Genomic DNA, 72,089 nt, shown 5'->3' with positions numbered 1-72,089 from the left:
GGGCGGGTGATTGGGTGCCCGCAAGGGGCAGATTAGGGTCTGATCTGATAGGTAAAAGTGACAAGTGGTGATAGGGGGTGATTGATGGGTAATTAGTGGGTGTTTAGAGGAGAGAATAGATGTAAACAATGGATTTGGGAGGTGATCTGATGTCGGATCTGTGGGCGATCTATTGGTGTGGGGGGGTGATCAGATTGCCCGCAAGGGGCAGGTTAGGGGCTGATTGATGGGTGGCAGTGACAGGGGGTGATTGACGGGTGATTGATGGGTGATTGACGGGTGATTGACAGGTGATTGACAGGTGATTGACAGGTGATCAGGGGGATAGATGCATACAGTAAACAGGGGGGGGTGGTCTGGGGGGGGGGTCTGGGGAGAATCTGAGGGGTGGGGGGTGATCAGGAGGGGGCAGGGAGCAGGGGGGGGGAGAAAAAAAAATAGCGTTGACAGATAGTGACAGGGAGTGATTGATGGGTGATTAGGGGGGTGATTGGGTGCAAACAGGGGTCTGGGGGGTGGGCAGGGGGGGGGTCTGATGGGTGCTGTGGGCGATCTGGGGCAGGGGGGGGAGAAATCAGTGTGCTTGGGTGCAGACTAGGGTGGCTGCAGCCTGCCCTGGTGGTCCCTCGGACACTGGGACCACCAGGGCAGGAGGCAGCATGTATAATACACTTTGTAAACATTACAAAGTGTATTATACACTTTGTATGCGGCGATCGCGGGGTTAACATCCCGCCGGCGCTTCCGTATAGCCGGCGGGATGTTGCGGCGAGCGAGCGGTGACAGGCGCCGGCGGAGGATCGCGTCACGGATGACGCGATCGCTCCGCCCATGCCCTTAAATGGACCGCCGCCTCTGTGGGTGAGGCCGTCCTGTAGGGCTCCACTTCCCCGCCGCCCCTGTGTAGTGGGCGGTCGGGAAGTGGTTAATAGTTTTCCTTTGGTGTATATGCAGAGCCTCTGTTTGGTTTCAAGGTGCGTTTGTAGTCTCTGGGGGGGCTCAGCGAATCTCTGAGCTGAGGCCATTCATAGGCGGCCTGGTGATGCGCTGATCCCACTTTTTTTGCGCAATTCTCAATTTTACTGGTAGCGCGCCCAGGCTATGCATATGCATAGGTAGAATTTAGTTAGTGTTAGGTCCCCTCCCATGGAGGAAAGACTTCTTCGACAGTGGGAGGGACGAGTACCTAACAAATTGCATGCAAGCTGTTAGTGGAAACTAACATCCTCCAAGTGGTAGACAGGTCATGTGTATGCTCATTGTGTATTTTATCCCATGAGTGGGGTTTGCACTTTTTTGCAGGTAAGCATTCATCTGTTTTTAAGTAGCGCTGTTCATTTCTTTGCTACATTTGAAATTGGTCAGCAGGTGCTCGTCAGCCAATCAGGATGCACTGTCATACACCCTTTACCTGCCATACCACATCTAGCAGCCATTAGCATTTAGGTAGGAGGCTTCAGTTGGACGCCATCGCAAGATTGTGTCGCTAGCAGGACCGCCCCGTGCAGGCATCCCTCCCACAGGGGTCCCTCCCTAACCGCTCACTTGTCCGCCAAGTCCTAGAGCTGAAAGAAAACATTTAAAAACACACGATTGGCTCACACGATGGCCAGGGGCCCCGGACCTCTCTCACTGGCCGGGGCCCCAAGGCCAACACGTGATACCTGGAGGGGAGTGCAGGTGGGCCTGGTGAGCGGTTAGGGAGGGACCCCTGTGGGAGGGATGCCTGCACGGGGCAGTCCTGCTAGCGACGCAATCTTGCGATGGCGTCCAACTGAAGCCTCCCACCTGAATGCTAATGGCTGCTAGATGTGGTATGGCAGGTAAAGGGTGTATGACAGTGCATCCTGATTGGCTGACGAGCACCTTCTGACCAATTTCAAATGTAGCTGGATGCATGTACTGCTGTGTTCTATTGCTTGTGTGTGTTGAATTTAGCATTCAGTATGGAGGCAGTGTTGGTGGGTTTTCTGGATGTGAGAGGTCCAGAGCCTGGGTGTGAGAGGTCCAGGCCCACCTGCACTCCCCTCCAGGTATCACGTGTTGGCCTTGGGGCCCCGGCCAGTGAGAGAGGTCCGGGGCCCCTGGCCATCGTGTGAACCAATTGTGTGTTTTTAAATGCTTCTCATTGTCCTTAGAGGCACTTATTGGCCTGATTAAGTGGGTGTGTGCCCTTGAAACGCATTGCCAGTGCAAATAAAACAGCTTTGTGCCTCTGAAGAAGCAGGGAGACCTGCTAAACAGCTGTTAGGCCGATCTCTTTCACTTCAAATGTATAACCTGTACCTGATGGATTAAAATAATTCTGGATTACTGCAACCAGTGTCGGATCTGCTTTTCTTCTAATTGGAGCAAATAAAACATTTATACTTTACTAAAAATTTGTGACGTCTTGAGAAGTAAGCCACCTTTTTCATTTTATATTGTTCTTAACTTAGTTTTATCTCATCTGAGCACCTCTTCACCCTCGTTTTAGTTTACCTCCCCTGCTTCTCAGAGGGAGGAGGAAGACGCGGTCTGAGGTGGCTTAGCCACTGATGGTACCTTGTTACCCCCTTTTTTTCCCCTAAGAGTGCAACCACCCAGCCCTTCCTGGAGGTCCCTGATTGGAGACTGGCTTGTGTTCTCCACCTGCTTCTTATGGTTGGCTGCCCTTTATGCAACCCACCTTTGTGAGTATATTTTCAACTACAGTACATCCCTTTTTTTTTCTCCATATTTAGTGACATACTACGCTATTGGGCTCTCATTGTCTTTTTTTTTTCCAAGATGTACATCGCCCAAATCTTTTGGGTCTTTAACACAAAGTTTGCCGAGGGAAGGGGAGAGGGGACCATGGAGTTTAAAGCCCCAACTACACGATAATATTCTTTGTGCGATTCAATTACGATTATATTTACGATACAATAAAAACCGACATGTCCGATCAGGATTCGATTCTATTTGCCATTGTTTTGCAATGGCAAATCGAATTGAATCCCGATCGGACATGTCCGATTTAATCGGATCGTAAATAGAATTGTAATGGAATTGCACAAAGAATTGTATCGTATAGATTGGGCTTAAGATTTGGCTCCCATTAGATATCCACTAATCTCTGCAACTGGCAGTGTGAGTAATTCAGGAAATACAAATGCAAAGTCCAAGGTAAAGCTGAAGGTTGATAGCAAGGGAAGACAGTTTAAAAAAAATCTAAGCAAATAAAAGAATGGAATTCAAAATTAATTTGAATTTTTTTTTTCTGAGAAAAAAGAATGAGAAAAAAGAATGCAAACACTACTAATACAGGCATAATATCAATAAGGACAAGTTTTAAATATAAAAATTGGTATATCCATATGGTAATATGTGATATCCACCAAATCCCTTTGAAGCTCAATGTTTAATGTCAGACTCTAACCACATCTTAAAGAGAATCTGTACTCTGAAATTCTTACAATAAAAAGCATACCATTCTATTCATTATGTGCTCCTGGTCCCCTCTGTGCTGTTTCTGCCATTCTCTGCTGCAAACCTGGCTTGTAATTGCCAGTTTTAGGCAGTGTTTACAAACAAACTAACCAGCTTCTAATAGGCTCAGCTAAGCAGAGTGTGTTAGTCACACAGAGCCTGCAGGGGGTGTGTACAGCTTCTAGCTAATCACAAGCAGCCCTGCACATTCCAGTCTGACTGCCTCAGCCTGACTGTGCCGACTATAGAGAGAAGATTAGATCATATAACAGAGATAACACAGCTACTGTGCAATTAGGAAAAGCTGCAGTAAGCCAGACCACATTAGAAAAGGCATAGGAACTTATAGCATAGAAGAAATAAAGATAAACAATTTGTTACAGAGTCTCTTTAAGGTCAAGTTCATACGGATGGCATTGTGTAATGCTTGTGCTACAACGCAAGTAAAAAGCAACATGTATGTTATTTTTCATAGCATGAACAATTGCTATGTAACATGCTTGTCATTATTGCATGCGTTTTCCAGAAATGCTCTTAAAGAGAACCTGAGGCGGGGTTCTTACATCGCAATCCCCATACAGAGGCTGGGTCTGCCTATAGAGCCCAGCCTCTGTTGCTATGTAGCTTCCTCCAAAGGCCCCTCTGCGCGCTGTGAGACCCCATTAATCACAGCCGCGCTGTCGAAACGCAGCGTGTCGCAGCACGCTGTGTTTACCTCACTAATGCCAGTCTCGCCCCTCCCCCGCCTCCTGAATCGCTCCGGTCCCCGCCACATCCCTTCCCTCGCCGCTGATTGGAGGGAAGGGACGCGGGCGGGGACCGGAGCGATTCAGGAGGCGGGGGAGAGCGGAGACTGACAGTGAGGTAAACACAGCCGCATAGCACGGCTGTGTTTTATGGGGTCTCGCAGCGCACAGGGGGGCTTTGGGGGAAGTTATATAGCAACAGAGGTTGGCTCTATAGGCAGACCCAGCCTCTGTATGGGGATTGCGATGTAAGAACCCCGCCTCGGTTTCTCTTTAAGGAAGTTCATTTAAATAATGGGCGTAACAATCACCCCTGTGACCCTTACCATCACAGGGGGGCCCAGAGGCTAGTGCAGCCAATTAGCTAAAACAAAAAACCTTGTTTGCTGACGAAAACTGTGTGCAGGAGCGTAATTTTCCAGACGCTGCTTCACAGCAGAACACTCTCTGGTGCCATTCGCCAGCTCCCAATCACATGACCTGCATGGGGTCCATGGACCAAGGGGGCCCCATGCTATCATTTTTGCAGGAGGGTGCTATTAAGTATCTTCTGACTCATTCACTACTCAGCCACTGTAAGTCATGGACCCACAAGCAGAGTCAGTAGGTTTTCTGGCCAGAGGCAAGTCTGGCAAGGTTCTTCCATAGCAGTGCAACTTGATCTGTTGCAGATGCTGATGAAGAATCTGCATAACATTCCTGAGGTTGCTTTAAAAACTATTTTTTTTTATATATAGGCACTCAATATTTTTAAGCGCATGTAAAACAATACAAGTTTAATCTTTGTTGAGATATCTCCACAGCGTGCAATAGGACCTAATCACTGCTCGTTGTTCATCAGATATGGGATTTGATTACTGTAGTAACACAGAAGTTTATTATTTACAAAAATCTGCGTCATTAGGTGGTACTGCAAACCCATTTGTAACATTTTATTTATAATGTTTAAAACAGGATTACATAATAAATAGAATATTACACCACTTTACAACCCCTTTAAGGAAGATACCATGTACTTCACACTATACATATACAGTGGGTTGCAAAAGTATTCGGCCCCCTTGAAGTTTTCCACATTTTGTCATATTACTGCCACAAACATGAATCAATTTTATTGGTATTCCACATGAAAGACCAATACAAAGTGGTGTACACGTGAGAAGTGGAACGAAAATCATACAGGATTCCAAACATTTTTTACAAATAAATAACTGCAAAGTGGTGTGTGCATAATTATTCGGCCCCCTTTGATCTGAGTGCAGTCAGTTGCCTATAGACATTGCCTGATGAGTTCTAATGAGTAAATAGAGTGCACCTGTGTGTAATCTAATGTCAGAACAAATACAGCTGCTCTGTGAAGGCCTCAGAGGTTGTCTAGGAGAATATTGGGAGCAACAACACCGTGAAGTCCAAAGATCACACAAAATAGGTCAGGGATCAAGTTATTTAGACATTTAAAGCAGGCTTAGGCTACAGAAAGATTTCCAAAGCCTTGAACATCCCACAGAGCACTGTTCAAGCGATCATTCAGAAATGCAAGGAGTATGGCACAACTGTAAACCTACCAAGACAAGGCCATCCACCTAAACTCACAGGCCGAACCAGGAGAGCGCTGATCAGAAATGCAGTCAAGAGGCCCATGGTGACTCTGGACGAGCTGCAGAGATCTACAGCTCAGGTGGGAGACTCTGTCCATAGGACAACTATTAGTCATGCACTGTACAAAGTTGGCCTTTATGGAAGAGTGGCAAGAAGAAAGGCATTGTTAACAGAAAGCATAAGAAGTCCAGTTTGCAGTTTGCCACAAGCCATGTGGGGGACACAGCAACCATGTGGAAAAAGGTGTTCTGGTCAGATGAGACCAAAATGGAAGTTTTTGGCCAAAATGCAAAACGCTATGTGTGGCGGAAAACTAACACTGCACATCACTCTGAACACACCATCCCCACTGTCAAATATGGTGGTGGCAGCATTATGCTCGGGGGTGCATCTCTTCAGCAGGGACAGGGAAGCTGGTCAGAGTTGATGGGAAGATGGATGGAGCCAAATACAGGGCAAACTTGGAAGAAAACCTCTTGGAGACTGCAAAAGACTTGAGACTAGGGCGGATGTTCACCTTCCAGCAGGACAATGACCCTAAACATAAAGCCAGGGCAACAATGAAATGGTTTAAAACAAAACATATCTAGGTGTTAGAATGGCCCAGTCAAAGTCCAATTCTAAATCCAATCGAGAATATGTGGCAAAATCTGAAAACTGCTGTTCACAAATGCTGTCCATTTAATCTGACTGAGCTGGAGCTGTTTTGCAAAGAAAAATGGGCAAGGATTTCAGTCTCTAGATGTGCAAAGCTGGTAGAGACATACCCTAAAAGACTGGCAGCTGTAATTGCAGCAAAAGGTGGTTCTACAAAGTATTGACTCAGGGGGCTAAATAATTACACACACCCCACTTTGCAGTTATTTATTTGTAAAAAATGTTTGGAATGATGTATGATTTTCGATCCACTTCTCACATGTACACCACTTTGTATTGGTCTTTCACGTGGAATTCCAATAAAATTGATGCATGTTTGTGGCAGTAATGTGACAAAATGTGGAAAACTTCAAGGGGGCCGAATACTTTTGCAAACCACTGTATATATAATATATATTATATATATATATATATATATATATATATATATATATTCAAAATGGCCGACTTCAAAATGGCCGCCATGGTCACCACCCATCTTTAAAAGTTTCCCCCCATACTAATGTGCCACAAACAGGAAGTTAATATCACCAACCATTCCCATTTTATTAAGGTGTATTCATATAAATGGCCCACTGTGAGAAAACGCGGAAAAGCCGCAGCGTGCGCTCAGAACAAGGCGGCTGATTCCACCTCTAACACGGCAGTTTGCACGCGTGGGCCTACATCTGCCAGTGTGGCTGAACGCGGAGAAACCGCCGCATGCCTTGATAGCGGTGCGGCTGGTTCCGCGTCCAGCGCGGCGGGTGATACGCAAGACATGTCTGGTGTGGCTGGGACTGATAGTCCACACAGGTTTAGAAGGATGCGCGCGCGCGCTGAGAGGCAGAACTTTTATGACAGCCAGAAGGGAGTCAGCTGACCCAGCCGGTCAGCTGACGATTGTACCAGTTCCTATTGGTCCAGCACTTAGGGAGGCGCTGGAGAAGCGCTGGGCTATATATACTGGGTGCTGGTCATTCGCTGGTTGTCTGCCGTTGCGATCACTATGTGGTAGCACTCAGACCTTATTGTCAGAATCTGTGTTATTACTCTGTTATACTTCAGACTAGTTCCAGGGTGTTGATGATCAAGGACCTCACACCCAAGATTAGGGACTTGCGTTATCATTCTGTTATACCTCAGACTAGTTCCAGGGTGTTGATGATCAAGGACCTCACACCCAAGATTAGGGACTTGTGTTACCATTCTGTTATACTTCAGACTAGTTCCAGGGTGTTGATGATCACGGAGCTCACACCCAAGACTAGGCATTGTTTATTATCTGTTATGACTTTCTGCTTTCCTGACCACTCTTCTGTTCACTGATTTGGTACTTCGCTATATCTGATACTCTGTTGCCAAACCCTGCTTGCCTTAGGATTACCAAATCAGCCTCCTGTCTTTGTCCTTTGTATGTCCGTGTGTTGCCGACCTGGCTTGTCCGACCTTGAGAGCTATCTCCCCAGTTAAGAGATAGTTCACAGATCAGTCAGTGACATCCTCCTATTGGTGTCACTCACGCTCTGGTCCTTCCCTCTCCCAGTCTGACTCCTCCCTGCGGTAGAGTCTCAGGCTGCTGAAAGGTACTTACTCTAGCAGTATTCCTTACTGCCTTGTACCTGTCCTCCTGGTATTGTTCTCAAAGTATTACTGTTGCACCAAACACTCATATCTCTCAGGTGTCCAGAGGTTAGTAATATATCTGATAACCAGTGATACTGCAGATCATCAATAATCAGGTATATATCTGTATTTTTGGTGATACTGCAGATCACCAATAATCAGATCCTCTCTGTGTTACAGCGATCGTTACAGAATGGCAGACCAAAAAATGCAAATGGACGCACTCACCAGCCGTCTGGGCACACTTCCCACGTCTGTGGAAAACATCAATATAGTGCTGGGCAGCCACCAGACGGTAATGGACACTTTGTCTGGATCTTAGCAAACCCTCCAGACGGCTGTGAAGGATGTGCGATCTCCTCTTAACACAGACATACGTATGCCTGTACCTGAAAATTTTTCTGGTCACAGATCTGACTTCCGAAATTTTAGAAGTAGAGTGTTATCATACTTTGAGTTAAGACCTAATTCTTCAGGAACTGTGGCCCAAAGGGTTACCTTTATTAAAACCTTGTTATCTGGTGATTCTCAGACCTGGGCGTATAGCCTTCCCACCAGTCACCAGGCCCTAACCTCTGTAGAGGAATTTTTTAAAGCTATGGCTATAATTTACGACGATCCAGGTATTGCCTCGACTTCTGAGCGGAAGCTCAAACTTTTACGTCAAGGCAAGAGTCCGGTAGAAGATTATGCTGCTGAATTTAGGAGATGGTCAGTATCGGCCAGGTGGGACACATTTGCCCTATTAGATTGTTTTTTATCAGGGTTGTCAGACGAGGTCTCCGATCTTATGTTAAGTCAGCCGGAACCTAAGTCCATTGATGAAGCCATTTCATCGGTCATCAGGATAGATCGCCGGCTGCGATATCAGAGACAGACCCGGGGTAAAAGCCATGTGAGAATGGTGTCCCACGCTGCACCCCCAGTGACTCCACTTCACCTCCACCGGAGCCAATGCAGATTGGTCGGTCAAAGTTTTCTCAAGTGGAGCGGAAACGCAGAATCTCAGAGCGTCTCTGTCTTTATTGTGCAGAGGGGGGTCATAGAGTACAGAATTGCCCTAAAAAGTCGGGAAACGCTACTGCCTAGGTGTAGTCGGGGGTAATACCCTAGGCATGCAGTTTTTACCCCTAGATGATAAACGTTTGTACTATTTCATGGGAGGATAGGTCTGAAGTGACTGAAGCCTTCATTGACTCGGGCTCAGCGGCTAATTTTATGGATTTTGAATTTGCAAAAAAATTGGGTATTCCGGTCACCCCGGTAAAACCACAGATGCAGGTTACGGCAGTAGAGGATTCCCCTCTGCAGGGTAACAATCCTCTGTCACAGACTCCAGAAGTGGGGGTCACTATCGGGGTGTTGCATAGGGAAAAAAAATTTTTTGTGTGTTACGTATGACAACCTCCACGATCATTCTTGGCATGCCTTGGTTACAACTTCACTCACCTCAGATTAACTGGGCCACGGGTCAGCTAACGAGCTGGTCTTCCAGCGTTTTCATCATTGTTTAGCGAAGGTAACCTTGGGTGAGACCAAGATTCATGTGGAAGATCAGTATTTTGAGTTTGCAGACGTGTTTTGTCCTAAATCAGCCGATAAACTTCCTCCACACCGCCCTTTCGATTGTCCAATTGATCTCCGGTCTGGTTGTATGCCCCCAAGAGGTCATCTCTACAATTTATCTGGGCCCGAAAAATTAGCCATGCAGGAATACATCCGTGAAAATCTAGCTAAAAGGTTCATTCGCCCTTCCCGGTCGCCTGCTGGTGCAGGTTTCTTTTTTGTAAAGAAAAAAGACGGAGGCCTTCGGCTGTGAATTGATTATCGGGGCCTGAATAAAATCACAGTAAAAAAAAAATCGCTATCCATTGCCTTTGATAGACTATTTATTTACTCAGGTCACCAATGCTAAGATTTTCTCAAAATTGGATTTTGCTGGGTGCATACAACCTGGTAAGGATTAGAGAGGGCGATGAATGGAAGACAGCCTTTAACACACCCGATGGGCACCTGGTGATGCCCTTCGGGTTGTGTAACGCCCCGGCCATCTTTCAGGAGCTCATTAATGAGGTGTTCAGAGAGGTTTTAGGCAAATGTGTCCTGGTATATTTGGATGATATACTAATCTTCTCAGCCAACCTCTCAGAGCATAGGGATCATGACAGGTTTGTGTTGCGCAAGCTAAGACAGAACATGTTATATGCCAAATTGGAGAAATGCATTTTTGAGGTAACATCTGTCACCTTTCTGGGGTACATAATTTCCACCTCGGGCCTTTCTATGGACCCTGCCAAGGTCTCTGCTGTTCTGGAGTGGCCTCAGCCCGTGGGTCTGAAGGCTCTCCAGAGATTCTTGGGGTTCGCTAACTACTATAGAAGGTTCATAAAGGGGTACTCCACAGTCATCGCACCCCTTACCAGTCTCACAAAGAAAGGAGCAGATACTAACCACTGGTCCTCCGAAGCTCTTGCTGCTTTCTCCACCCTGAAGGAATTGTTTTGTACTGCACCCATTTTAAGACACGTTGACATCTCCTATCCCTTTATTGTGGAGGTAGATGCCTCAGAGGTTGGGGTAGGGGCTGTGCTGTCTCAGCGTTCTGGGTTGCAGGGAAGGTTACACCCGTGTGCCTATTTCTCTCATAGATTTTCACCCGCAGAGAAAAACTACGATATAGGCAACAGGGAGCTCCTAGGCATTAAATTGGCCTTTGAAGAATGGCGTCATTGGCTAGAGGGAGCAGACCATACGATTACAGTTTACACTGATCACAAAAATTTGGAATACATCGAGGGGGCTAAGAGATTGAGTCCCCGACAGGCTCGGTGGTCACTGTTTTTCTCGAGATTCAGATTTATAATTACGTATACCCCGGGTAGTAAAAACATTAAAGCAGATGCTTAATCTAGAGGTTTTGAGCCAGAGACAGCACAGCCCTCAGACCCAGAGACCATTCTCCCACAGAAAGTGGTGTTGGCAGCCACTGAGACCTGGAGGAACTGGACTGAAACTTTAGGTCCTTTCCAACAGGATGTCCCTGAGGGAAAGCCTGAAGGAGTTATGTTTGTACCATTGCCATTCCGCCTCCAGATCTTGCACATGTTCCACTCCCACAAAAATGCTGGACATCCTGGTGCCACCAGAACACAGGATCTTGTTGCTAGGTGTGCACGGTGGCCTTCATTGGCAACTGACTGCAAGGAGTATGTGAGAGAATGTGCATTATGTGCAAGAAGTAAACCCTCCCGTCAGGCACCTGTGGGAACATTGCAGCCTTTACCCACCCCGAGTGAACCATGGACCCATTTGTCCATGGATTTTGTGGGTGAACTCTCGAAGTCTGAGGGCATGTCGGTCATTTGGGTGGTAGTCGGCAGATTCAGTAAAATGGCCCATTTCATGCCCCTGAAAAGACTCCCCTCGGCCCAGGAGTTGGCCGATCTCTTCATCCTGCATATTTTCCGGCTACACGGTATTCCGGAAAATATAGTGTCAGATCGGGGAGTCCAATTTGTTTCTAAATTTTGGAATGCATTCTGTCATCAGTTGGGCATGGAACTTTCGTTTTCGTCATGCTACCACCCACAGACCAATGGTCAGACCGAGAGAATTAATCAATCTCTGGAACAGTTTTTAAGGTGTTATGTGGCGGATGCACAGACTGATTGGGTCAAGTTCTTGCCGTTTGCAGAATTTGCACACAATAATTTGAAAAGCTCTTCTTCTGGATTCTCTCCATTTCAGGTGGTAACAGGAAGGTTGCCTTGGTTCTCCCCATTGCCAGTAGCTTCTACTCCGTTTCCAGCTCTGGAGGCTTGGCAAAAGTCATTTAAAAACATTTGGGGAATGGTGAAAAAATCTAGAGAAGGCTTTTCAGAGTCAGAAAGGACAAGCTGACAAGAAACGTTCCATAGAGTGGTAGTTTCGGCCAGGAGACTTGGTCTGGGTGTCCACTTGCCATTTGGCCCTAAAACAGCCTTCACCCAAGCTAGGACCCAGATTCGTGGGTCCTTTCCCTGTAACCAGGAAAATCAACAATGTTACTTATGCCATTGATCTTCCTGCCAGTATGCGGGGTGTGAGATCATTCCATGTATCCCTGCTTAAGCCAGCAGTGCCGGTAGATTCCACTCCTCCTCCCCCTGTGATGGTGGATGATCAACCTGAGTATGAAGTGGAAAAGATTTTAGACTCACGTATTGTACAGAACTCAGTACAGTATTTGGTTCACTGGAAGGGTTATGGCATTGAGGAAAGAACATGGGTACCTGATTGCCGCATGCATGCGGATGAATTGAAGAGGGAGTTTCACGCCCTACACCCTGAGAAACCGGGTAGGAGCTGTCCGGAGTCCACTCCTCAGGGGGGGTACTGTGAGAAAATGCGGAAAAGCCGCCGCGTGCGCTCAGAACAAGGCGGCTGATTCCGCATCCAACGCGGCGGTTTGCACGCATGGGCCTACATCTGCCAGTATGGCTGAACGCGGAGAAACCGCCGCATGCCTTGATAGCGGTGCGGCTGGTTCCGCGTCCAGCGCGGCGGGTGATACACAAGACATGTCTGGTGTGGCTGGGACTGATAGTCCACACAGGTTTAGAAGGGCGTGCGCTGAGAGGCAGAACTTTTATGACAGCCAGAAGGGAGTCAGCCGGTCAGCTGACGATTGTACCAGTTCCTATTGGTCCAGCACTTAGGGAGGCGCTGGAGAAGCGCTGGGCTATATATACTGGGTGCTGGTCATTTGCTGGTTGTCTGCCGTTGCGATCACTATGTGGTAGCACTCAGACCTTATTGTCAGAATCTGTGTTATTACTCTGTTATACTTCAGACTAGTTCCAGGGTGTTGATGATCAAGGACCTCACACCCAAGATTAGGGACTTGCGTTATCATTCTGTTATACCTCAGAATAGTTCCAGGGTGTTGATGATCAATGACCTCACACCCAAGATTAGGGACTTGTGTTACCATTCTGTTATACTTCAGACTAGTTCCAGGGCGTTGATGATCACGGAGTTCACACCCAAGACTAGGCATTGTTTATTATCTGTTATGACTTTCTGCTTTCCTGACCACTCTTCTGTTCACTGATTTGGTACTTCGCTATATCGGATACTCTGTTGCCAAACCCTGCTTGCCTTAGGATTACCAAATCAGCCTCCTGTCTTTGTACTTTGTATGTCCGTGTGTTGCCGACCTGGCTTGTCCGACCTTGAGAGCTATCGCCCTAGTTAAGAGATAGTTCACAGATCAGTCAGTGACATCCTCCTATTGGTAGGTGAACAGAGGCGCCAGAAGGATAAAAGTACATAAAATTTTTAAAAAATTGCTGGGAGGAAGTGGTGGACTCGCCTCCGTTAAAGCAGACACCAAGGACTGTAAATATATAGATATACACATTTATTGAAAATACCCCAAAGATGCAATGCGTTTCGCGGGCACACCCCACTTCTTCAGGCAATAAGCAGGGGATAAACAACAGCAATTCAGTTATAGCCAGCAGAGCACCTAGACTGGAGATCGGCACCGGAGGGGTCACCACACAGGTAAATAGATTAACAAGACTGACATTAGGGATATCGGAGGGAGGGGGGTTGCTCTTTTTGGGAAACTGCTGTCATATGTGTATTTGTGGGAAAACACTGCCTGATTTTCTTTTTTTTTTTGAAGGGGGAGGGGGGCTATTTATTGACGTCAGCCCACCACCATGTAATCTGAAAAAAATTGGCCCTCCATACATGTGCAGTTGGACAGCACTGAGTTAAGTAATGGCAGGAGGAGGACTAATTCAGAATTATTCCCAGCAATCCAATCAATCACCCATACAAACCTAACTACAGTCAGTAGTTTGGAAGCGGAAGGTAACTCAGTATCAAACTATCCCTAACACATAGCACGGTCCGATGACCACTTCGTCAGAGGGGACAAGGTGCTAACTAAGTACAAGTTGTATGCAAAATATATGGTTTCAGTAGAGATAAAATGGGAACATTTATGGCTAATTATCTACAGACCGCAAGGAAATAATTTACATATATTTGTACATAAGATATTATATGTACTTTGATTATAATATGCTACCTTATGCACTTGGGTATGAAATAATTGCACTTTGTACAGTATTTACATGTCATTATAACTAATATATGAAATTTCCTTTTTGCATTGGCACCATATAACTTTTTGCATCACCCCATATGACACGAGTCATATCCTCATAGGGTTAATTTTTAAAACTCTCTGAGGACAGCCACTCTTTCTTACTTATATCATGTTTGTGTTAATCTGGCATGGGCCAGCTGGGCTCACACGTTTGATTTAGTGTTCAGTGAGATCAATTGTCTTTTTTCTCCTTCTCTTTTCTTTTTTTTTTTGGGGTGGGGGGTGGGGGGGGGGGTGATTAAACAAGAGCAATTACAACTTCAATTTTAAATACAATTTTGCATTGACACTCACACTTATACATCTATATTTAAAAATACCACAAGATGTTATAGTCTCCATAATTCAGATGCATTTATTTGTGTTTATAGCCGTAGTGCATAAGTTATTGTACAGTCCTACAATGTATAGCAGCACACATCACTTGACCTATCCATACATAGCAGCGAATAGCTATTCATAGTTATTATAGCAGATACACTTAAACATTTCTTTGGTTGGATCAGATCAGCTGTAGTCTACCTCATTAGCTGTATCACATTCTCATTGGTGCCTATTCAATATTTTTCTACTGAATTTCACATGATCTCATCTGAATACATTTTTAGCTCCTAAGTAGGAGAAACAAATTTTATAAAGTAATACTGTATACAATGTGAGATAATTTGGGTGAATTTAGTCATTTTTATTTTGTTTTATATTGTGCATTTGAGAAAACTCAGGGCAAAAGTTTATTGAATCAGGGCCAGACAACTTGATTTTGGTTCATTAAAACAAACAGTTTCAAATCAGTAGAAATGCTTCAAAAATAACTCCTATTCTGTAAATGTTATAATGAAAGTTATAGAACTACAGAAGAGGTGATTAGTAAGGGATGGTCAGTGGGATGCAAATCATTACGAGCTAATGCAGAATTACAAATCTATGTATCTTGAAAATTGACCAGCTGAACCCTTTATTCAATTGCTCTAATTTTAAGCTACATACATTTTAATGAAATGTGCATCAACTTATAACAATGTACATATCACTGACCCATACATACACAGTAAAAAGATTAAAAAAAAAAAAAAAAAAAAAAGATTAATCTATTTTTTGTAACATGCTGGAAAACTCTTTAAATCTATAGATAATCTAAGCTGTAACGTTCTATTAGAATTTAAACGGTAATGTTGTAAATAAACTATGAACGCTGCCAACCCCTACCCCCCCCCCTCCATTTTTATTAACAGTGCAGCTACAGTGGCCTACCTAACACCGCCTGGAGAGGTCACTGAACCCTGCAATCAGCATTCCTGTAGCGTACTATGGCATGGCAATGGTTATGTAAATGGATACGATATCGCTGAAGAAGTACACAGTGTAAAATTTACTAAGGTAGGTAGAAGTTTGTAAATGCCACAATTTCACAAGAGTCTTTATAGTCATTGGCCTCAATTCACTAAGATCATGCTGGAGATAATAAGGCAAGAGAAGAAAAACAAAAACAAAAAAAACTTACCTACACACAGTAAGAGAGTTATCTTATCTCTTCATTCCTTAAGTTACCTCCTCTGTAGTTAATTTACCTCCTTTGTAGTTATTTTCACACGCAGTTAATAAACAGCCCGTCTTTAACTGTGGAGTTATTTTAAGGATTGAAGAGTTAACTTAAAGACAGAAGAGTTAACTTTATGTTTGCCGGAGGTAAAAAGTTTCCAGAATACTACATGCCTTATCACCATGGTGATAGCGCTAGAAACGTTATTAAAGACAGGAGATAAGCTTAGTGAATTGAGGCCATTGTGCTTCTAGTAGTCAAAGATATGCAAATAATTATAAATGGATGCAGTATTGTGTAAATGTTTCATGCAAATGTATGCAGCTTGAAAATAGACCAAGTCTGTGAAGTAGAGGTGAGATTAGATTGGTCCCCGCCCCCCAAGAAATGCATGCCGGTCAATCCTGAATTATCATACCCATCGGGGACAAATTTTCATTCACTAACATTTTTGGTTACCAGTATAGGAAACAAAAGATGTAACAACAGGAGGAGCAAGGACAGCAATATGAAATTGACAGTTCTGTTTCTTGTACAAAAAATAAAAATGATACTATGTGCCTATTGAAAATATTTCATATCACTTCCTGGTCTGTGACTTGTTGCTAAGGCGTGAAAAATCTTTATTGCCTGAACCCTGATGGCAGCAAACTGCTTTCAATATACATAAATTGCTGCAAACGTACATTATTTAATAATGCTGTAAAACCAAACTGGTGGCATTTCACCAAAAATTAGGTGTGTTCCTTCCTAAAAGCTAAAGGTGCCCATTAATGGTACAATTGTTAGTGAAAATCATATATCATATTTTTGATCAGATTATTGTGAACATATTGTGTGAAAACAGAGAGGGTGATGGGCATAATCTATCCTGAATGATAGCATTATTGATAGTTTCTTTAAAGCGAAACCAATCCTGAAAAAAGTGAAAAGCAAATACCTTTCCTAAGGAGGGATCCTCCAAAGGCACACTGTCCTCTGCTGCTGCACGGGACCCTCCTGCACATTGTGGCCACACTCTTCTGGAATCGAGCATCACCGCACCGGTGCAGTAGCACAGAGCTATGTCTGCATGAGCAGCTCTGGCACACTGTGCAGGTGCAGCCATACTTGGGCATACTTCCGCACAGACCAGATTTGATTGTCAAGCACTCATCTGTAACCTTTGGGGGATGCCACCCTCAGCGACTGTGGATCAGAGGAAGTCATGGGAAGCCTCTATAAGATTCAGTCTTCCCTCTTCTCAGGTAAATGTTTTGGTACCGGAGCCGAAACTTTAAAAAACGCGATCACTCCCCAGGGTGGATTGTTTCATAGATATAACTGGTTTAGATCTGATTACAAGTTGAACTCATTAGTGTCATGGATCTTTTCATTCCATCTGAATGATCTTATTAAAAATAAGATGGTTCGCTGAAAATTGTACAGTTAATGGGCACCTTTACTTCATAATGCATGCAATGATTTTGTAAGAATAAACAATATCCAGCCCAACCCCCCCCCCCCCCCCCCTTCCCTCCAGCCTTTAGGTGGGAAAGTTGTTTTTTTGTGATACATCAACAAAGGCCTGTCAGAGGTTGAAACTCTTCTCTGTCAAAAGTGAAACTCCCCCAAAAACTTACCGTAAGTTAATTTTAAAGTTGTCTAAAGCTGTTTGTAGGGTCCAGTGAAGCCTTCAGGTCTGCTCCAGTTGGCTTGTTATTAAATACATTATGGGGAGGTGAATCTACCAAGGAAAATTATACTGCGACTCAGTTTGTGTACAATAAAGAACAGGAAAGGGTGGTCACAAGCAAACCTTGGTACGAAACGTGCACAACGAAGCATAACTATAGCACCTGTGGCTGCAGCTGCCTCTGTGCCTTCCTCGTTCACCTCTACAAAGGATTTGTGAACAACTTTGGATAAAACTAGATCACGACTTCCAGACATGCCAGATAAATCACATTTGCTGATGTCAAAGGCATCAGTCATCCCTAAGCCTCCAAGAACAGATTCTAAATCAAAATAGTTTTCTAGCTTGAACTTCGGCAACAAGAGTTCCACTTCAGTTTTTTCCATATTAGTTGGATTTGTGAGTTCGGCAAACTTCTCATAGGTCAGTTGCTGTTCAAGCTGCAAACAAAACACAAAACAAATGTTAACAGCAGTTAATCATCTGGAGAACAAAATTAAATTAGGAAACAAAATTCAAAGAGTTTTCAACAACACTTTCAAAAACCTCCATAATCCTCAGCACGATCCAGTCAGTCACCTAACAAAAAAACCATTTGTCATTTTATCTAACTGCCAACTGGATATAAAAACTGCTGTTCAAATATGTGTTGTCTACATTTAAAGGACCATTCCAGCAAAAAAAGTAAGCAGTTACAATATGACAGAACCAAAAGGTTTTGTACTGGTCCATCTACTCATGGGGAATTCTCAGGGTTTTCTTTGTATTGAAAAGCATTTTCTCAATGGCAGTTGCTATGTCTAACTGACAACATAGTGTCAGTTTAACGGGGAGTATGGAGGCTGGCTGGTATCTTACTGCTTTGGCAGTTAAATTGCTGTGGAGGAAATGCTGTTAAAAACCTAAAGAAAACCCTGAGAATCCTCCATGAGATGGACTAGTCCAAAATCTGTCGGTTGTCGGGACTTTTTTCATTGGCGTAGCCCTTTAAAGTCAAAATACATTTTCAAAAGTATTTCCCAGATCAAGCAATTTTCAATTAAAGTAAACCGGTGGGAGAGAAAGAAAGTTAAATACATCAGTTGAGAGAATACTCTGGATAATCTAGATCTGGGGATAAAACAGCTGTATAATCAGTGTGCAGTCAAATCCCTTCACATACAATCCCAAAGATGCTATTTTATTGCTCAAAACAAAAATATCCACACTGTAAAACATATCTTCTTATTCGGTGCGCTCATACACACCTCTGTGATTGGCCAGTACCTCCACCACACCACAGATACAAAATGCACTCACCAAATCCTATGATCATACCAAATGATCATATGTGCATATGTTATCCCATTCCCGCCTGGTCACAAGTGCTCCGTCAGCATTAAATCTTGGTCAAGGGATCATAACATTAGTAACAAATAAAAAGTGTAATTGTTTTAAAAGATTTAATCTCAAAATCCAAAGATAAAACTCACATTAAAAAATTGTAAGTCCATCACAGACATACAGATTAGCGCAGGTACTCAGAGCAAGAGAGGATGACGCTAACGTTACATGTGATCCTGACTACTGGCTTAGTTACCAGCTCGCTCCTCCATCTACCGGTTTGCTCCATTAATCAATCCCCGACACGTTTAGTCATCTGACTTCCTCAAGGGGTGTCAAACTCAAATACAAAGTGGGCCAGAATGGAACACTGTTAACAAATTGCAGGCCAACATCAATGTCTAGTGGCCACCTTCCTCCTTATAAAGTTCCCTCGTGTATAAAATGCTCTCCCACCCCCATACAGTTACCTGGTGTCAAATTGCCTCATTACTCCTAATACAGTTTAGTGGTCCTCCCTATACAGTTCCCTGGTGTTTAGTGGCCCCTTCTCTCCCCTATGCAGTCCCCTGGTGTCTAGTGAGCTCCCGTCCCTCCCCTTTACAGTTCTCTGATGTCCAGTGCTTCCCCCCCCCCCCCTCTCTCCCCCATATGGATTCCCTGGTGATCTAGGGCTTCACCCCCAATATAGCATCACTGGTCGACTAAAGTGAGCCAAACAATGAAGACTGGGGAAACCACTTGTGGGCAAAATTAAATAGCTCTGCAGGCCAGAGTTTGACATGTATGAACTAGAGGCTACTCCAATCCTAGTTCACTCCACTGCTGCTTGCAGGGACCCACTTCTTCACAGTCCCACTCACATCCATGTATGAACATAGCTGCACAGAGGAAAAAGCCATTCACCAGCGGCTCCGTACTAATGTTCAGACTGTGCTTCCACCTGCTGAGTAGTGTCGAAAAACCTACGTGTTGAAAAAAAAAATGGTCAGAGGCTCCAAGTGCTAGTTCGGTAGGCACCAGGGTGATCGGATGCAATTATTACACATGTACTTCAAATTTTACAAATCTTTGCTATAGTGATATTTTAGGCCATTTTAACACTTACATGTTACTTTCATGTTGCAGTTCTCTTCCCTCTGCAGTGGCCTTTAAAGTCTATGAGACATGACATAGCGCTTGTAGTGCAACCCATGATGTGATGGAAGTGCTCCCGGGGCCACAAAAGTAATGTACAAGCTGCAGTGCGTTACCCTGTAACTACCGGAAGTACACCTGAAGTCGCGTGTTAATTTTTTCTTTGGTCGCACTGTGGGTATAATCTGCGGTGAGACTTTTTGGCTGTGATGCTTTTGTTGCAAATCACACCACTACCACAGTAAAGAACCACAGTGACAAAAGGACCCTCAACGTTTCAATCTAAAATCAGCACAGAGTGAGTGTCATGGGTTGCCACGTATCTTATTGCCTAGTACTCAGGTGGCATGCAAAAAGTTGTGCTAAAGTTTACCATGGGTAGGAACATATGTGAAGAGTGCAGACAAGCCCCCATGAACATCTTTTGAATTTAACTCTGTGTAGATCTGAGAAGTACATGGAATTTAATTTAAAACATATCTTTAAAGATTTCTGATAAAATTCTGCTAAAGAAGATATGGCTCAAAAACACAAACGGCAAGGTGGTCGCTGAAAATGATATGTAGTTATGAGTGATGGTTAGAGCTTACAGGAGTACTGTATAGCCAAAAATACCACTTGGACACATCTATATTTGTACTAATATGGTGAACTAGAAACTGTCCACGTAAAAAAAAATCCCTACATGTTTCACCCCAACATGGGGGTTTATCAGGGGATGCCCAGTTAGAGTGCTAAAGTGCAAATCACAAGGTTTTATATAAGGTGCAACGAAAACAGTCTGTGTAAAAAATTATTGCAGGTTAAACGGACATAAAAGTATAGAAAGCGCATGATAAAGCTTTATGTCGTGGAGCTGCTTTGACAGGCAATGTAATGGATACACTTCCTAGCAAAGAGAAACAATATATAAACCTTTTCAGTAACTTGTTTTTTAAATAAAATTGCCCTTAAAAATATTTATTGTGTGCCTATTCTATTAGGCTGTAGTCTCACTTTAAAAAAAAGTTACCTGACGTAATTTCTGGATACAGAAGTTCGCCACATGTATGTTTGCCAGGTATGTGTTTTAATTGCAGAAATACCTTTTTTTGAGGACTTAGTTTCCTATTGCGGCAGCCAGTCCCTGATTCCTCCAGTTAAAATAGTGGACATTAATGTTGAATCCTGGCAGACAGGGACAGGCTAAGCTCCGCAGTCTGTTCCTACCTTTTGCAGCCCACTCTCCTCCCATTGCTGTCCCCTTCATGTGTGCTTCAAGCAAGAGAGGAAATACTGAGCATGCTCACAACTCATGTCCTCTCATGCACGGCTCTTGAAGAATGTGCACGTTATGTGTCGTGGTCATCAAAGATTAAGTTCTTAAAATAAAAAAAATAAAAAGCAGGTGGAAACCAGTAGCAGATAGTGGTGAAAAAAGAAGAGGAGGTAGGGCAGAAATTCTGAAATAGGAGATATACATTTCTAATGTTTTATGAAGATACAGGTTTGAGCATTGTGAATTGTAAAATACATTCTACACAATACACATTAAAAACATGAGCCTGAACTAGGGCTTTAAAGATTCATTTGGCATTTTCTGCACAAAGAAATGGTTAAAGGGAACCCAAGGTGAGAGGATATGGAGGCTGACATTTATTTCCTTGTAAACAATGCCAGCTAGCTGGCTGCCCTGTTGATCTTCTGGCATATGTAGTGTCCGAGTCAAAACCCTGGAACAAGCATATGCCTATTCCAGTAAAATCTGAGTCAGCTGAGTCAGAGTACCTGATCTGCTTTATGCTTGTTTAGGGTCTATGGCTAAAAGTATTAGAGACAGAGGATCAGGGGAACTGCCAGGCAACTGGTATTGTTTAAAAGGAAATAAATATGGCAGTCTACATATTCCTCTCACCTCTCTAATACAGGGTGATGCACATAAAACCCCAGCCCTCTGAGATTTTTATCTATACTGCAGCAAATGCAGCTGACAGAGGCTTCAACAAAGCCTTGGAGAACACACAAAGAAGGTATAGAGAGGCACACGCGGACCAGCTGGCATTTGCCTGTATACTCACACTCTAATAGGCAGCTGGGCCGATCTTTCACGTGCCACTCTGTATGAGAACTCAAACGTTTTACAGAATTTATTAGTTGTCAGTTATTTCTGCAATTAAAATATTCTATATACCAAACAACACTGTCAAACTGTAAGGGCCCGTTTCCACTACACGCAGATTGGATGCAGAAAAACTGACTCCAATGAATGCCTATGGGCCTGTTTCCACTAAACGCAATTTTTCTGATGTAGATTTTCCCATAGACATTCATTGGAGTCAGTTTTTATACATCCATTCTGCATCCAATCTGTGTGTAGTGGAAATTAGCCCTAAAAGTTTTTACCTTAGTGAGAATCGTGAAGATTTTTTTTTGCCACCTCTCCAACCCCATTGCTTTCCTCACCTCATTTTCCCACCAAAATGTAGTATAATACATATAAAGCAAGAAAATAAATACCGTATTTCGCGCCGTATAAGACGCTCCGGAATATAAGACACACCTAGGTTTAGAGGGCAAAAACCAGGGGAAAAAAAAAATACTAAACCTGGTGCGTCCATATTCCAGGAGCGTCTTGTACATGTCCTTCTGTGTGTCCTCGTGTGCTCCTGTACCTCCCATATCCCCATGTGTCCTTCTGTGTGTCCTCCTGTGCCCCCATGTGTCCTCCTGTGCCTCCCATGTGTCCTTCTGTGCCCCCCATGTGTCCTGTGTCCTCATGTTCCCTCCATGTGTTCTCCTGTGTGTCCTCATGTGCCCCCCATGTGTGCTCATGTGCCCCCCCATGTGTCCCCTCATGTGTGCTCTTGTGCCCCCATTTGCCCCCCTGCCTTACTCCCTCCCGCCTGCCCGAGTCTCCTGCCCCCCCACGGAGTGTCAATAGCGGCGGCAACTTACCTTTGGCAGGCTCCCGCACTGATCCTAGATCATTGCGCTGCCCCCCGTGAGCCTCCTCTGCCTTCCCCCTGCTTATCTGCCCCCCCCCCCCCCCCGGGTGTAGGAATAAGTATCGGTAGCTTACCTCCACAGTGCGCCCGCGATGACTGCAGACATCAGTCTTCCAGGCACTTCTCGCTCTAGTGACCAGCTTGAACTGATGACACGCAGTTCAAAGCCGGTCACTAGAGCGAGAAGTGCCTGAAAGATGGATGTCTGCAGTCATCGCAGGCACACTGCGGAGGTTAGCTACCAATACTTATTCCTACACCCGGGGGGGGGGGGGGGCCAGATAAGCAGGGGGGAGACAGAGGAGGCTCACGGGGGGGCAGCGCAATGATCTAGGATCAGCGCGGGAGCCTGCCAATGGTAAAATGCTGCCGCTATTGACACTCCACCCGGGGGATCAGGAGACTCAGGCAGGCAGGGGGAAGGCAGGCACAGAAAGGCAGAGACACCCCAACGTGCCGGCGGGTCGCGGTTCATATCGGCGGGCGTTAAGTCGGGGATTCCCTGCCTTTGCCGTATAAGACGCAGGGACTTTTTCTCCCCACTTTTGGGGGAGAAAAGTGCGTTTTATACGGCGACAAATACGGTACATGTATTAATAGCTTAAAAAGTAACCCTTGCTGCTGTGGTTGTTTTTCAATAAACTGTAGGCTCCCATTAGCACTAAAAGGGAATATTTTAAGTAATCGCAGTCCAATTAACCACATTTATCCTATTGGTGCAGAGGCTTTGTAAGGCAGTTTGTAAATGCCCCAGTTTAAGATTGGATGGTTAAAGAATGCCAGCTCAGTCATTTACTTCTCTTCTCCTTGAAGGTTCAATAGTTTCACTTAGGGGTCTTCGTAGACTAAGAAACCTCCTTTGACTCCTTCAAGAATTTTTTTTTAAGTAAGAATCCTCTTTCTATTGTATATCAGGCTGTTTTCATATCATACACAAAAAATGGGAGGAAGCACCCCAAATTAGTATGCAATGGGTAGTAAAGCATCAGGTGGGAGGGTTAAAGATACATTTTTTTGGACACAGGAAAAGACGCATTTCGCAGGACCTGCCCACTTCCTCAGGCCTACAGTACAGTGTCTTATGCAGCTGTACACATGGACTGGGAGCACTCCTAGTCTGTGTGTGCAGCTGCATCAAACAATGTACTCTAAACCTGAGGAAGCGGGCAGGTACCACAAAATGCATCATTTTTTCCTGTGTCCAATAAAATTATCTTTAAACCTCCCACCTGGGGTAAGACTGTTTCATTACTCACATTTACCCATTGCATACAATATTGGGGAGACTCCTCCCGTCTTGTGTACAGTTTTCCTTTCCCCCCAGGGGCATCTCCTGTGAGAATTATGCAGTGGACCTTTTTCTGGAGTGTGACCCAACCTAACCTGAAGAGGATCCCCAATCCATGTGGCAATGGGATTCTCCACTTGCCTGATACTGTGGTTGCAGCCCAGGTTAGTAAGTAGTACATTAAAAATGCATTTCCTGGAAATGCTAAACTATCTGGCGCTCCTTGTTTTTTCTGTTTCCTTTTTCCTCTCCTGATTGCAGAGGTTCACCATCCGAATTTATTGGACTAGAGATCCCTTATGTTTTCTTTAGGGCGGTGGAGTTAGTACAAAAATCATCCGACTCCCACTCTGACTCTTCAGTTTATAAAACCACCGATTCAGACTCCAGGGGCCATATGCAATTCTCTTTTTCACCTGAGTTTTCTCCTAGGAGATAATTTTTCATCTTTGATTTTAAAGTAAACCTCCAGACTAAAAATCAACTCAGCAGCACTGAAAAGGCCTGGTGTTTCTTTAACAGTTTCACAGCATCAGAACTTTGTTTCTCTTATACAAGCCTCATTTTTAGCTGCACAGAAGAAAACTGCCCGGGCATTTCTTCCCCTGATGCTGTGCAAAGTATGATGGGATTTCTGATGTTGTTCTCGTTCTGCTGTTTTGGTGCAATTTTTTTTTTTTACATTTTGAATTTGACATTTGAAGCCTAGCGCATGCAGCTGGGAGGGGTTATAAGGACACAGGACAGTTAGAACAGTGTCTTATTCTCCCTGTCACCTCCTTTCAACCAAAAAGATGGCTGCCCCCATGAATCACAAACATTTGCCTGTTCTTTTAAAACAGGGTGGGTAAAAAATGATATTACCTACCTCTCTATTCTAATTAACATAACTAATGTAACTTAATGACAGTATGTTTGTTTAGGCTGAAGTTCCCCTTTAAATAACTTTCCAGCACTTTTCAACTAAAAAAGTACCCTAAAGTTTGTGAAAAAGTACTATAAAAATTGAGCATTTTCTTGCTTTCTGGTGGCTTAAAAGGCATTTTATTGACAAGTTTAAAAATATCATGTAGGAGAAAACTCAGGAGAGAAAGTGAATTGCATATGGGCCCAGGGGCCATATGCAATTCACTTTTTCACCTGAGTTTTCTCCTAGGTGATAATTTTTCATCTACGATTTACAATTGCTTTCCAGTACTTTTCAACTAAAAAAAGTACCGAAAAGTAGGTGAAAAAGTACTACCAATATTATTTTGAACATTTTCTTGTTTGCTGGTGGCTTAAAGGGCATTTTATTGACAAGTTTAAAATTATCACCTAGGAGAAAACTCAGGTGAAAAAGGGAATTGCATATGGGCCCAGGTATCCAAAGATTACTCCGACACAACAGCCCTGGTTTTCATATCCTAGTTTTTGTATCATAGCTGATCTCAGAGTCTCCAGGCAAAAAAAAAAAAAAAAGTAACAGTAATGTATGCTCTTGACATACGTATTAAAAAAAAGTTCAGTTCCTAAGGTATTTAAGGAATTTTTTTTTATTGTATATTATATTTATTTTACAAATTTTTTTTTTTGGGGGGGGGGGTAACTATTGGGTAGTCTGGGAGGTAAGGGGCTAAATTTAAAAAAAAAATGCGTGTAGGTGTAATTTTACTATTTGGCCTCGAGATGTCCTTGTGCATAACTTTCTTATGCAAAGTATTACAGTATTACTACACAAACTGGAAGTAATGCATGGACACGTAAGTATCTTGTGTGAAAACAAGGAGATGGCGAGAACAAAGGGGAGTGGGAGCGCACTGCAGCAATATGGGAAAATGCAAGGACGTAGTTACTTGTTCCGGGGGAGGGGAAGTGGTAAAAAAACAAACAAAAAACAACTATTTTAGAGGACCACTTGGCTTTATTACAATGGAAAAATAAAAAACTAAAAAAGTGTAGTGCTTTACAGGTAAAGAAGCATCAAAAATTTATATTTCAAATGTTCACACATAAAATTCCGATTTGCATTCAGCCGCATTAATGGAAACATGATCGCAGGAACATCAGAGTGCATGGACTACACGCTCTGATGTTTCCGTACATGTGCTGCGATTCACCACTGAATCGCAGCACAAGGTTGCCTGCATTTTTGGGCGATTGTGCCCACGATCCCATTCATTACAATGAAAGGGATCACAAGCGCCGCCCCCCGGGGAGTCACGTGCTGACACATGGCTCCTGTGTTGCTTAGTGGAAAAAGAGTCCTTACGCAGAAGATTATGTACAGTAAATTTTGTTTAAACACTTCCAGGCCTTGATGATTGAAATCTACGCTCCGTTTTGATCCTGTTATACCTGCCAGCGCGTAAACTTCAATCATCCCACCGCTCCTGCCGATCTCTCAACACAGTTCACTGTCCCTGCTGTCGGTATGACAGCAGAGCTGTGTGAGCCGGACAGGAGCAGATTTCAATGGCTCCTGACTGTCATCACTGTAAGCCAATCCTATTGGCTTACATTGATATGACAGAGTCTGGAGCCAATGAAAGCACCTCCTGACCTGTTCACACAGCTCTGCCATTATAGCGACAGCAGAGAGAGGGGCCTGTGAGGGATGGAGGAGCGGCATAACCAGCAGTATGTGCGGCGATTCATCGGGAGGCACCATTATTTGGTACCAGCAGTCTCTAGTCCTTAAAGGGGTTCTGTGGCCCTTTTTCAAAATGCAATTTAAATGAAGTACATAAGTACAAATCTTTTTTCCCTGGTCTTGTTTAGAAACAACTGTGCTGTCTCTCTCCTGCTCCTTTCTAATTATTTGTCTAGTTAGACGAATATTGTGCTGCAGGAAGAGACAGGCAATACAGCAGCTGCTCCTCCCTGCTATCTGCCTCTCCCTGCTGCATGTCATCTGATGAGTCATCCCTGACCTTTCTGTGTGCTCCAGCTAGCAGGGGAAGATCTGTCTAGCTCTAGTGAAGCTGACAGCAGGGAGGAGATCTGCCTCGTGTGGCTTCAGCTCAGCTCTTGTGCACAGCAGTACAGGGAGACTGTGTACTGACCCGGAAGCACTTTACATTGCAGCCATCTTTCCCAAAGATTTAAAAGTTATATTTTGATAATTAAGTTATTTATTGGCAGCGGGGAGTGAAAATAGGAGAATGAGGGGCAATGACGGGGTAAACAGTAATATGTTTATTTTAATGTGCTGTAAATTCATCACAGATCTTCTTTAACCCATTCAGGTTCCGTGGTTTTCACGAGAGAAATGTTCACCTCCCATTCATTAGCCTATAACTTTATCACTACTTATCACAATGAACTGATCTATATCTTGTTTTTTCCGCCACCAATTAGGCTTTCTTTGGGGGGTACATTTTGCTAAGAGCCACTTTACTGTAAACGCATTTTAACAGGAAGAATAAGAAAAAAATGGAAAAATTCATTATTTCTCAGTTTTCAGCCATTATAGTTTTAAAATAATACATGCCTCCATAATTAAAACTCACGTATTGTATATGCCCATATGTCCCGGTTATTACACTGTTAAAATGTCCCTATCACAATGTATGGCGACAATATTTTATTTGGAAATAAAGGTGCATTTTTTCCATTTTGCATCTATCACTATTAACAAGTTTAAAATAAAAAAAATATAGAAATATTTCATCTTTACATTGATATTTAAAAAGTTTAGACCCTTAGGTAAATATTTACATGTTTTTTTTTATTGTAATGATTTTTTTTATTTATAGTAAACATTTTATTTGGGTAGTTTTGGGAGGGTGGGGGGTAAACAATAGATTTATAATGTAAATGTGTGTTGATTTTAATTTATTTTCATGTGTAGTTTTACTTTTTGGCCACAAGATGGCGGCCATGAGTTTGTTTACATGACGTCACTCTAAGCGTAACACACGCTTAGAGTGGCGCATCAGGAAGGGAACGGCCAGAAAAGGCACAGCTTCCGAGAGAAGCTGTCGCTTTTTCAGCGGGGGAGAGGAATCAGTAATCGGGCTTCATAGCCCGATATATTGATTCCCTGACTACCGAATCCGCGGCCGGGAGTGCGTGTGCGCGATCGGCCGCGGGGGCGCGCGGTAGCGCACATGGTTTCTGGACGTAGTTTCTACGTCCAGAAACCAAAATAGGTTAAAGAGTAACTGTCAGGCTGCAAAAGCTAATTTAAACCTCTATTCTCCTGTGTTAAACAGTTTAGAAGGAATCCAAAAAGGCAATACTTAAGTTAAAAATCTCTCTTCGTTTTGATGTGTGCTTATCAGCAAGGATGTTAGACCCAAGCTCTTAAGAAGCCGAGAGCCGCATACCATACAGCAAAGCATTCTGGGGCCCTCCCCTCGGCTGCTAGTGATAAGTTACAGGGCTCGTGTTACAAAAGCAGCAGCCCACAGCACTGAAAAAACTTCCCGCAGAGTACACTGCAGGAGTCCGCTATTGTTCCTAGCCACATGGCTAATTAATATTCACTGCACAGTAGTGTTTTACATTACCGATCTTTTGTGTGAGTCTAATCATCAGGAAGCAGGCAGGACATGATGACACATTTGGCTTCATAGGAGACAGAAAAACATGGAACCTGCCATGAGCTGTCAGGAGCATCATTCTCTGCAAATACTATATAAAGATTCTGTGAAATCCAAACGTGGACAGTGAAATGCATATGTAATGTAAGTACAACCAATGTTTAGCTACTGATATATGTGTTTATTTTCTCTGAGACCCTATACCTAACAGCTCCTCTTTAAGGGGGCAGAGACTGCTGGTAAAAGGACCAGAGACTGCTGGTACGTAAGTGGTTATAAACGTAATAAAAGTGCATATAACCATTGTACAGAGGCAAAGTGGTGGATGAAATGTCCATCGCGTGGGCAATTGTGTTAGTCATTACAGGACAGCCTCTATCCTTTCTACTCTGGCTGCAAGTCCTAGGCAGATCAATAAAGTGTGACTGTTTAACACTGAAAACAGCTACCAAACTACATTTACCTCCACCCCTGCATTACAGTAACCATCTGCCTATGTGAGGAGGTGGGACTTGAATTCACAATTGTTGACACTTAAGCTGGCCACTAACGGTACAATCTTTTTCATCCAATCTATTTCTATGCAATATAAAAAGGTAACTGCCTAAATTATCCATTCAATATATTAACTAGATTTACCCTTATACTACATAGATTTGGTGAAATTGTATGAAAAAGATTGTATCATTAGTAGCCACCTTAAGATTAACCTAGCCAGGAAACCAGCCAGGCAACATAGGTCTTAAAGTGTACACTACCTACCAATGAAGAGGGAGCCTCTGAATCCTCTAGAGCAGGGATCAGGAAGCTTTTTGGTTGAGAGAGCCATAAACACCACATATTTTAAAATGTAATTCCATGAGAGCCATACAATATGTTTCAAACTGGGGCAGTAGGGCTCGCTTCCCTGTTGCCATGGTGATGTGTATACAGTTGATTCACCAGGCAGTGGAAGTGCCAGACACGTCTTCAACTTCTCTTGGGTTTCAGCATCATCTGTAATTTCCTCGAGAGATAGACAGGAGAAATACCGACTAACAGCTTGTACAATTAGCTAGCTGACTTGAGGGTTGATTAACTTTGTAGAACAAGGTCCCCGCACTTTGGCCCAATAGGCTGCCTGTCAAGCCTATTGAGCCAGTCAATGTGCAGGGATCTCGTCCTACAAGTCACTGGACCTGACAGGGTCAAAGGCGGATCAATTGGAACAGCCGTTTGTTTCGGGGTAGCGCGAGTAAGTTAGTAGTGCAGGCTACAGCAGTAGCGTGCCTACTTTGAAAAATTTTCTTGCACTGCCACACTAAGGGCCCTTTTACACAATGCGTTGGTATGCCTTAGAGTGCATTAGTAAGCGTTGGTATGCTTTTTTTTCCCATAGCAGTGCATTGTGAAAAAATCTTTTAGTTAAAACGCGTATAGCTGGGACTGTTCTATAGGAAAACATGGACATTACTTTGACAATCAGTTTTCTCTCAGTTTTAAGTGTAAAAGGGATATAAGCTGCGCTGCTTGAGCAATGTAGCTTAGTGAATCATCCCCTACTGATTTGTATGTGAACCAGATGTAGCCATCAAAAGAGCCACATTTGGCTCCCGAGCCATAGGTTCCCTACCCCTGCTCTAGAGGCTTCCCTTGTCCTCCTTGACCCAACCATTGCTAAGTCCAGAACATTGAACTAGAGCTTGTGGCCTCTACTCCCCAGCATGGACGAGTGTGCCTGCATGACTACGACTTCACCTGCTCAGTAAGTGAAGATGCTTGTCCATGAAAGGCTCTGTGCTACTGCATGCAGGTGCAGTACGGTCACGATCATGCACAAGGGGAGCGTGGTTGCATTCTTTCAGAGGGTCCCAGGAAGTGGCCGAGGACAACATGGGAAGTCTCTAGAGGATCCTCTCTTAAGAAAGTATCAACCTTTTTGATTCTCACTGGCCTTGGGTTCACTTTAAGCCTGTATGGGTAAGTGCACATGTGCAGGGCAAGCCAAGCTACACAATGAGCTTTTGTATTAAAAAAAAAAAAAAAAAAAAAAAAAAAAAAAGTTAATACTTTTAATTTACACTAAATAACGATTATTTTGAAAATTACCCTTGTTCAATCTGGGATTTTTCTTTGGGTTTTAAAGTGGGATTATACTCCCAAAACTAAAATTTCAGTAACTACTGTTATTTACATAAAAACATTGGAAAGCATTCCCAAATTTTCTCTGCATTTGAAAGCATTCCCAGGTTTTCTCCTTCTGTAAAATAATTGATTTTCACTATAGAGAGCAACAGTGGCATAGCTAAGGATCTATGGGCACCAGTGCAAGTTTTACATTCCCCCCCCCCCCCCCCCCCCCCAAGCACGCTATACATAATTGATACGGCGCACCAAAACCTGCCAAGGATTTCCACAGTGTCAGAGGTGCAAGTAAGGGATGGGGAACAGTGTGAATAATCACTACTATTTTGAGCATCTATAAAAATGATTATTAACAGCACAGGGCCAATAGAGAGCTAATATTGTGCTTGAGGGAGGGCCCCTAGGGGCCCCTCAGACCCAAGGGCCCCAATGCGATCACTACCTCTGCAATCCCTATTGCTACGCCACTGGAGAGCAATAGAAGCTTGCTTATCTCAAGTGATCTGCAAAGGCAAGAATTTCCCTGTGCCTGTCCTTCTGCCTCCTTCAGACCTTCAGCTGAATCGACACATTGTCCCTGGCAACAGCTGAGTCACTTCAGCAGACGGGTAGAGTGAAGACACAAGAGAGATTCTTGCCTTTGCTGAGTAACCAAAGATAAACAAGCTTCTAATGCTCTCTGCAGTGGAAATTAACGATATTACAGACAGAATACTTGAAAATGCTTTAAAATGTTCTTTTATTTAACTAAGAGTAATTATGTTGCATCTTTAATCCCACTATCACACAATTTCAAAACATTGCATTTAAAATGATTCTTTCCCTGAATGAAACCATGAATATGTGCAGGGGTAGAGGAAACATATCACCGGTAATGCACTGTTGACGCGAACAGTTCCAAGAGGATTACCTAAAATGTTGACATCCTTGCCATTACAAAGCACAAAATAAGCACTGTGAATAATTACTTGTTTTATTTTAAACGAGGACGGTTTTTTACAATAACTTATGTGCATGTAATAGATTCTCTTGATTTCATTTAGCAAATATTGGAGATATAAAACTCTTGACTGACACTGAAAGCTGCCACAGCATGTTGGCACGATGACTGCAAATATAAAACTTACTGACAAGGAGTGGGTTATGGTTTTTACTATGTGCCATACTAAATTAAGTATTGTATCCTTATTTTAGAATAAATCTCAATCTTTTAGCATTTTCAATTATTTCTTCAGGGGTTGCAAAACCTGCCAGAAAACAAAATGCTGCGTGTTGCCTTATGAGTAATGAAGAACAGGAATGGATGGTCACAAAGGATCCTTGGAATAATCATTGCACAACGCATCATCATAATTCCTGCTGTGGCTGCAGCGGCCTCGGTGCCCTCTTCATTTACATCCACAAAAGCTTTGTGTACTACTTTAGAAAGTACTAATTCATTATTACTGGACATTCCCGAGAAATCCGCTCTGCCTTCGTCAAAAGCATCAGGCATCCCCATGTCACTAAGTACAGATTTCAGATCATAACTGTCTTCTAGCTTAAACTTTGGTACCCATAACTCCATTTTTGTTATGTCCATCATATCAGGATTAGTCCACTCCACAAACTTATTATAGGTTAACTCTCTTTCAAGCTGAAAAGAACAAAATATTATAATTAATTTACAATACGTACACTGTAGCATACAGCTTGAAAGTCATGCAGTACTATAATGTATTGAATGGGGTAGGAGGTGGAGGGTTTACCATTTTGGAAAGCATGCCTTCACAAAGGAATCTTGAAATGCCTTCTATAGACCCTATCCAAATCTTCATCTATACAAAGTGACCACGTCGGCCTGAGGTTTCCAAGCACGATTGATACATTCAAGCAATTTCAGACTGAAATCTGTTGAATTGCTGATCGGGCATGCTTGTTGCGGCACTGATTTTCATCCAATTTGATAATCAAATTAGATGGTTGATCGGTCGTAACAATTGCCAGATGCATGGGAATGAATGAGTACTTTTACTCAACACTTGATTGTTGCTGATCTGATTTCCATGCAAATTTAGAACAAGAAAAAAAAAAAAAACGACAACTTGAGTGTGAATACAATGAAGTTTTTGAATGCTCATTTGATTTACAGCAGGAGAAACATCAATAGAAACATTGTTTCACTCAAGTAATGAACCAGATTTCAATTACGGGTTAAACAGACCCGCTCTTGAACACTACATACGATTCAGATGTCCGATTATTTTGATGTGATATTACATGCAATTCTGTTTCCGAATTTTTTTTATGCAACGAAAGTCCTGCATGCTGTGTTTTTTTCTGTGTTTTCCTTTTTTAGTGAAAATCGAAAATAAAAAAAAAATAAAAAAAAAAAAAAAAAAAAAGGCTCGGGGTGGAAAAAATAAGCCAATAGCAGTAATCCCTAACCTAACTCTGGTAGCTGCCGGGAGGTATAGAGAAAGTGCAGCGCAGCGGGCGTTTCAACTCGCCTCCCCTGGGATCCAGACACTGGCAGCCAATCTTCTTCCGGTCCTCAGAAGCTCTGGATCCCTCAGATGAGATTGCTTTTTGTCACCATTTCAACAGATGACAATATCACTATAGGGGTACAGCGCCGCCCAGAGGACACAGGGAGGATTTTGCAGCGCTGGATCTGAGGGAGGAGTGTTAGGGCCCGTTTCCACTTGTGCGGTGGGAATCACCGCGGTAAAAAATTTGCAAGCGAATGTGAATTTTGCATGCGGTTGTATGCGAATTTTCATGCGAATTCGCATGGATGACGATGTATGTGAATGTAACCATGGCAGTGCCTGTGTGCTTTTCCATTGATTCCTTGCAAATTTGCATGAAAATTCGCATACCAAAACCACATGTGAATACCCTATTAAATACATTGTATGCGAATCACATAGCGGTATGCGAATTATGATGCCTCTGCCGTGCAGATTTTTTCTGCACAGAAAAACGCTCAGAAATCCTGACAAGTGGAAACAGTCCCATCCCACTTGTATTGTCTATGCGAATCTGCATGCAGATTCGCTCTAGTGGAAACGGGCCCTGACTGCAGGGGCTGATGCAGATCTTTGTGGTGTGTTTAGGGCTAAAAGCACGTAAAAAAAAATTGCACTACTTTTACAGCCTACAATCCAGAAATAATCATACCACCAGGGTAATTTTACCATGTAGCGAGAAGTAGAAATAAGCTGCTATATTTATTTCATTCCATCAGTGTCTTGGCCTGGCTGTTCTTTGATCTTTTTAGTTTCAGTTTTGTCTCGATAACAAATCTGAAACAAAAAGTGTGAATGCTGTAGTCAGACTTGAGTCAGAGCACTTGATCTGTATACTGGCTAAATAGTGGCTAAAGGTTTAAAAGACAGAAGATTAGCAGGAGAGCCAGGCAAATGGAATGGTTTAGAAATAGAAATATATATCAGCCTCCATATCTCTCTCACCATATGGTCTATTAAAGAGTAACTGTTAGCCCCCAAATTGAAATTTAAAACACTATTGCAATGATTTATTATATAAGTGAGCCAAAAAGCCAATGTACAAGTTAAAAATCAATCTAATTTTGTTACTATCTAACCTTTTCCCCCAGCTCCGGACGCAAGCCGCATATCAGATACTGTAGCATGCAGAGCATGCCTATGTCTGGCCGACCCCCCTCTCCCCCCCAGGACCAGGTGCCAATATATTCTCCCCACCGCAGCTGACCGCTCTGACACGGAGAGAGCGGCAGCACTTCCAGAGCAGCACTGCAGAGCAGCCGCCGCCGAGTCACATGTGAGAGAATCACATGTGAGAGATGCACGGCGCTGGTTGCTCTGCGGTGCTGCTCTGGAAGTGCTGCCGCTCTCTCCGTGTCAGAGCGGTCAGCTGCGGTGGGGAGAATATATTGGCACCTGGTCCTGGGGGGGGAGAGGGGGGTCGGCCAGACATAGGCATGCTCTGCATGCTACAGTATCTGATATGCGGCTTGCGTCCGGAGCTGGGGGAAAAGGTTAGATAGTACCAAAATTAGATTGATTTTTAACTTGTACATTGGCTTTTTGGCTCACTTATATAATAAATAAAACATTGCAATAGTGTTTTAAATTTCAATTTGGGGGCTAACAGTTACTCTTTAAAGAGACTCTATAAAAAAAAAAAAAACAAAAAAAAAAAAACCACCTCCCCTGGGGGGTACGTACCTCGGGAGGGGGTAGCCCCAGGGTCCCAATGAGGCTTCCCTGTCCCCTGCAGCTGCAGGTAATTCAGCGCAGGCTCCCCCTAAGCCTCCCGACAAGCGTGACAAGGGATGACTTATTTATCTCTCAGGGATCCAGTGCAGGTGCAGTAGCAGCTCTTCCTTCGGGCTAGGTGGAAATAGTCGAGCCCCATTGTATTCTCTCTACTGCGCAGGTGCAAAAGGACTTGCGCCAGCAGTAGAGCGGATCGATCAAGTTCGGCTATTTCCGCCTTACCCGAATGAAAACCCGCTAGTAAGACTATGCAGCATAGCGGAGAGGTAAATATTTACACCGCCGCACTTCGGGGGACCCGAGTACTTAACGGAGGGACACCGGAGGAAGCCTCGTTAGGATCCAGAGGCTTCCCCCTACCAAGGCAAGTATCCCCCAGAGGGGAATTTTTTTACTACAGGATTTCTTTAAGGCTTTGGTTTAGTCCAAGACCTGGCTTGAACCTCATTGAGACAATGTGGCAGGACCTGTTGAAAATCCACCAGTATTAGTGTTGGTGTTCAAAATTGACATAGCCTCTTCAAGCGAAGTGAATACTACCGTCTGCCACTGTTTAGCAACGGAAAAGGTCAGGATGAGTTCACAGGCTTGCGAGTCACATTGCGCTTCATGTGACTGATATTTTATCCTTCCGCTTTAGACCCTGTGGCAGACAAGAGTATTCAGGTGTTTTCAATTGGCTATGCTCGAATTCGAACAACACTAACCAGTATAGCTGCATTTAATATTTCAGTAGAGAAGAGTGGGACAAATTTGCTTTACAGCAATGCCCAACGACTGATCTAATGGTATTGGAATAATTTGATTGTAGTTACTCCTGCTAATGCTGGCACAATCCACTATTAGGTGCAGGAGGGAGCAATTGTTTGTTCAAAAAGGTGATACGGATGCTGGTAATTGGTTTTTCTGAAACAAACAGAAAACATTTGGTGGACAAGTACTTTATCACACCACTGTACAATTTCCAATCCATTCTCAAACCCAAGATGCAAAGTTTGTAAGCATAATTATACCCCTTAGCAGGTGCTATGGCAATAGTGGTGTACCATGTCATGGAACAAATAACCTTTACCGGTTGACAACTAAAATCAAAGCAATAATTCCAGACCAGATGACCAGCCCTTCATAGAACAAAGAAGCACTGGGATAAACAGGCTATTCTTATCACCTCTGTAGGTTCTGTACTCCAATGTAATATAAGTTTACAGCTCTTCCTGGTCTGCTCATTTTATATACAAACTAAATATAGTCAATGATAGGCTAATTCCAGCTAGCATGCAAATTGTAAGCAGGTTAAAATTGAGTAGGGCTGAACGATTTTCGTTTTTTTAACCGAAAATTGTGATCAGTGGCTTGATGATCTGCAGATCGTTAAAGTGGCGTTTTTTGCAGCCTCCGCCGTTGGTACCTACTCCTCTCCCGGACCTCTCCTCCCGCACTCCAGCAAGTTCTAATCTAATTCGTCTTCACCACATTAGATTGCTGAACGGTGAACAGGCTGCGAGTGCCTAGTGACGCAGGGCCTGTAGCAGGAAGTGTGACATCACTTCCTGGCGGCCACCATTACCAGCCAAACACTCGTTGCCTGTTCATTGCGGCTCACCGTGCGGCAATCCACTGCGGTGAAGAAGAATGAGATTAGAACTTGCTGGAGGAGAGGAACAGGTTTAAGGGGAATCTGCTGCTTATATGCGCTAAAGGGAAGGGGGGTGTATCTGCCTATACTAAAGAGGGGATCTGGCTATATACATTAAGGGGGGGGGGGGGAGAAATCTGCTTATACTAAAGGAGGGGTCTGCTTATACTAAAAGAGGGAGCAGGTTATATACATTGAGGGGGGGGGAGACTGCTTATATGCACTAAAGGAGCGGATCTGGCTATATACATTAAAGGGAGGGGGAGGAATCTGCCTATATACACTAAGGGGGAGTTGGGGGATCTGGCAATATACACTAAAGGGGGGGGGGGATCTGCCTATATATACTAGGGGGGGGGGGGACTGGTTATATACACTAAAGGGGATCTGGATGGCTAACCTGTACTGTGGCACCTGTACTGGCTAACCTTTACCACAGCAACTATACTGGCTAACCTGTACTGCAACACCTATAGCTGGCTTACCTATACTGGGGTACCTAGTTAGCTAACCTTTACTGGGGCACCTATAGCTGGCTAAACTATACTGGGGGAACCTATACATGGCTAACTATACTGGGGGAACTCATACTCACCATCGGTGTGCTGATCCATAGTTCTATATTGAAAATCGTGCATCGAATCGAAATCGCAATTTGACAGAAATCGTGCAATTCAATCTTTTCCTAAAATCGTTCAGGCCTAAAATTGAGCCACTGAATTTGAGTGTTCGAATTCCAAGCTTCATAAAATTTGAATGCAGAACCATTAGCTAATGATTGACTATCTAATGCAAACAGTCCCTACTGACACAGTTGTCTTGCCATAGCCCACCTCCTCACTGCCCATCACCTGCCTCAACAGTGATTTAGAATACACCCAGGAATGGACAGCTCTCTGATGATACAGTCTTCTGAAACAGGAATACCATTTGTGCTGTCTTTCTACTCACGTAAGGAATAGTCTCCACTTAACCACTTATGATAAGAGAGAGGGAGAGAGCATTACATGGTCAAACCTACAACACTGCATCTATGGTAGTTTAAAACTAATTGTCGCAATGCACAAACCCTTTTTTTATGCACCCAATTCATGATTCTTTTAGTAGCCCATAATTTGGTCTGACTTGACACAAGAGAGGGTTGCAAAGTCTTGAAGGATTCATGCCTATGCACTAGATACAGACTTACCCCTACCTGCCAAATTGTTTAGGCAACATTGCTTTTTTTTCTGCATAGTGAATTAGGTGTGGTGCTTAATAGGTATCATAAATGGTATCATCCTGATTAAAAACTCTGTGCTTAATACGTGTAATGTATTTGCCCATTATAACTCTGGGTGGCAACTTTTGCAAAATTGTTAGTGAAATTTATAAACCCAATGAATTTATATATGCTGCAATATGACTGACATTACTGTAGAATCTGAAGGTACGTTTTGGTGACTGAGTTAGGTTAGGGTATGACTTCATGGGCTTGAGTTAGGCTTACAGTATACAAAATGTTAGCATTTTGTTAGCACAGAACTGCCAGTGTTATAAACAAGGTTAAAGTTTGGGTCATTCCTGAGATTTGCAAGGGGGGGGGGGGGTCATGTTAAAGGATTAGCACCAAATGTGGGAAAGCAATTTTGCAAAAATCCTAAATTGCTGACAATCCTACCATACTAAAGATAAGCTTAATATAATGTCAAAGTACATTAAATATCTCAGAGCAAGGCCTTCATTACATTTGGCAAATGCAGTGCAGTCATCAGTATCCAGCAAACATTGCTGGAGAAGCTGCAATGGCAGTAGACTCCACTAAATGACGCAGCTTCTTACCTTTTCTAAGCCTGTCGTTCCATCTTCAATGTCATCAGGGAGCAGTATGATCATGCTCAACTCATTATTAACATATGGTAGTTCAATAACTTTGGTGAATAAGTCTCCCACATAAGTCATTGGAAATTTGGCTTTTTTGTACATCATCTGCACAGGCTTGGTTTCATTCTAAGATCAGAAAAACATTTCAACCAATGTCCATAAACTCAAGAACACCAACAATATCGGTCATGCAGTACCAGACAACCATTTGGCTGAACTCGATGCATTTGTGTAACTGTTGTAGATATTTAACTATCAGTGGCTGATCGCCTAAGGCAGCCTTCACACTTATCCCAGCAATTTCAGGCAGCAGTTTTCTGCAATCTTTTTTGTTTGTGCTGTATGTGGCTTTTTCCTCTGTGCATGATACCCTACTGGCTCCTGCACACTGCGGCCACGGTCATCTTCAGAGGTTAGCGCATTTTCCATCTTTACTGCCTCTGATTGAGGCCAATCCTGATGTGATTTCCTCCCTTACTTTTCTTATCTCCTCGGACTTAAATGGTGTATGAAGAAATGCAGTCATATCTAGTTTGCTTTGTAAACACATGTAAGCAGAACGTAGACTGGATTTCAGCATGTTCTGCAGAGGGGTGAGGAAATTTAGCTTACGTTTCCCTTCTCAGCCTCTTGTCACACTGAACTGCCCTCATCCAATCAGCAAGAATGTGGGAAGGGAAGAAAGGAAGATAAGCTTCCATCTCCCCGGCAATATATGAGAAAAGAGCCAGGTTGATGGAGATACAATTAAATTACAGCAGACATTTATGATTATATTGGAATGCTTGCAATGCAGGGTCAGGATGTAGACTACATAACACAGAGCAGTGGGTAATAGGCATTTGATTTTTTTGGCTATCCTCTTTAGGCCAGAAACCCACTAGGAGCGTTTTTGTGAGCATTTAGCGATATGAAAACTCATGCTAATGAAATTCTATGGGTGTGATCCCACTTGAGCGATGTGATTTTATAAGAATACCCCATAGCATTGCATTAGGAAGAGCTTTTTCAAATCACTAGCAATTAGAAATCGCTCCTAGTGGGTTTTTGGCCTCAAGGTACAGTTTAAAGTGGATCAGAGGTGAACTTTTACTCATTGCATAATTGTGTTCCTTTCCTATTGATCATAGGGCATTCCTCAAGCCAAATACTTTTTTGTTTTTTTGTTTTAATACTCTTTGAATTCCCTATAAACAAAATAAACCACACCCACAGGTTTTCAGAGAGCCTTGGCAGTAGCAAGGGCTCATGGGAGCTCAGTCTGGGCAGGAGGAGGAGGTGGTGTTACTAGCCATTGATTTCAGAGGCAGAGGGGAGGAGGTGACAGTGCTCAAGATACAGATAAGCCTGCCTCTGTGTAATGTTTACAAACAACATGGCTGCTGTCATTGTATCACAGTAAGAAATAATCATTTTCTATTAACCAGTTCACCCCCAAGGGTTTTTATCCTAACGGACCAGAGCAGTTTTCAGTTGTCAGTGCTCCTCACTTTTATTCCCTAATAACTTTATTACTAATCACAAGAAAATTATCTATACCTCGTTTTTTTGCCACCAATTAGGCTTTCTGTGGATAGTACATTTTGCTAAGAATTTTTTTATTCTAAATTCGTTTTGAGAAAAACAGAAAAAAAAATCATTTCTCAGTTTTCGACCATTATAGTTTTAAAATTAAACATTCTCCTGTGGATAAAACAAACACGTTTTATTTGCCCAGTTGTCCAGATTATTAAACCGTTTAAATCATGTCCCTATCACAATGTATGGCGACAGTATATTATTTTGAAATATAAGTGTTATTTTTCTGTTCTGTTTTTTTTTATTCTGGCCATAATTACAAGCCCCTATGTAATAAATTTAAAATTAACTTCCCCCCATAAAATATAAATTAACAAAGCTAAGTCCCTAAGGCAACTATTTATTTATTTTTTTTAAGCTGATTTTTTTTTTTTTTTTTACAAGTGTTTTTTTTTTTGGGGGGGGGGGGGGGGGGGGGGGTGGGTTAGAAGTGTAATTTTATTAAGATCTGTATGTACTTGAAAATGAATGTATTTTGTAGGTGTAATATACTTTTTGGCCACAAGATGGCGCTAGTGAACACTCATAGGAGGTGTTCACTTTTTTTTTTCTTCACTTTATTCAATTGTTACATTTCCTGTCATTGTGAATGGACGTAGCCGCTGTTCGCGGTCACGTCCATTCACTCCAGGCACTGCGATTAGGTAGAGGACCGTTTGGTCTTCTTCCCCAATCACCCAGCACAGAAGCCCGATGGAAACAGCGGCGGTAGCGGCGCGCACACGGCGGTAGCAGCGGCGGTAACACGCGACGTATTAAAATGTCATGTTGCTGTTAATAGCGGTAAGCATGACGTTTTAATACGTTAGGATGTCAGTAAATGGTTAAAGCTGTTTGCAGCTAGATTTGCTGTGTAAACTATCTAAACTTTAGATAAGATATATAGACAAGTTACTTGTTATAGTTAGTTTTTCATCTCGGATCCGCTTTAACCAACTCTTCCCTGTCAGCCTTAAGGGGGCCATATACAATACAATAAAATGATCTGATTTTATGGAAATTCGATAAAAACGATTGGCTGCCTTCCAAAAAAAGAAAGCTTTTTTTTTTATTCTACAAAGAAATCTGATCAGATTTTTCTCTACGGAGAGGTGGATTTTTTTGATAATGTAATGGTGCATGTCAATATATTAATGTGTAGACCCAAGCAATTATTTTAAGCATTTTCAATCCATTTTTTTTTCATAACTGGGGAAAAATTAAGCACACGTCTGTGGTACATTGGTCAGATTTGTTTAAATGTTACCATCAGAAGAAATGATTGTAATTCTTGAGTTGAAATTTAAAAAAAAATTAAAATGGTTTACTGTGACTGCTCGTGAGCTGCAAAATCCAGCTCTTCAGATTGCAGTGATCCAGTGAAACCCCTCCAAAGCACATAAACTTAAAAATATTCAATCAATACTATACAATTACTATACAGAGTGACAAGTTGAATATATCTTGCATACCTTATTCAGCCTGAAGGGCATTTCGCTAGTGCACTGCTTATCAAACTGGTTTGCCCAATTTCCTTTGAAGTAGATAGCATTAACTAATACAAGTCTTGTAAGTGCATCCACACTGCCACTAGGCAACAAATCCTTTATTTTACCTAAATAATAAAAAAGGGATAAGAAAAAGTAAAAAACAAATTGGCCCAGATCTGTCTTCACATGCAATTAGGCTGAGCAGCCAGTACAGCGTTTTTAGTTTGGTTGTTGCTTTCTAAGAATCCCGGTGACTGCTAAAAGCACTTCGCTACTGAAAGGCCACAGGAGTGAGCCTACAGCAGTGCTGGGTTTGCAGGGTGATCGCCAAAGTGCTGCCTGCAGCACTTTTGCAGTTTCCCCAGAACGGTTGGAGAAGTGAATGCTGTAAATTGATCTGCCCTTTCAGAACAAAGGACATGTCAACAATCACCTCTATGAACTGCAAAGGAACACTTGGATCAACAGAGTCTGAATAGAACACCTGTACAAAAAAATTATACTTAAAGGACTACTGTAGGGGGATGGGGGGCGGGTGTCGGGGGGAGAATGATTTGGACTTACCCGGAGCTTCTAATGGTCCCCCGCCGACATCCTGTGCCTGCGCAGCCACTCACCGATGCTCCGGGACCCGCCTCCGGTTCACTTCTGGAATTTCAGACTTTAAAGTCGGAAAACCACTGTGCCTGCATGACTGTGTCCTCGCTCCCGCTGAAGTCCCCAGGAGCATACTGTGCAGGCACAGACCATACTGGGCCTGCGCAATACAATCCTGGTGACGTCAGCAGGAAAGAGGGCGCAGATAGCTCTCCCCACTATTGGATGCAGCTAGTCTTTCACTGAATGAGGTAGGATCTGAGCACAAGTTTGTTATAGGAAGTTGTTTTTTTAATTTAAATCAGCAATAGACATGCTAATAATTCCAGCTTGCAAAGAAATTCAATGCAAACTGCAACTTGGAATTGGAGCAGTTTTAGCCGGAAATTCACTTAAAGGTGGCCATACACTGGTCGATTTGCAATCAAATATAGATCCCTCTCTGATCAGAGAGGGATCGTATGGCTGCCTTTACTGCAAACCGATTGCGAATCAATTTCAGCATGAAATCGATTCACCATCTGTGGAGCTGCCGCCGCCCACCCCTGCATACATTACCTGCTCCACCGGAGCGTGTCCCCGCTGCTCCTTCTCCGCTGGGTTCCGGCAGGCTTCACTTCTTCCTGTCCGGGGAAGTTTAAACAGTAGAGGGCACTCTACTGTTTAAACTTCCTGTCGGACAGGAAGAAGTGATGCCTGCCGGAACCCAGCGGAGAAGGATCAGCGGTGACACGCGCCGGCGGAGAAGGTAATGTATTGCCGCTAGCGTCAATCGTGAGACATTCGAACGCCGCTATCAACGTACTCCCGACCCGCCGGCTATCGAGCAAAACCTTCCGCACAGACGGATCGACGGGAATGATCGACTTCGGATGGAAATCGATCGTTCGGTCAGTGATCGAATCTCCTGCATATCGGCGGGAAAATCGTGGTGTATGGGCCCCTTAACTGGTCCAATTCCAAGCTGCATACAATTTGCATGCAAGCCAGAATAATTAAGGGCCTGTTTCCACTATTGCAAATCTGCATGCGTTTTCTGCAAGCAGATTCGCACAACCAATACAACTTAATTAGCCTCTTTCCACTTGTCAGGAAAACAGAGCGTTTTCCTGTGCAGGAAAAATCTGCACAGCAGAGCAATCAGAATTGGTGTGCGATTCGCATACAATGTAATTAATAGGAAATTTGCATGCATTTTTGCTATGTGAATTTTCCATGCGATTTTGTATACGTTTTTGGCTAAAATCAATGTAAAAGCACACAGGCACTGACATGGTTAAACTCTCATACTTACAGAAAAAACACACAAAACCGTACACAAATTTGCGGTTACATTTGCATCCACATGCAAATCGTTTTCGTGTTTTCTGCAACGAACTCGCACTGCACAAGTGGAAACGGGCCCTTAGATTTCTCTGACTTCTCTCTAATAATTTCTTTGACTTCTCTCTAATCAGCAAACAAGACCTGGGCAATTTTAAAAACTATAGCTGTTAACCAATTTACATGTCCAAATCTGTCTGTAAATAGTGATTGGCAAGACCTGTATACCAAATAGAAACTTCTGAACTAAGAAAAATCCAAACATTGTTCATGGTTGTATCATTTTCTGAACACCAATACATCTTATATTGGTGAGCAAGAAGAGGCTGTATTCCCACCTTCAGTCTTTTCTGCCACCCAGGAATTGATCTCTTTCCTGCATTCTTCTGCCTTTCCTGAAAAGTCTACTGCTTGTAAGTCTGCGTGGTAATGCTTCTGAGTTGACCCCAAGAACTCCTGTACAATTAAATTGCATTAATGTTAGCATTTCACAGCATATCTTCACATTATGTCAGCTAGTTTCATTTTTAAACTCCGCACAGTTGATAAGGCTAAAGGTTCCACCTACAATCCTGATTGTACTACCAAATCTAAGTGGTAAAGGGGTAAACTGAGTGAATATACTGTGAATGGATACTTTAGGTAGGCCCTTATAGTAGATAGAAGTGGTAGGATTGTACAATCAAGATTGAATCATTAGTGGGCACCTTTATGTAGACCACACACAATTTTGTATATAATTTACATTGAGGGGCAGTTTCCACTAGAGCGAATCTGCATGTGTTTTCTGCATGCAGATTCGCATAACCAATATAAATCAATGGGCCTGTTTCCACTTCTCAGAAATTCTGTGCGGTGAACTGTGCAGAGAAAAAAAATCTGCACAGCAGAGTCATCAGAAATCGCACACTGCAAGGGTAGTGTGCGATTCGCCTGTAATGTATTTCATAGGAAATTCGCCTGTGTTTTCACTATGCGAATTCGCATACGTTTTCGCTTAAAATCAATGTAAGAGCACAGGCACTGACATGGTTAAATTCGCATACTTACAACAGATGTGAATTTTAATACATTTTCGCATTAAAATTCGCATAAACATTTACGCATTTGCATGCAAATTCGTCTTTGCGTTTTCCACAACGGAATCGCACCGCACTAGTGGAAATGGGCCCTAACAAATAAAGTGAGCAATCTCCCTGCACTATCCCCTAACCTACCTTACACACACACACACACACACACACACACACACACACACACACACACACACACACACACACACACACACACACACACACACACACACACACACACACACACACACACACACACACACACACACACACACACACACACACACACACACACACACACACACACACACACACACACACACACACACACACACACACACACACACACACACACACACACACACACACACACACACACGTCCCTCAGGGCCCGTTTCCACTATAGCGTTGCGGAATCGCCTGCGAATCACCACAGGCAAATCGCTTGCGGGTGCGATTCCGCATGCGTTTTTTGCCGCGATTCCGCATAGGTTAGGGTGATGCGATTTTAACCATGTCACTGCCTGTGTGAATTAACATGGGTACCTATGAGAAATCGCATGCGAATTTGCGGCAAAAACGCATGCGATTTCATTGCGTGCGATTCGCCTGCATTCCACACGCAGGCGAATTCTGAGGGCTGTGCCATGCAGAAAAATCCTGCACAGAAAAACGCACAGCCAAACTGACAAGTGGAAACAGGCCCATTCACTTGTATTGGCTGTGCGAATCTGCAGGCGGGCAACACGTGCGGATTCGCGATAGTGAAAACGGGCCCTGACAGATATTTACCTTTTCTTATCTTTGTCCTTGACTTAAGACTTCAACTATGATACCCAGATTACTTAGATGAATTCCTTTTAGCCACCTGACTGCGCAGCCAAGTTTTTTCAGTTTCAAAACTGGACACTGAGGGCTTGTTTCCACTGTTGCGACGCGATTTCGGCCGCATTCCGACGCTTGTAAAAACGCATGCGGATGAGTTTCCGCATGCGTTTTTACCCGCGATTTCGCATGCGATTTCGCATGACAGGGTGCCATGCGAAATTAACCATGACACTGCCAGGGCTAAATAAAATTGAAAAAGGTGCGAAATCGCACGCGAAATCGCGGGTAAAAACGCATGTAACAAACGCATGCGTTTTTACTATTAAATACATTAGCGGCGATTCGCACGGATTCCCGACACAGGCGAAATCGTTGGCTCTTTTGTGCGTTTTTTTCACGCTGAAAAAAACACACCTCAACAACGCTACAGTGGAAACAGGCCCATCCACTTGTATTACATGTGCGGATCTGCATGCGTTGGACGCATGCAGATTCGCGATAGTGGGAACGAGCCCTTAAACTATCACTGCACAACCAAAACCACCTGGCAGATAGCCAGAGCAAAGCATGTGTTTTAGACAAATGCTGATGACCAAACCTAGAGTGCTGAAACCACCTGGTTTGCTGCACAGGTGGAATGCTCCACTTCCTACTTGGACTACAGTGACCATATCCAAAAATAATTAAGACTGGGAGAGTTCAAGTGTAGCCTCAAAGGGGACCTGAGAACATTAAGAAATATGAAGTTAGAAAAATATGCAAGCCGCCACTGTATTTTTAAAACTATTTTCTGGGGCGTTGTGAGGAATCTTGTTGAACTGCTAACTCAGAACAAATATGTTCTGATTCCAGTAGCTGCATGCTTGTTGCAGGTGTAACTCCAGACAATAATGAAGCGGGGGAAAAAAAAAACTCAACAAGGAAACCAGGTAACGTGAATTTTGAACATTACAGTCATTTTCTACAGGTTTCCTTCCTTTCAGGCCAGTTGCAAACCTGAGCTTAGCCTTGTGATGCTGTGCAAGCACCGTACCACAGAAATTAGGTTTCATATGACCCTGCGCAGCGACAGGGACTCTGATACCTTTCAGTCGTCCCCGTATGTGCACCGTGTAGCTCTCCTGTAGTGCACACCTGCACTAACTTTGCGCAAAATGTGCAAGTCTCCATAGACTTGCATGGCCCTTGTGGCAGGGATGTGGTGGGGGAAGTGCAATGCGAGGCGATGCGGTGTGCAAGGGGCCTCAAGTGTACTTGTAAAGAAAAATAAATAAATATCTTTATCTGTCCATCTAATCAAGCATACATACATACCTCAGTAGAGGGAGGCTTCCAGGTATTCCAGGCTGGCCCATTCCCCTCGCTCGCGCCCTCCCCCGCCACCCCCCCCCCCCCCCCCCCCTGAACACATTCTACAAGCGCTTGTTGAGTATGTTTGTGCGGCTGCGCTCCCGTCCATGTACGAGCGTGGCTGCACTGACTTCAGACATCTTTGTGGTAAGCACTTTAACGTGCTCTTTTATGGTCTCGGACAAGCTGTTTATCTAAAGATGACAACGTTATACAAATACTAAATAATAATCCGTTTATTGAGGTGGGGAGGAAGAGGTGTGTGTTTTGTCGATCTTTAGTAGAGAGCTGTTCCAGTTTGAGGATCTGAACAGGAAATATCCCAACAGAAGTTAACCAACCCACCAATAATACCAAATGGGAACGATAATAAAATAGTATGATAATAAAAGATCAGCAAATAACCTATATACAAAAAATAAAATCTTACATCAAGAAAGGTAAACTTCTTTTCTCCATAGAGACGATTGGCTGTTCTCAAAAGGTAATCTGTTCCTGGTTTGTTGATTTCAAAGATAAGAGACTGAAATGATGAATGTAGATCTTTTGCTTTTTCAAACTGAAGAGCCTAAAATAAAAAATAAAAATATTGCATCATTATAAAGCAATTTACAGCATACTTAATACATCCGAGGTCTATAATAATGCTTGGATCACCAGTGTAAATTCACAAAAAACATTTTCTGCTTGTTTACAAGAGAATGTAGTTAGAAAGCCATTTGTTTAGCTTGTAGGATTTGATTTAATTCAATCTAATTTAAAATACAGGTTTCTCACAATCAGACAACTCACTGGGCTTTATTTATTTTATACCACATCTCGAGAGGGGATAATATAAGTGAGCCAGGAAACCTGGCCTGGATTCTTTATTTAAAAAGTCTAGTATTACCTAATAAAATACTGCAGTGGAAGAATAAAAAAAAGCGAGGTGTTCTCATCTGATTTGCATACATCCAGATTAGTGGCTTAAAACAAAACAAAAAAAAAAACAAACAAAAAAAAAAAAAGCACTGTAGCCAAAGCAGTGCTAGACCACCTGGCAGTTTGTGGGTCTCACGTGGAAGACCAGGTCACTTCACCACTGCCTTTGCCCTCTCGTGTGAAAGTTAGAAGAGGCAGGACCACACAAGAGGCACATGTGTACCAAACAGAGGAGCTAGAATGGGCATGGTAGCCATTTGCATATACATACACATACACACACACACACACACACACACAGTTTGTCTCATTTTAAGTAGTCATGGCGATGAGGATGCCAGGAGAAGATAGATTGCCAGAGGAGCCTGGAGAGGTGAATTCACTTCTCCGCTCATACAGCTCTGCACCTCAGGGGGCAGGGTCAGTTCTAGTTAGAATGAGGCCTCCAGCTGAAATTAAATGGCCCCCAAGGGCCAAAATTAAGGGACCCCAAACCTCCCCCCACTAATCTTATTGCAGTCTCTTGAAAAAATTTCAACTGGCTGCATCTTCTCAGTGACCCAGTGCTGGGTCACTGGGGATATGCAGCCAGCGGGGATAAAGACGGGAATGCACAGAGCCACTGACTATTGGTGCAGCATGTCGGTGCTGTGTTCGATCCTGCTGCCCCAAAATTCACGCTCCCCCACATGTGCAGTACGATGCTGTATTGCGGGATTCCCTATTCTATAATGCGGTGGGAGATATCTCCACAGCCACAGTTCCTGCACCCTTCAGATATCAAAAGGTATGGTGGGGACACCCCCAACTAGCTCTGTGCAAAATTGCAGCCCCCAAATCCAGCATTCCCAAGATCTCATGAACCATGGGACTGGAAGGTTTCAGTTTGGCACAGAGGTCCCCTCCATATCCTCAAAATCAATCTCGGGAGTATAGGAGGCATGGCTGCGGAGATATTTGGGGTGATCAGTTTAAAGTTTCCACTGAGCATGCACGTTACTCAGCGAGTAAGGCAGCTCTAGGGTAGTGCGACGGGGACAGATAAGTTGCTATACTGCCGAAAACTATGCAGGGCCCCAGGGACCACAGTCAAATTGGGGGAGAGGAGGCCTGGCAGCTGGCTTGTGGCTCTGGGGCAATTGCCCAGTTTGCCCCTATGGAAGTGCCAGCCCTGCACCATGGGTCTCCATGAAGCCCACTACAGGCCCCCTTATCGCTGCCAGCCATGTCACCAGGCTCCGCTTACCTATGGGCCGCATAGCAGACCCTACACCACTGCACAGAAATACTCACATTACAACTTTTTAAACATTTAAGTTATGACACTTTTTTGAAGCAAACACTTTTTGAACTACCCAGTTTTTTCTCTTTGTAACCCTGGCAGAAATGGCTAGTGATGGGCAGTGGGATGTGGCTTTAAAAAGGACCAATATCATTTCACCTTGGCATGATTTGATTAGTCAATTTTCATACTGGATACATTTGCATACAAAATGTCAGTAATTCTGCAACTCGGGATTGTATAATTGTCATCAACCATCCCTGGAAATTAACAATATTTTTTCCTTTGGGGACTACCGATAGTCCCGGCAACACATACCTTTGTCATCTGAGCAGCTGTATTCCCTTTTGCTCCCAAGTAAATCATTGCCAAAGCTGAGGAGATGCTCATTGGGGAGAAGAACAGGTTGCATTTGTTATCCTTCTCAGTCAACTTCTTAAACAGATTAATGGAAAAGCAGCCATTTGCCTCACTCAGAGAATCCATTTTCTAGCCTGCAAGATAAATGATAATCAATGAGTGCAGATAATACATAATCTTGTTCAAGTGACAATAATGGTAACCAAAAAAAAAATAATAATAAAAATCATATTTTGCACAGGGCCATGGAATATGTTGGCAATTTATAAATTATTATTAATAACAATCTCCACAGGGTTTTACAGGTCTAAATTACAAACACATCAATACATACATGGAATATAAAGAAATTAGAAAATCAATAAACACCCCTATTAATCACTCTTATAAACCAAACTGTTCTGCTGTAAATAGGGAAATGGAACTGCCCCACCTTGCAGAACAATATTTTGGGAGTAGGGTTTTCTACTCATATGTAATGTCAATGCACACACCAGAAGCTGGAGAAGAGGAGCAAGTGTTTTCAAATCGGGTGTACCCAAAGGAAACCTGTGTCAAAAACATGCTCATGTTATATGTAATGATCAGGGCTGTGGAGTCGGTACAAAAAAATCATCTGACTGACTCTTTAGTTTATTGAAATCACCGACTCTAGGTACCCAAAATTGCTCTGACTCCTTGACTCAGACTCCACAGCCCTGGTAATGATGTATTGTCTAGCTCATGGAGAAGCATGTGATCAGTTTGGTCAGGTGATAGATCTGTAAGTCTCTGATTTGCTAGTCACGATCACATGCTAAAGTAGGATCTGATCACAGCAAATCTATCAGCTGATGAAACAACTTATGCTGGTTCCACACCATACCATTGTTTGGCAGATTTACATGCCAGATCGATTATTCCCAGCATGTCCAATCTGAGGATAGATTGATTTTCTGATCGATTTCCGTTTGTTTGCATGGTGTGGATCCAGCATCACATACTTCATGAGTTCTACTATACATGACCATAACTAGTTGTATGCATTTACAGAAACCAGTGATAAGGACTTAACTGTCAGCGTTTCTCTTTGTGAACGGTAGGTTTCAGGTTTTAATGCATCCCTCTGGGCAAAAACCATAAACATACAGACAGTACTTATCTATATAATGTATGGCAGCTCTATACTATTCTAGTGCCTAGTACACACAATGCAATTTCCCATCAGATCAATGGGTTGAATCAATTTCTGACAGATCCGATCAGGTTGCCAATCAATTTCTGATCAATGTTGTGCAGAAGTGATCAGAGAATCAAGTGGAAATATGATTGATCTGTTGGAAATGATCAATTCGACCCATCAATCTGACAATAAATTGCATGGTGTGTACCAAGCATTAGCAATGTAGCAACAAGAGTTCCAGCCAGGTCAATTCAGTAGTTTCTGCTTATCTAATCTTCAAGTGTTTGGAAAATGTTCAAATGGTACTGTACGATGGTTCAAGAGTGTAGACAGAGAACTTAACAGGAATAGCCATTTCCAAATGCTGGGAATACACCATGAGATTTTTTTGGCAGATAGATGGTTCGATAGATTATTTTCAACATGTCAGACCTGATTTTCGATCGTTTTTCTGATCGATTTCTTATAGAAGTGAATGGAAATCGATCGGAAAAAATATAGGAAAAACATTTGGACAGTAAATCTGCTGAAAAATCTCATTGTGTATTAGCCTTGTATATCCATAGCTGGGATTGATTCCTTTGGTGACAGTTTGAGGCTGGATACTGTAATGACAAGTCATTAGCCTGCAGACTAGTGATGCATCTGTTGCTATAAAGGGAGATGAAAAGATGGCGAACGGCACATGACAGAGCGAAATTCCACAGGTGGGTGGGGAGAACAATGCGATTGGGGGATGCTTGGGCATCAGGGGACACTAAAGCTCTGCAATGCTGGATCTTTAGGGGATATCGGGCAGCTGCTGTACACATACTAGATTCAGATCTAGCATGTGTACATAGCTTAATGCAGGTGTGACGCTGACAATTTAATTGACGCACTTCATTTAAGCCTAAAATAAATGTATTCACTCTGTAACTACCTTACAGTGTTCTCCCTAGGCTCTTTTAGCTTGGTGCTCCACCCAGCTAGTTTTGGCGAGCCCCCGGCTGTCATCGCTCACCTCCTCCAACACTGTAAGCAGAGCTGCGCAGAGAAATGCCAATCCTGTTTTTTTTTTTTTTTCCAACATGCCCCACCCGCATACTTTTTCATGCCACCCGGATGGAAAAAAAATTCTGGACAGAACACTGCCTTATCCTGTGAATTCTGGTATTTACAATCTCTCTGAGTCAGCCTGCATCCTAAAGCCCTATCTACACCATACAATTTTTTGTCCGATTCGATTTAATCCGACATGTCCGATCGGGATTTGATTCGATTCAATTTGCCATTGTTTTGCAATGGCAAATTGAATCGAATCCCGATCAGACATGTCGGATTGAATCGAACAAAAAAATTGTATGGTGTAGATGGGGCTTTAAGGTGGGGATACAGGAGCAATTACGGTCACCTGCAGGATCAGCAATCTAGAAGCCATTGACACGGAGCAGGGAAACAGTGTGGCATACAATGGAACAGGAAGGGTAAGGAGGAAAACAATGCCTACAATGAGATAATCCAGCACTCCAGATCTCTGGGAGACACACTGGGGACAATCGAAGGCTGCTGTGTGCACAATGGATTGTAAGCAGAACTGGCCCATTTATACCTCAGGCTGCTATCTGTGCCATTGGTAGAACAAGAATACTTACCTCTAAAGAATGTTTCATTAATAAAACCTGATCAACCCATATTATAGACCCTCATTTCATATCAAGTAAATGAGGTAGCTTTAGGATGTGTAACTGTCAACATGTTGAAATTCTCACTTAAAAATAAATCAGAAGATGGCATGATTCACTGAAGAAGTATCTAGCTTGTGATAGCATTTTCCTGTGAAAGGTCATTGCAGTCACACCCAGGACAAGATACAAGTGATAACAGTGCTAATCCTAGTAACTGAACTGCAAACATTCTCTTTGTAATGCAAGTCTATATTCTGGCAACAAGAGAAAAGGTGCGTACACACGCACTACAAAAGGAAACGATGGGTCCGCCGCGCCCTCCCGCTGCGCGCATGTACGCACTGTCGGCGGACTGACAAGGCTGTTTCTGAACGATCCGCGCATACTGTCAGCTAAAGACCGCCTAGCGGGAAGGTCCGGTGGACCCGTCGTTTCCTTTTGTAGTGCACGTGTACGCACCTAAAGACTGAACATTAACCACCTGAGCGTTACGGATAAGCTCAGCTCATCCAGTAACGCCACGGTGGATTGCTCAGGCCCTGGTGGGCCGATTTACATATTTTTTTTTTCAATCACGCAGCTAGCACTTTGCTAGCTGCGTGTTTGTTACGATCGCCGCCGATCCACCGCAAAAGAGGGGTCCCCCGCAGACCCCTTGCGCAGCCTGGCCAATCACTGCCAGGCTGCGCTATGGGGTGGATCAGGACTGACGTCATTCCGATCGTCGCCATGTCGATGGGGAAGCCCATACAGGAAATCCCGTTTACAACGGGATTTCCTGTTGGGTATGATCGCCGGCGGCTATCGGAGGGGTGGGTGGGATAGCAAAGGGGGGGGGGGGGGGGGAATCATGTAGCTAGCGCTTAATTTAGTTTAAAAAGACCGTCCCGCGGCCGTGCGCCACAAATAATCAGAACGCTAGGGAGGTTAAGGTCTGCATAAAACAGGAACAAGAAACCTTCCGTACATCAGCAGATGAGTTTTAGATTAGGTAAACAGACTGATATCAATTGTTTACCTGGGTTACCACTCAGTGTACCACCATATGGAAAATGTTCTCAAGCGTGACACCTACACACACGCAATGACATACTGGCAGCGGGAGCCACAGAGCACCCGCTCATCATCATTGGTTTTGGGGAGGGGAATGGGATGCAATTTAAAGAGAATCTTTTACTTTGAAAATTAAAAAAATAAAATTATATATACTTACCTCGGAGGGGGAAAGCCTCTAGATAGAACATACAAGTCAAACTCTGGCCCGTGGGCCAAATCTGGCCCTCAGAGCCATTAAATATGGCCCTCAAGTGGTTTTCCCCACTTTACATTTTGTTCGGCCCACTCTGACTACCAGGGAAGCTATATTGGAGGTGAAGCCCTAGAACACCAGGTATGTCGCATGAGGGAGCACTGAACACTAGAGAACTCTATAGGGGATGGTGGGGTCCACTAGACACCAGGGAACTTTGGAGGGGAGCCATTAGATGCCAGGAAACCTTATAGGATGGCCACTAGACATTGAGGTTGGTCCGCGACTAGGTCCCAGTGTACAATTTTGGCCCACTCTGTGTTTGAGTTTGACAGCCCTGCTCTAGAAGATCCTAATAAGGATTCCCCGTCCTCCTCAGCTAGCCCAATCCAGCACTAGCACCCATGATCAAATAATAATAACAGTAATGAACAATAAAAACAGTGGTCTGCCTGTGCAAAAAAATATGATCACCACCGTTTATGGACATTAAATTTACATTAGCAAGTTGTTCAAGGCAACTTTCCTTATTAAAAACATACATACATCTATATCTATATAGATAGGCTTAGAAGTAATGTCTGCACACTCTGGCAGGTGACATCCAAAAGCATTTATTAACCACTTAAGCCCGAAGGGTTGTTTATTTTTTGCATCTGAGCAACTTTCACCTCCCATTCATTTGCCAATAACTTTATCACTGCTCATCACAATAAATTGGTCTATATCTTGTTTTTTCTGCCACCAATTAGGCTTTTTTGGGGGGGGGGGGGGGGGATACATTTTGCTAAGAATTATTTTGTTCTAAATCAATTTTAACAGGAATACTAAGAAAGAAATGGAAAAAAAAATATTATTTCTCAGTTTTTGGCCATTATAGTTTGAAATTAATAAATGCTACCGTAATGTAAACACATGTATTTTATTTGCCCATTTGTCCCGCTTATTACACCATTTAAATTATGTCCCTATCACAATGTATGGCGCCGATATTTTATTTGGAAATAAAGGTGCATTTTTTCAATTTGCGTCCATCACTATTTACAAGCCCATAATTTAAAAAATATATATATATTAATATACTCCTTTGACATGCATATTTAAAAAAGTTCAGACCCTTAGGTAACCATTTATGTTTTTGTGTAATTGTAATTTATTTTTTGTATTAAACATTGTATGTGGGTAATTTTTGGTGTGGAAGGTAAACAGCTAATTTTAACCACTTTACCCCCCGCAGTACGAATTTCTCCGTCCTTTCCTACCCCCCCCTAAAAAACCAAGAGACTGAGAAATCCGTACCTCCTGCGCTCCCGCCGCTCGTGCACACCGCCGCCCGTGCACACCGCCGCCCGCTCGGAGATCAATGAACGGGAAAATCCATTCCCGTTCGTTGATCTAAGCCCCCGCAATGATCTGCTGCTTCTATGAGAAACAGCGCGTGATTTTCCCAGCCTCGTAGTGCTTCCTGTAAGTGTCCTTCCGGACGCTTACAGGTCGCATGAACACAAACTCACTGTGGCCATCTTGTGGACAAATAGTAAAACTACACCCTAAAGGATTTTACATATACAAATACATTCGTTTTACACAATAAATTAACTCATTACCTTCAACACTCCCCAATTTTTATTTATTTTTTTTGTAAAAAAAAAAAAAAAAAAGAAAAAAAAATAGTTACATTAGGGACTAAACTTTTTAAATATTTATGTCAAGAGCACGTCCTTGTGGCTGCAGCTCTGGCGCTTTGAGTCCGCCAGGAGAAAAGCGCGCTATAAATGTTTTTTGTCTTGTCAAGAGGGTATAACACTGTTACTTTATAAACTACGGGCTTGTAATTAGGGATGGATGCAAAACTGAAAAAAATGCACCTTTATTTCCAAATAAAATATCGGCGCCAAACATTGTGATAGGGACATAATTTAAACGGTTTTATAACCGGGATAAATGGGCAAATACATTTCATAGGTTTTAATTACAGTAGCATGCATTATTTAAAAACTATAATGGCCGAAAACTGAAAAAAATGTTTTCCCACATTTTTTCCTATTTTCCCATTAAAACATTTAGAATAAAATAACCTAAAGAAAGCCTAATTGGTGGCGAAAAAAACAAGATATAGTTCATTGCGATAAGCAATAATAAAGTTATAGATGAATGAATGGAAGGAGCGCTGAAAGGTGAAAATTGCTCTGGTGTTCAAGGGGTAAAACCCCTCAGTGGTGAAGTGGTTAAATGTAAAAAAATTGTATTCATTTATTAAAAAATGGATGTGTGTGAAGTTTTACTATTTGGCCACAAGATGGCGACAGTGAAAAAGTCCTGGAAGCGTGATCCTACGCTTCCAGAAAAAAAAGAATGAAGACGGGGAACTTTTTGTAACTCAGAAAAACCGCAGCCTGTGATTAGAGGCTGTCTGTTTTTCTGCGGGGGGGCTTCGATCAATGAATGGGATCTATAATCCCGTTCATTGATTGCCGGGCTAACAGCCGGCCGCGGGAGCACGCGCGGCCCAACTGGACGAGAATGTTCGTCCAGTTGTGCTTAAGTGGTTAAACAACCACAAGACGAGATAAAATGGCTGACCTGTTTTGGACAGTCATGTTGTTACTCATAGGGGCTACGAGTAAGGACATTTCTGTTCGAAACATGTCAGACATTTTGTATATGCAGACAGAGGCGCCGGAATAAAAATTTATTAAAAAATGTTAAAATGAGAGGAGGCAGAGGTGGACTTGCCTCCTCCAAGCAGACACACAAAGAGACTGTTGTATATATATATTCATACAAGGGTTTATTTGTATACTTTTGGAGTATACAAATAAACCCTTGTTGTTTTGAATTCATACAACAGTCTCTTTGTGTTTCTGTTTGGAGGAGGCAAGTCCACCTCTGCCTCCTCTCATTTTAACATTTTTTAGTAATTTTTGTTCTTTTGGCGCCTCTGTCTGCATATACAGTTCCTGTGTCCACCCTTGGTGGAGGGGTGTTGCCCCTTATTTCCTATCTACAGAGAGCGACTCCTTAATCCTGAGAGGGGAAAGGTCTAATCTCCCCACCCGCTGATATAGTGGTTACTGGCATAATAACCTTTGTTTGTGAGTATATCTGCATACTTGCCTTACATATGCATTCTACCAGTACATACTACACTATGTTGGGCTCTCAGTGTCTCCATCTTTATGTCAAACCTTTTATCTCGTCTTGTGGTTTATTGAAAGCTTTTGGATGTAACCTGCCGGAGTGTGCGTACATTACTTCTAAGCCTATCCTATGCTACTATTTAGTCTACACAGCACCTCAGGATGGGGGGGGGGGGGGGGGGGGGGGAGAAAGTACAGCAGTTTTCATTTTTTCCTTTGTTAGATAGACAGATATTAGAAATATTAATTCCCCACAGATATGACAAAGGCTGGAAATGCACAGACTGCCTGCTTTCATTAGTGTACCACAAAATGACAGTACAGTAAAAACTAATGCATAGCTTATCTAAACATTCTATCAAAGCCCATTCTCACTTTCTTTCCCTCCCCTGAACAAACTGAAACAACAACTATTGTGGGCCCTCTCCTATCACCCCTTCCTCCCCTTTTTTTACCCAAACGGAAACGCTCACATTATACTGAAACTACCAGCAGGGCATCCCTTGACTTCTAAGAGGCACAAGCGGGCAGCAATGACAGCCTTCTACTGTCATGGCTAGAAGGTTGCATGGAGCTAGAGCCGCTCTCTCGGCAAAAAGGTCCAGCTCAGGTATTCCTCAATGGACACAGGTCTGACGAAATATTTTGGGATTCAGCCTCCACATGCTCTAAAAAAAAAAAAAAAAAAAAAAAGTTTTCTGATCCAGTCTGTAGTAGGTGGAAGGAATGTATAAAACAGATGAAACCTGAAAAGTGCTTCATAGCTACTAGGTTCCTCCATTTGCCTAATCCTCTGTCACCCATAGTGGTACATGAAAGTATATTACACAGCCACAAGCAACATACAGTAGTTGCTGGAGCCGAAGGATGCATAGAGCCCTAAACGTTGGCACCCATTCCACTGGACTGCAGCTCCTCCATCCCTGATGGTGGTCTCCTCCACAACTCTGTCTGGAGCCACGTCCAAAAACTCACCAGCTCTGACCCTCCAGTCCGTTCAGGTCAGCGGCGCAGGGGTTGCCACGCGGAAACCTTAGTGAGGTTGAGGAAAAGGGGCCTGCGCTCAGCCATTCCCTCAGCCCTCCTGGCAAATGTCCGCTCCCTCCCTAACAAGTTGGACGAACTTCGCCTTCTTAGCAACAAGAGGGAGCTCAGCAATATTACCCCAGTCATCTGCTTCACGGAAACGTGGCTGCAGGAGGACATTCCAGACAATGCCCTCCGCCCGGGCTTCAGCATTATACGTGCGGACCGCGATCCCACCCTCTCAGGGAAAAAGAAAGGTGGGGGCATCTGTTTCTATGTCAGCTCCGCATGGAGCCCAAACACGTCATTGCTAGCTAAAAAGTGCACCCCCAACCTCGAACTACTACTCATTAAATGCAGGCCTTCATACTCGCCCAGAGAGTTCACCTCCTACGTCCTCGGGGGCGTGTATATTCCGTCTGACGCCGATGTTAAAATTGCTCAGCGTGACCTCAGTGACCATCACACAGTGGGAGACGTCCCTTCCAGACTCTGTTTATCATTATGGGTGACTTCAACAAAGCCAACCTCCGGCATGAGCTCCCACGCTACCTCCAGCACGTGGACTGCCCCACCAGGAACTCCAGTACTCTATATAATAATAATAATAATCTGAACATTTGTATAGCGCTTTTCTCCTGTCGGACTCAAAGCGCTCAAGAGCTGCAGCCACTGGGACGTGCTCAAGAGGCCACCCTGCAGTGTTAGGGAGTCTTGCCTTGAACTCCTTACTGAATAAGTACGTGACCTAGCCAGGATTCGAACCCTGGTCTCCCATGTCAAAGGCAGAGCCCTTAACCAGTACACTATCCAGCCACTACTCTAGACCACTGCTATACACCTCTAAAGGACGCTTACAAGGCCGCCTCGTGGGCAGCTCTCAGTTCCTCTGACCACTGCCTCATCCATCTGGTTCCTACCTATAGACGGCGCCTTGAGTCAGCGAAACCGGTCCTGAGGTCCACCAAAGTGTGGTCAAATTAAGCCAAACTCCAACTCCAGGCATGTTTTGACTGTATGGACTGGAAGGCGCTAGAATCACCCGACTTAGATGAGTGGGCTGATACTGTCTCATCCTATATCAGCTTCTGTGAGGAATCCTGTGTACGCACCAAGTCCTTCAAGATTTACCCCCAACGACAAACCGTGGTTCTCAAACAAGTTGCGCCAACTGCTGAGTCACAAGGAAGCAGCTCACAGGTCTGGCTCCCTGGTGGACTACAGAACGGCAAGGAACTCCCTCAACAGGGAACTCCGTGCCGCTAAACGGTCATACGCTGAAAGAATTCAGAACAATCTCCGCTCAAACGACCCTCGGGCTGTCTGGATGGGCCTGAAGGCTGCCACCAGCTACAAGCCTCTTCCCCAACAGGCTACCCCTTGCTCCGAGCTAGCTGAGGAACTCAGTAACTTTTATTGCAGGTTTGAGGTTCCGGGCACCTCTGGGGGTCGTCTACTCCTTACTCCCCCCCCCCCTCTGCCTATAAGAGCATTGAACCTAGCTCGAGCACATGCCCCCCCCCCCCCCCTTGACAGTATCTGAGGACGTTGTTCTGCACCTCGTCTTCCTTGAATGCCAAAAAAGCATCTGGCCCTGATTGCGTGTCACCTGCATGTCTGAAGTCCTGCGCACGTCAGCTGGCCCCCGTCCTGACCTCTATCTTCGCCAGGTCCCTTACCGAAGGGAAAGTCCCTACTTGCTTCAAGGAATCCATCATCTCCATCCCGAAAAAGCAAAGGGTTTCTGACCTAAACAACTTCAGGCCCGTTGCCCTAACATCGGTGGTCATGAAGACCTTTGAAAGGAGCGGTACTGTTGCTGCTCAAGAATGTTACTCTGGACCGACTGGACCCTCTCCAGTTTGCGTACAGAGCAAACCGGTCCACTGACGACACTGTCAACATCTGCCTGGAGTTTATCACTAACCACCTCGACAGGCCAAACTCCTATGCTAGAGTTCTTCTGCTGGACTTCAGCTCGGCTTTTAATACCATCTGCCCCCGTATTCTGCACGACAATCTCATGGAGCTCAAAGTCCATCCAACCCTCCATCTCTGAATCACAGACTCTCTCTCGAACAGGTCCCAGGTGGTTAAGCTGGGCGACATATCCTCCAGACCCAGAGCGACCAACATGGGAGCCCCTCAGGGCTGCATCCTGTCACCATTTCTGTTCTCTCTATACACGAATAACTGCACATCCACAGCTGACTGTCAAAATTATCAAATTTACGGACGATACCACAATCATTGGCCTTATTAGTGAGAACGACGAGCAGGCTTACCGCAAGGAGGTAGACAGAATCTGCAATTGGTGTAGAGAGAATAGGCTAGTTCTTAACACAGCCAAAACCGTGGAGATGGTCATTGGTTTCAGGAAGAATGCCAGCAACCCCCCTCCGATATATATCGAGGGCATCGAGGTCGCTAGGGTTCCCAACGTCCGCCTCCTGGGTACAACCATCTCTGCTGACCTGACCTGGAGGGCAAACACTACCATGACTCAGAAGAAGGCACAGCAAAGACTCTTCTTCCTTCGACAACTTAAGAAGTTTGGCATGGCCCATGATCTTCTGAGGTCCTTCTACTCTGCTACGATCGAGTCAGTCCTCTGCTCATCCATCCTGGTCTGGTTCGCTAGCTGCACCGCCAGCGACAGATACAAACTCCAGAGGGTCATCAGATCAGCGGAGAGGATTATTGGGAAACCTCTTTCCCCTCTAGATCTCATCTATAACACTAGACTGCGAAATAGAGCAATGAAAATTGTGGGCGACCCCTCTCACCCTGGCCACAGTCTTTTCACTCGACTCAAACTGGGCCGGAGGTTTCGGTCCATCCCTGCTAAGACTACTAGGCGTATGAACACTTTTTTCCCCACGGCCGTCAGAGTCTTGAACTCTGCCCATTCCGCTGACCGCCCCTATAGCCATGTACCGGACTAATATCTGACTTCGGCTGCGGCCGCTCTGTTTACTGCCTTGCCTAGGTCGTACTAGAATTATCTTCTGCTACACGCTGCTGTCCCTGCTAGACCCGCAACTGACCTACTGCAAATGTTATATTACTCCAGTATCTGTTGTATTGTTCTGCTGCACTCGTTATGTTGTTTTTATTCCTGTCTGTTTGTACAACTCTTTCTTGCCAATCAACGTGCCAAACCTAAGTCTGGGCACGGTGCAACCGTGCTTGGCGAAATAAACAAATTCTGATTCTGACACTTGAGCTCTTGTGCCAGACCAAGCCCCAGCAAACAACAACAACATCATCATCATCATCATCATCATCATCATCATCATCATCATCATCATCATCATCATCATCATCGGACCAGGAACCACTGCAGCTAGGAATAAAAGCTACAACACAATAAGACCGGGTACCACTGCAACCCGGAATAGAGATAATTGATCAAGCTGGATATACAATGCAGAACATATCCAGTGGTAGTCTAGAGGATAAAAACCAAAGACAGAGGATGGGTTTCACTGGATACCTGCCCCAAAAGTTGATAAAAGGGTTCTGAAACCCAAACATGTGTCCCTTGGTTGGAGGAAACATTGGGCAAATTGAAGGTCAAGAAGAAGGTAGGGCTATTTATTTTACATAAGATATTTAATGGGGAACCCACCTATATAAAGAAAAACATAAAACAGATCAGTTAAAAACTGTTGCAGAGCTGTCTGCGCCTTCATTGTTATTTGTCTCCTGCCCTCATGTTTAACAATTTGGGGTGAAAGGAGTGAAACAGTTTGACAAGGCAGGCTGTCCCATGCATGCACATGGAAGATAGCAAGGAACAAACACAGAATGGAGAGAACAATAAGCAACAAGTTGATGCACTCAATTCGAGTGTTACCAAAAAAAGATTAGTGATCATTTCAGGTGGCAGTTTTGGTACAACCCTTTTACAGACAAGCTCTTATCTCCCAGATGAGCAGAGTATTGTGTTCTATGGAAAGAGCAGGACTGGCAAGTACCACCATGCTGTAGGACCCGCAAAGGATGTTCCTTTTGCAAGAATAGAATAAATGTCAGACAACAATGGTCTGCCGTGCTGGATCACTAGATGGGAGGTTAGCAATATTGGGAGGGGGGGCTGGAGGGGGGTAGACAAGTGCGTGCACTCTAGATTTCTGGCTGAAACAAATTACAAAATAATTTCAGCTGAGGAAAGGCTATGGTGTGCATGCACCTTGTTGATTACTAGTGGACTATAGGTCCACATTACAGCAACCCTCATAGGCAGTACTGTAGCATAGTAGGCAGTACTCCCACCTTGCAGCAGAGAGGAGTCACACATTTGACTCTATGCCAGGAAACTGCATGCAAAAGGATTGTCCTCCCTGTGCAAGTTTTTTGGGGGTACTCCAGCTTCCTCCCACATTCTCCCATCCATGAAAAAAATAAATAAAAATAAAAAATATAAATATTGTAAATATTGATAGGTTACTTGGTCCCTCTCCCCATTCCTACCTCATTACTTAAAATATGCTAGGGACATTAGCCTATGACAGGGATTACAATATGAGCACCTGAGGGAATAAGTTATCCAGTGGTGGCTGGATAGAGTACTGGTTAAGGGCTCTGCCTTTGACATGGGAGACCAGGGTTCGAATCCTGGCTAGGTCAAGTACCTATTCAGTAAGGAGTTCAAGGCAAGACTCCCTAACATTGCAGGGTGGCCTCTTGAGCGCATCCCAGTGGCTGCAGCTCTTGAGCGCTTTGAGTCCGACAGGAGAAAAGTGCTATACAAATGTTCAGATTATTATTAATTAATTTTTATTATTATTATTATTATTATTAATTAATTTTTATTATTATTATTATTATTATTATTATTATTATTATTATTATTATTATTATTATTATTATTATTATTATTATTATTATTATATCACTATGTATGCTGTAAAGTACTGCCAAACATGTCAGCACTAAATAGAGGCAACTAGGTAACAGAAAATAAATGTCATGTAATTTCAGAGATTGGAATTGACAGTAAGGTCCGAACTGAGCTCCTTATTAGTCATGTACCAAGCTAAAAGACAGTTAGGAGGCTTAAGGGCCCGTTTCCACTATCGCGAATCCGCATGCGGGCAACGCATGCGGATTCGCACAGTCAGTACAAGTGGATGGGACTGTTTCCACTTGTGCGTTTCCCCGCACGTTTTTCTGTGCAGAAAAAATCTGCAGGGTAGGGGCCTCAGAATTTGCCTGCGTGCGGAATGCAGGCGAATCGCACGCAATGTATTTAATAGGGAAATCGCATACGTTTCCCCATGCGTTTTTTGCCACGATTTCGCATAGGTACCCATGTTAATTCACACAGGCAGTGACATGGTTAAAATCGCATACAGCCTTACCTATGCGAAATCGCGGCAAAAAACGCATGCGGAATCGCACCCGCATGCGATTTGCCTGCGGTGATTCGCCGGCGATTTCGTAACGCTATAGTGGAAACGGGCCCTAAAAAGGTCAAAGGGGAGGGGTATTCCTCTTTACAATGATGCACTTCTTTGAAAAATATCAATAAGATACAAGTTTTTCCAGCTTGGTGCGAATTGTGCCATCATCTTAATGCAGATTGAAGGGGAACTTCAGCCTAAACAAACATACTGTTATTAAGTTACATTAGTTATGTTAATTAGAATAGATAGGTAATATAATCTTTTACCCACCCTGTTTTAAAAGAACAGGCAAAGGTTTGTGATTCATGGGGGCTGCCATCTTTTTGGTTGAAAGGAGGTGACAGGGAGCATGAGACACAGTTCCAACTGTCCTGTGTCCTGATAACCCCTCTCAGCTGCACACACTAGGCTTCAAATGTCAAATTCAAAATGTAAAAAAAAAAAAAAAAAAAAAATTGCACCAAAACAGCAGAACGAGAACAACATCAGAAATCCCATCATGTTTTGCACAGCATAAGGGGAAAACTGCCCAGGCAGTTTTCTTCTGTGCAGCTAAAAATGAGGCTTGTATAAGAGAAACAAGGTTCTGATGCTGTAAAACTGTTAAAGAAACACCAGGCCTTTTCAGTGTGCTGAGTCGATTTTTAGTCTGGAGGTTCACTTTAAGTTGCGTACATACGTAAAAGTATTGTTGCCAGCAGGGATCGGGTCTTTATAGACCAGACTACAGTCTAGGGCCAAGTGCTGTATGTATGCGTTGCTAGCCTAAAGGCTGAGCATCTTCGTTCTTTTTGCCTTTTGTGATAGACAATTCAGAGTATACCAAGAAACGCATAGATCACAGTCAATAAAATATATCTATGTATTTTACTATTAACTATCTTTTGGCGGGTGCCTCATGAGAAAAGTCTTTTTGTAAGGTTAGGGTATCCTCCTCTCCCACTTTCTTTTTATATATTTTTGGAGTGGAGCAGGTACAACCAGAAGCCCCAAGTGGAGCCAGGTTTGTGTTCTGCATCGGCCTTATGATTGTTGGTGGTCTTGCGACCTCATATTATAGTACCCAGTATGTGTCTATCTTTATTGTATTCACCCAGACATACTACAGCAGAAGTGGCTCTCATAAACTGGCTTTTCATAACCCCAGCTCTAACAGCTCACAAATATGATCTTTTGCTCAAATTCAAGAGTATTCTGCTGGCAATGGATCAGGAATTTGGTAAGTTGCCAACCACCAAACACCGCAGCTTAGAAAAACAATGGAAAGTGTCTGTTTGGACTGGCCCTAATAGTTCCTGAATGAATAATCCAGAACAAGTATGCATGGATTTGGAAAGCACTACATGCTTGCTTCAGGCGGAGGACTCTAGTCAAATCAAAGCAACTGCATAACAGCCTGGCAAATAGCACTTTTATAAAAGGTAAAAATCTAACTTCCATATTGCACACATTTCATTTTTCCCTTAAAAAATATGCGTTTCCAGATATTTAACACAACACAGTGTCCACTGATTAACAGCTAGATTATTTTAACTTGTCAGAAGGCAAAAACAGCATATGTATAAGTCCCAAAGATTATTATTCTGTAAATACATGGTTTTAAAGAGATAGTTTACTTTAGCAGTGTTGGCAGGGCTGTCCCGCCCATGACGCCATTTCCTCAGGCATCATCACACGTCGACGCCCAGCCTCCTCCCCGGCTGCCGCTTACCATCTTGAAGCAAGTGGCGGCAGCCTCCTGTAGCAGGACAGGCTAATCTGGTCCCCCTTGCCCGTCCTGGTTTTAGACCTCGGATCCGGTGACCCGCCACTGAGTCTGTCCTGCTGCAGGAGGCAGCCGCCAACTGCTTCAAGAAGGTAAGCGGCGGTCAGGAGGGGTGGAGCAGGGGAACCTCGCTAACCTATACTGGGGCATCTATACTACCTATACAGAAGTTTGCCTGGGGCAGCAAAAAAGTCCTGAACTGGCCCTGAGTGTTATCCCCACCATTAAGCAACATCACCGCCATTGTTAACTAATGGTTTTACTGCAGTTGAGCCATAGTGGAGTCATAGTTAAAGAGAACCCGAGGTGGCATATTGTAATCCTAACAGGACCCAGAGGCATGTTGTGTGCACAATGACATGCCTCTGGTTATTGTATCGCCGCTGCCAGCTCCCCCTTCCTCTGCTGCCCCCCTTAAAAGATCACCAGGCTAGTGACAATCTGCTTCTCGCTAGCCTGCTTTATTTATGTGAGGCTGTCAATCAGCCTCCTCCTCACCGCCGATCCATGACAGGCTTCCCCCGCCGCTCTCCGCCTCTGTTAGCTTCCTCCAATAGGAAGCCAAGCTGCGACCCAGGAGTACTTCGGGAGCCCTGCAAAAGAGGAGGCGGGGGAGCAATCATGAGTGACATTTTCAGGTAAATAAAAGCCTAGCGACAAGCAGTTTGTCGCTAGCCTGCCGCGACTTGTTGTGGGGGACAGCAGAGCCGGGGGGGCTAATGGCAGCAATAGGAGGACACAGAGGCATGTAATTGTGCACACAACGTGCTTTTGTGTCCTATTAAGATTTTAAAAAACAGCCTCGGGTTCTCTTTAAAGTAAACCTAAAGCCAAGTTAAGAAAATGAGTTTCACTTACCTGGGGCTTCTACCATCCCCCTGTAGCCGACCTGTGTCGCCACGTATATCCTTGCTCGCTTTCTCGTCCACAATAGCGTCTCTGTGCTAGACACACCTTCTGACCATGAAGTTGGACAGCATTAATCTAGAGGCTTTCCACTACTGAGGTTAGTATCCATCTTTTACCCAATAGGTGTACTTTAAAAACTACCAAAGCCTTTCACGTCAATCTCTATTACAATCGGTAGGTGACGGGGGAGAGAAAAAACACATGCATAGTCATAAATCATTCTTGTTTGGAACTCCACACCTCTCTGGCAAAACTGCCATAGCTTTTTAGTCTAAAGTATTCCGAAGTTATGGCCACCTACACCTGTGTTGCCTAAGGTCCAGTTCACACTTGCATTGAAATGGTAAAAAGATCGGATCACCGGTCGATCGGATCTGGTTTTACTCTGTTGCCCCACCACACGCCCACAGTGTATTTTTCTGTTTAGAATGGTCTGTTTCTTCACTAGTGTGAAGAAACATTCCGTTTTCTCATTGCCCCCAATGCAGCGCTTCAGCTTCCATTGACATTCCACTGGGCTCAGCGGTCCGGGAGAATTGCTGCAGAACCAAAGTTGCGGTCCATTCAGCGGATCGTACAGAACAGATCCATTTGAATGGACAGATGTGAACGGATCTATAGGTTAACACTGGATCTGTTCCCATCCATTACAATACGTTCCCTTCCAATCCAGGAACTGACTTTTTTATACTCTAATGTGAGCCGGGCCTAAGCCTGCCGCAAGCTTGGCAGCTGCAGTCTCATAGGCAGCTGCTGAGCTGGGGGCAGGCCACAACAATACAGGTGATGGTGGGAGAGCGAAGAGCTTCGGACCACTTTGAATAACAATTGGCTATGGCGGACTTGCCCATGGGGTATGGAATTTCAAAAGAAGAATGCTTTACGTGTGAGCAGGTGACTTTCAGCTAATAAGCCTTCTTCAAACTATTCCTGTAGACTGACAATATTAGAACACACAGCTTATATACATTTTTTTTTGCAAACAAATAAATGTAATTCAGATTTACAACAGGAAAAAGTTCTTGCGAGGAAGTTTGCAAATACCTTAAATGTTGTGAGGTATGACAAATGGATAAGATCTTATCTATGCTCAATTTTTCCCCATTGACAAATGGCAGATTTGATTATTCTGATAAAATCTGCTAAAAGTCAATGCCCCAAACGATGGCCAATCTATTCAATTTTTGTAAATCGGTCAAATGCACCACATGGAAGATATCACTAGTTCTGCGGCAGATCGAGAGCGCGGCTGTAGTGGCGTCAATTTCGGGACAACCGAAGGGGAGAGTGTCTTCTCTCCTTCACCATCGGGAACACTCCATGTCTCGTCTCAATCGGTTTGATTCCCGTGACAAACACAAGAGGTCGACCAGTAAAGGGGTGTACATGCTCATGTAAGGTACATGCCACCGGGCCTCTAGTGTTTGTCATGGGACACAGGCAATTGGGAAGAGAGACAGGGAGGAGTGCATAATGTAGATAATGGGCTATGTGTCCCTTGTGTGTTTTGCATTTTGTGTGAGTGTACTCATCCAGTTTGCGATTATGATTTAGCTTACATCTCACATAGGGGTTGATTCATCAATCAAGAATATTTGTTAAAAAAAAAACAAAAAAAAAAAAACACAGCAGCCACTACATTTGTTCCCTGCAGCATAGCGTGCCTTAGTTTGTTCCACGTGTTGCGTCCTTAGCTACGCTCGCTCCTTTAAATAGCAGCCACCTCTGTGAAGTGCCACGACTGTGATGCTTCACTAGCGCGGCCACTAGTTGTTTATGAAGGTAGCGACCGCGCTAGTGAAGTATCACGGGTCCCTGTCTTATTCTGTTTGTGCTTCTGTATGTTGTTTTTACTTCCAGATACAAGTAGATACAATATTTATTCTAGGCTGAAAAGAAATGTGCTAATTAAAATTCCATCAATGTTTTTCCTAACGATTTCCATTCTCTTCTATGAAAATCGATCAGAAAAAAAAAAAAAAAAAAACACACACATGGAAATTCAGATTAGACATGCTGTAAAAAATAAAAAAATTAAAAACACGATCTGGCAGGCAAATCTGCCAAAATATTGTATCATTAGATTCAGACAAGATTTCTACTGACATTTTGTCTTGTGTCTACTGGTACAAGGTGATAGAAAAGCTAAACAAACAATATCTGGAGGAAGCCGATTGCTTTCCTTCCAATTCTGAGAAAGAATGGTACACAAAACCTATAGACAATATTGTGGAGTGCTTCCTCTAATAATGTGTGGTTCCTGTAGCATTCCCAGAGAGGAACAGAGCCAAGGCACACATACACTGAAACTCCAATTTTATTTTGGCATAGATTAATGAAAAAGACAGTTTACATCACATGCCAATACAGTAATGCACAAATCTTACAGGCATGGAGAGGAGCCCAGTGCAGAGAGGTCACCTTACCTTACCTTACCCTACCTGATGAGTCACAAACGGTTTAGTGAATGAACGCCTAGCATAAAGAAAGTTACACTACTTAACTCATAATGAAATGATTAGAAACAGCTGGTAAGACGGGTTAGATCATCTTTACATCGTTGGACAGCTTTTAAACACCACGTTGTTCTGGATACACACATTTTAAATGCAGGTATTCATTTCTCTAAGTTTAAAATATCCCACTTAATGATAAAGACCAGAGTGAATCGCCGAATTTCTAAAATATCTCATCTGTTCTACTTGGCTTCAGGGCCACAATTAAAGTAATTGGGTAATTTTACAACTCTAAAAAAAAGTAGGAGTGGTGATTATTTAATCAAATCAGATTGCGCCATCCCTAAAAGATTATTACCTGAAGCCAAAAGGTGCGGAGCAGCTCAACTAGTAGTTAGCAAGACAGGACAGAGCCGCACATATGCAGTGCTGATGATGGGTGTGAGTAAGGATCCGCCTCCCTCCTGTATACAGTGCTGAGATCTCTGTCTGCTGTGGGCGGCTGCAGTCAGGGATCAGGAAGCTGACGGGAAGTGATCGGTGACTCACGCTGCGCACATGAACACGCCCCCAGCTGCAACGCCCGGCTCATATACCACATAATATTAGCATTTCCTTGTGGACTCAATAAAGCAACATTATTTTGTGATAATGACAAAGTTATGAAAGGGAGCCGCCGAACTAAATAGAAACCATTTATTAATTTCAGTGTGTGAAGTCTGCAGCGTGTGGTGGAGTCTATTTATCCTGAGCCGTTCAGATACATTTCAGGACGGAATAATAGTAGCTTATGACTGACTTTTGTATGGGGTCAAAGGGTCATAAACTTTATTCTTACTTTTTTGCATTAATGCATGTGTACAAATGTCACTTCCCAGCATAGTAACAGATGTACAGTGCAATTTTGGATTACATGTGAAAATGCAGTGTTGCGTTATACATGTTGCAGGGTGGGTCACGTGTGAAAAAATATTAGGGTATTTTCTTCATCCCATGCTGCTGTTTCTCCACTGACTGGTCACTTGCTAGCATTTAGAACAGGCGGTGAACATATGCAGTGGCGTAGCAATAGGGCAGTGATGGCTAACCTTGGCACTCCAGCTGTGACAAAACTACAAATACCATCATGCCTCTGCCTCCCCGAGTTATGCTTAGAGCTGTCAGAGTATTGCAATGCCTCATGGGACTTGTAGTTCCACCACAGCTGGAGTGCCAAGGTTAGCCATCGCTGCAATAGGGGATGCAAAGTTGCGACCACACCGGGGCCCAGTAGCGTAGCTAAGGAGCTGTGGGCCCCGATGCAAGTTTTACAATGTGCAAACCCCCCCCCCCCCCCCCCCAAGCACTCTATACGTAACAATTGATACGGCGCACCAAAACCTGGCAATGGCAACTACAGTGTCAGAGGTGCAAGAAGGGGATGGGGAGCAGTCTGTTAATGATAACCACTATTCAATGTATCTATAGAAGTGATTGTTATGAGCACAGGACCAATAGAGAGCTAATACTGTAGTTGAGGGAGGGCTTTTGGGGCCCCTCTTGCCCAAGGGCCCCGATGCGGTCGCAACCTCTGCAACCCCTATTGCTACGCCCCTGCCGGGGCCCCTCGAGTAGAGGGCCCACTAGGAGCCCTACTTCATGCATCGTGAGTGCTGGTTCACATTGGGGTGATTCTTGAGCGCTTTGCTCGTTAGCAAAGCGCTGCTACAATGTATCCCTATGGATACATCCACACTGCAGCGGTTGCGATTGTGATCAATCGCAAACGCACTGCAGGCAGCGTTTTGGGGGTGATTGCTCTGTGAGTCCCGTTCAATTGAATGGGAATCACAAGCGCAAAGCACACAAGAATTGCGAGATTTACATTAAAATCGCAATCACGAGCCGAACGCGATCGCGGGCTAGCGACGCTCCGAGTGTGAACTAGCCCTTAGCTTTTCATCGGTGCTATGCTGGGAATGAACATCTCTATATGTACATTGCATAGTGGCAATAACAAACAATTTCCTTACTCTAAATACACCTCTCTGACACTGCAGCTGTCCAAGGTAGGTTTTGGGCATCAATATATCAATAGAATGCTTGGGGGGCCATGTAAAACTCGCACTGGGGCCCCAAGCTCCTTAGTTACGACACTGGAATTGTGTCCTTCCATCCTTAAATGACAGGTAACACTACCAAGTATCAAACATGTTACATGCGTGGTGCTAACAAACATTTCATTCAGTTGCATCAAGTTGTATCCGAAATTGCGCTTGGGATCAGCAGCTGGGAGAATGAGCAGCTCATCTGCCCATGCAAAAGAGGTACAGGTTCAGGTACACCTTAGAGGGAATGTCTGAGCAAATAAAAAAAGTCTACTTACCTGGGGCTTCCTCCTGCCCCTTTCAGCTGACAAGTCCCACGCTGTAGCTCCGCTCACAGCCTCCAGGTCCCCTTCGCTGCAGAGGCCGACCTTATGAGGTTTTCCTCTACTGCTCCTGCGCGAATGCCTCTGTCAATCAAGTCCGCCTTTTTTAGAGTGTAGTGCGCAGTAGTTTTGAGGCTTCGCACAACACTCCGGACAACATGGACTAGATTGAAAGCGGCGCTCGCGCAGGCGCAGTAAAAGACGACATCACGAGGTTGGCCTTTGCAGTGGAGGGGACAGGGAGCCAGTGGCTGAGAGCGAAGCTGCGGCGTGGCACATGTTGGCTGCAAAGGGATGGATGAAGCCCCGGGAAAGTAGATTTTTTTTTTTTAATTTGCTTGGAGATTCCCTTTAAAGTGTAACTGAAGTGACTTGGTGAGACTAACATGTTTACATGTAGAACTAGCCATGCTTATTTTTTACAATATTAATTTATAGATTTTTTTTCAGTGTTTGTCTATTAAAATCTTTCCTCTCCCTGATTTACATTCTGAAATTTATCACTGGTGGTGACTAGAGATGGCCCGAACCTCCGATTTTCGGTTCGCGAACTTCCGCAAAAAGTTTCGGTCGCGCGAACTTCCGCGAACCGCAATAGACTTCAATGGGGAGGCGAACTTTGAAAACTAGAAACACTTATGCTGGCCAGAAAAGTGACGGAAAAGATGTTTCAAGCGGTCTAACACCTGGAGGGGGGGCATGGCGGTGTGGGATACATGCCAAAAGTCCAGTGGAAAAATCTGGATTTGATGCAAAGCAGCGTTTTAAATTGCAGAAATCACATTGAATGCTAAATTGCAGGCCTAAAGTGCTTTAAAACAGCTTGGATTTGTATACATCAATCAGGGAGTGTAATTAGTGTATTGCTTCACACTGACAGACCAAACTCACTGTGTAACGCACCGCAAACAGCTGTTTGTGTAGTGACGGCCATGCTGGACTGGTGCGCACCATGACGAGAGTGCAGGTGATGGAGGCCCATATGGTCGCCGGGCTGAGGTAGCTGAATGACAGAACAGTGACTGTCCAGCTGATCAAATTTGGTCTGTCCACAATGAAGCAACGACCTTATTATCGTGGGTGTGCCCCCCCCCCCCTTCCTGTGACACTCATATAGCCGGTGGTCATTGCTTCATTGTGATACGCAAGGCCCTTCAGCAAGGGAACAATCACGAAGGGGAATTGGCACATGTACATGCCTTTTGTTTTGTTGTTGCAGGCTTGCAGTTGCAGTGCAGCCAGAAAAATTAGGCAGGCATGTACACGCACCAGAAATTACTATTGTAGCGGCCGCTGCTAGCAGCGGCCTTAAAAATTCAGGAATCCGCCTGGAGTCCTGGACCCTGTTGGTGGTGGCGGAGAAGGCAGTCAAGTGGCCTGCGGGCAGAGATGCTGTGTGGGGAGCGACTTAGTCTTTGGGCAGGCAGTCACACGGCGTGCAGGCAGAGATGCTGTGTGTGGGGACTAACTTAGTCTTGGGGCGGGTAGTAGCCCTCCGGGACCCATGTCTCATTCATTTTGATAAAGGTGAGGTACTGAATACTTTTGTGACT

General features: G+C 43.7%; 1 protein-coding gene across 2 annotated transcripts; it reads right to left on the bottom strand.

The window, feature by feature from the left end:
- Nucleotides 1–14,549: 14,549 nt before the first annotated feature.
- Nucleotides 14,550–68,636, bottom strand: LOC137518662 (serpin B6-like). 2 transcript variants are annotated; one of them, XM_068236800.1, is made up of 7 exons: nt 68,485–68,636; nt 49,300–49,475; nt 47,209–47,346; nt 43,866–43,983; nt 41,590–41,732; nt 38,519–38,686; nt 14,550–17,875 (listed from the first exon to the last, which is right to left on the bottom strand). In XM_068236800.1, the coding sequence occupies exons 2-7, from the start codon at nt 49,465–49,467 to the stop codon at nt 17,471–17,473; spliced, it is 1,140 nt and encodes a 379-aa protein (XP_068092901.1). In that variant the 5' UTR covers nt 49,468–49,475; nt 68,485–68,636; the 3' UTR covers nt 14,550–17,470. The 2 variants fall into 2 exon arrangements, with proteins under 2 accessions (XP_068092901.1, XP_068092900.1); XM_068236799.1 differs by lacking the exon at nt 14,550–17,875 and adding an exon at nt 31,777–32,453 and having other exon boundaries at nt 68,485–68,633.
- Between the last annotated feature and the right edge of the window lie 3,453 nt (nt 68,637–72,089).

The sequence above is a fragment of the Hyperolius riggenbachi genome, chromosome 5, assembly GCF_040937935.1.
Source record: "Hyperolius riggenbachi isolate aHypRig1 chromosome 5, aHypRig1.pri, whole genome shotgun sequence".
Lineage (NCBI taxonomy): Eukaryota > Metazoa > Chordata > Amphibia > Anura > Hyperoliidae > Hyperolius > Hyperolius riggenbachi.
The sequence above is the reverse complement of the archived record's forward strand: the minus strand, read 5'-3'. Positions and strand labels throughout refer to the sequence as shown.

Excerpts from the sequence above, each read along its gene's own strand:
- LOC137518662 (XM_068236800.1), bottom strand. The coding sequence starts at position 49,467 with ATGGATTCTCTGAGTGAGGCAAATGGCTGCTTTTCCATTAATCTGTTT. Across the intron at positions 38,687-41,589 it reads TGCCCTTCAGGCTGAATAAG|AATGAAACCAAGCCTGTGCA; the intron begins GTATGCAAGATA and ends TTCTGATCTTAG. Across the intron at positions 17,876-38,518 it reads GAACGACAGGCTTAGAAAAG|CTTGAACAGCAACTGACCTA; the intron begins GTAAGAAGCTGC and ends TTTTGTTTGCAG.